The sequence below is a fragment of the Eucyclogobius newberryi genome, unplaced genomic scaffold (genome assembly GCF_026437365.1).
Source record: "Eucyclogobius newberryi isolate DKJ021-1_F unplaced genomic scaffold, fEucNew1.0.hap1 SCAF_15, whole genome shotgun sequence".
Taxonomy (NCBI): Eukaryota; Metazoa; Chordata; class Actinopteri; order Gobiiformes; family Gobiidae; genus Eucyclogobius; species Eucyclogobius newberryi.
Genome location: NW_027315779.1, coordinates 31,809,693 through 31,880,443, shown reverse-complemented (window position 1 = coordinate 31,880,443; position 70,751 = coordinate 31,809,693). Strand labels below are relative to the sequence as shown.

The window sequence follows — 70,751 nt, the reverse complement described above, 5'->3', positions numbered from 1 at the left end:
TCTGTGATGCTGCTGCTCCAGCAGGCCACACCGTACAGGAGGGCTGATGCCATCACAGAGTCGTAGAAGGTCTTCAGGAGTGGCCCTGTCACTCCAAAAGACCTGTCTCCTCAGGAGGTAGAGCCGACTCTGGCTCTTCCTGTACAGTGCGTCTGTGTTATGAGTCCAGTCCAGTTTGTGGTTCAGATGAACACCCAGGTACTTGTATGAGTCCACTCTCTCAATGTCCCGTCCCTGGATGTTCACTGGTGATGGGGCAGTGGGGTGGCGTCTGCGGAAATCCACCACCATCTCCTTGGTCTTCCCCGCGTTGATGAGGAGGTGGTTCCGCTGACACCAGTCCACAAAGTCCTGCGCCAGTCCTCTGTACTCCGCGTCATCTTCGTCCGTGATGAGTCCGATGATGGCAGAGTCATCAGAGAACTTCTGCAGGACACAGTTGTCCGTGTCATGTCTGAATTCTGCAGTGTAAAGGGTGAAGAGAAAGGGCGCGAGGACAGTGCCCTGGGGCGCCCCCACACTCTAGGTCCGAGTGTCAGACACAGTTCCGGGCTCTCACAAACTGGAAATATAAAATAAAATAAAAGTAACTGGTTTTATTTCTCTGCAAAACATAAACTGAACACAGTAGTACAGTTCAGTGCTGCAGAGTTAGAGATGTGATAGCAAACTAAACACCTGGAGGTTTCTGACCCACTCCAAGTTTATTTATGCAGAAGGTGTGACGTGGGTAAATCTCTTAAGGTGAAGCAGAAATCACTATTTGTGATCAATTTGTGATTTTATTAATATTGCAAATCAGTCCCAGCAGCTGGATGTGAGTCCTTCTCATGATCTGACCTTTTAACAAATGCAAACTGAAACACCCAACTCATAAACTTTATACATTTAAAGTTTGAACTAATAAACTTCAGACATTTAAAGTTTGAACTCGTCCAAGTTTTGATCCTTTGAAACGCTCCTCTTCTTCTGGGCACAGCAGGATTTGAACTCTGGTCTCTTGAGATGAATTTGTGAACTAACACGAATCTCTGCATTCTGATTGGTTGGCCTTCATCACAGTGGCACATGGCAAAGAGGCTCATTCTGATTGGCTGGCGCTCTATGCCCACTATCCACGGCCTCCGCGTGACAAGCGGAGATACTGTCCACTATACTAACGAGGACACAGGAGGCTGCACCGGGCCCCTTTTTTTTTTTTTTTCCTTTTTTTCCCCCGCCGTCTGTTCTTTTTCCCATCTCTTTGATGAAAAGTTTGAAGGACTACGCCAACAATTTTGCCGCTCCTCCCTCTTTTCTATGAACAGACCATCAAGTTTAGAAATGAACCGTGTCAAAGATTGAAGCAAACACAAATGGAGGCTTTGTTTCTGCCCGGTTTCGAGCCGAGGACCTTTCGCGTGTTAAGCGAACGTGATAACCACTACACTACAGAAACCACGTGCGAGACTGCCATGTCCCTTTTGCCGCACGACCGCCGATGCAAATTAGCACGTGAACAGAAGTACACTGCCCGTGATGAAGCCCTGTGTGCCCTCAAGTACTGGACGCCGTGTGGCGCTGCAACGTGGCACTCTTGTGTCTCTTCAGAGCGTATAAATCTTTCGCCTTTTACTAAAGATTTCCGTGGAGAGGGACAACAAGAGATCATTCCAATTTTTTGATGCCCTGCTTCAATGCGGGGCTTTTCTACCTATGTCTAAAGCAAGCAAGCGGTCATCCTCGATGAGCAAATGTTGTGTGTCATCAGCCTTTAAACCTGCCCTTGCGTACCCTCCGTTTGGCATCCCATGTTCAAGAACTTTGAAAGGAAAAAGAGTGCTTGGAACACATAGACTTGCGTGTGTATCGCTGCCGTTTAACCTGGGGCTCCCTGCGCCCTCACTGGTCGAGAAAACGTCACTCACCGAGGAGCTCGCGAGCAGAGTGTGTTTGACGCTCGGAGGGGACAGTACTTTCTGACAAGGATGCATCAAACTCACGCGGATGACGCCGAATGCTACTCCGGGTACGTTTGTGACAAGTCAACAATGTTAGACCGTGGTCAAAAGCTGAAGAAACAAAACAACAAAAAAATTGTGGGGTGGAAGTGGTCCCTGGTCCCTCCATGCAAATGGCTGGAGGGACCATGCTGCCACATTGCCTCTCCCAGGGCCTGGGCCTTGGCTCGGAGCGGAGCAACTCATACTTACCTGGCAGGGGCGACACCATGATCAGGAAGGTGGTTCACCCAGGGCGAGGCTCGTCCATTGCTCAACCAAGATGTGCTGACCCCTGTGAATTCCCATAATGTGGGAATCTCAACTACATAATTTCTGGTAGTGGGGGACTGCGTTCGCGCTCTCCCCTCTTGTTTTTGTCAGAGAAAAAACAAAGGATTGTTTTCATGTACGCCGCTCGTGCTCCAGCCTCTCCGCCGGGCGCTTTGTGCGGGCGCCGCTTTGGACCGTTGATGGGAGGGTCAGCGTGGGGAGAGCTCACTGCTCCCCGAACCCATTGTGGGTATCGCTTCTCGGCCTTTTGGCTAAGATCAAGTGTAGTATCTGTTCTTATCAGTTTAATATCTGATACGTCCCCTACCCGGGGACCATATATTAAATTGTTTTTTGGACCAGGGAGATGGAATTTGGGGCTTGCTCCGTCCACTCCACTCCGCGCATCGGCTCGGTATTGCAGTATCTCCGGGAACGGTGCACCTCCACTCTCAGGTGAAAAAGTCATTCAGTTTGTTTTCCCGACAACCCTTTTGCCCTCACGTTACATAAAAATGTGCCATCATACCCTCACGTTAAACCCCCTCCGCCGCTTGTCTGCACTGGAGTCCGACTGCGCAAAGGCCGGAAGTGGGAACAAAGACAGTGGACAAAATTTGTGGGAGACGTTTGGAGTGGAAGGGCTGGACATTTCAAATCTCCCGCCAAAAGCCCTGACGGGAGAAGAGGGGGAGGGGAGGGAAGGTAACTGTTCCTAAACCCAACCCTCTTGGGAGGTAGCCCATTTGGAATTTGAGCGGCCCCTTTGTGAAGTACAGTATTTGAGACTAGGCAGTAGTGTAGCCCATTTACGTTGGTGGGACAAGTCCTAAGCGCCCTCGCAAAGCTTTCGTGCTGGGTAAAATAAAGGATCTCTCCCCGTCTGGGAATCGAACCCAGGTCTTCCGCGTGACAAGCGGAGATACTGTCCACTATACTAACGAGGACTCAGGAGGCTGCATCAGGCCCTTTTTTTTTTTTTTTTTCCTTTTTTCCCCCCGCCGTCTGTTCTTTTTCCCATCTCTTTGATGAAAAGTTTGAAGGACTACGCCAACAATTTTGCCGCTCCTCCCTCTTTTCTATGAACAGACCATCAAGTTTGGAAATGAACCGTGTCAAAGATTGAAGCAAACACAAACGGAGACTTTGTTTTTGCCCGGTTTCGAGCCTAGGACCTTTCGCGTGTTAAGCGAACGTGATAACCACTACACTACAGAAACCACGTGCGAGACTGCCATGTCCCTTTTGCCGCACGACCGCCGATGCAAATTAGCACGTGAACAGAAGTACACTGCCCGTGATGAAGCCCTGTGTGCCCTCAAGTACTGGACGCCGTGTGGCGCTGCAACGTGGCACTCTTGTTTCTCTTCAGAGCTTATAAATCTTTCGCCTTTTACTAAAGATTTCCGTGGAGAGGGACAACAAGAGATCATTCCAATTTTTTGATGCCCTGCTTCAATGCGGGGCTTTTCTACCTATGTCTAAAGCAAGCAAGCGGTCATCCTCGATGAGCAAATGTTGTGTGTCATCAGCCTTTAAACCTGCCCTTGCGTACCCTCCGTTTGGCATCCCATGTTCAAGAACTTTGAAAGGAAAAAGAGTGCTTGGAACACATAGACTTGCATGTGTATCGCTGCCGTTTAACCCTTTAGGCGCCAGAGATTATGGATGAAATAAATGTATAAATAAAAAACTTCCTGAGATACAGAGAACTGAAGCCGGGGCACAGCTCTGGGTCGGCAGTGCCCCTGGAGGCCCGTAGAAGCTCCACACTCCAGTTGATTCTTGGATAAAAGTGCACCCAGCCGGTCTCGAACTCGCGTGAGGCGGAGCAGGGATCATCCACCCCACACACGGCCAGACTTTGCCCGGCCAGGGAGCACCTTCTGCGGGTCGGAGGCTCCGGGTCGGAGCCCCTGGAGCCTGGAGCCCTCACCGGGCCCCGAACTCGGCTGCCGGAGGCAGTGCAGTGCCTCATGGATAAAAGTGCAGGCTCTCCCTTCGAACCCGGGGACCCACACTTAAGCACCCCCACACGGGCTACACACCCTTGGTTCAGCCCCCTGGAGGTCCGTGCCCTTGGTACTATACCATGGAAGTCCGTGCCCTTGGTACTCTGACTGGAGTACCAAGGGAACGGCCCAGCACTCACCACAGAGGCTCGCGCCGGCCCCGGCCCACCTTTCGTCCCCGGGTACCCACACTTAAGCACCCCCACATGAGCTACACACCCTTGGTGCAGCCCCCTGGAAGTCCGTGCCCTTGGTACTCTGAGCCACTTTAAAAGATAAAAAGCACCAGGACCCCAAGGCCCTGGCTCCCCTGTCCCCTACACCACACTTGGAGGCAGGGCCCTTGCCCTCCACTGGCTGCCCCCGCGCCCAATGTACTCCATAACCGAAGAAGAGAGGGGGACCCGGAGGCCGGCCTACTAGGGTAACAGGTTTAATTTAGAGCCGGGGCTCTGGACCACAAATGCCTACAACCCCGCAGTGCGCAGGAGCCTTCGAAGCTGGATGAAACCAGAACGGGGCCCTACGATGGCGGTGACCAGCCAGTTGATAGCAAAGTGAGCCCTGGACAGGCGCTGCATTTGACAAACTCAGAGACGAGGAAGGGACCGGAGTCCGACCAAATATATCATCTGGCGCTGTGTCCAGCGTGAGGGTGAGCCAGCGCAAATCAGGACCACAAATGCCTACAACCCCGCAGTGCGCAGGAGCCTTCGAAGCTGGATGAAACCAGAACGGGGCCCTACGATGGCGGTGACCAGCCAGTTGATAGCAAAGTGAGCCCTGGACAGGCGCTGCATTTGACAAACTCACAGACGAGGAAGGGACCGGAGTCGGACCAAATATATCATCTGGCGCTGTGTCCAGCGTGAGGGTGAGCCAGCGCAAATCAGGACCACAAATGCCTACAACCCCGCAGTGCGCAGGAGCCTTCGAAGCTGGATGAAACCAGAACGGGGCCCTACGATGGCGGTGATCAGCCAGTTGATAGCAAAGTGAGCCCTGGACAGGCGCTGCATTTGACAAACTCAGAGACGAGGAAGGGACCGGAGTCGGACCAAAAATATGCGCCGGCCCTGCCCCCCGCCCCGCGCAGAGCCATCGGACACGTTGAGGCTGAAGGGGACTGGCGCAGAGCCCTTGGGCCCAGGGGATAAGCGCAGCCATCATCCTTCAAGCCGCGCCTCCTGCTGCGCGGGGGTGAGTGACAGTGGGCCCGGACTGTGGTTCCGTCGGACGCGTTGAGGCTGAAGGAGACTGGCGCAGAGCCCCTGTAACAGGGGCTAAGCGCAGCCATCATCCTCCAAGCCGCGCGTCCTTCAGTGCGGGGGTGAGTGACAGTGGGCCTGGACTGTTGTTCCACCGGACGCGTTGAGGCTGAAGGGGACTGGTGCAGAGCCCCTGTGCCAGGGGCTAAGCGCAGACATCATCCTCCAAGCCGCGCGTCCTTCTGCGCAGGGGTGAGTGACAGTGGACCCGGACTGTGTTCCCACCGGACGCGTTGAGGCTGAAGGGGACTGGCTCAGAGCCCCTGGCACAGGGGCTAAGCACAGCCATCATCCTTCAAGCCGCGCGTCCTTCAGTGCGGGGGTGAGTGACGGTCCCATCTCCGGAGACAAGGGGCCAGGCGCGGGGGAAGCCAGTCAGACTGACGCCCCGCGCCTGGTGGGACCTCTGTCTCGGCCTCGCTTCCAACGTGTCCGGCGTGAGGTTAGCCGGAGCAAACCACAGCCGCAAAATGTAAACAAACCCGCAGTGTGCAGGAGCCTTCGAAGCTGGATAAAACCAGAACGGGGCCCTACGATGGCGGGTCTTGAGTGCCAATAGACCAAGCTCCTTGTCTGGTATACATAGAACCATGATTTGTACCATTTTCATGGTTGATTCATGGATGATCCCTGCTCCGCCTCACGCGAGTTCGAGACCGGCTGGGTGCACTTTTATCCATGAGGCACTGCACTTTCTCCGGCAGCCGAGTTCGGGGCCCGGTGAGGGCTCCAGGCTCCAGGGGCTCCGACCCGGAGCCTCCGACCCGCAGAAGGTGCTCCCTGGCCGGGCAAAGTCTGGCCGTGTGCGGGGTGGATGGCCCTGGGTCTGGGCGGCGCTAAGATCACGGAGCGGGTCACCTCCGCGTACAGCCCGTGGTCAGCGTGACACTGTGCTGTGCCCCGAGCAATCAGAGCAACCAGGAAGCTTCTGGAAGTGCCCGGGAGTCTGGTAAAATCAAGCCGAAAATAGACCTTCTCATGCCGGGTCTGAGCGGCGCTTAGAGCGCGGAGGAGTGCGGGAGCACGGGGCTCCATCAGAGGCTCCGTGATTCGCTTTACAACCAGCGGTCACCTCCGCGTACAGCCCGTGGTCAGCGTGACACTGTGCTCTGCCCCGAGCAATCAGAGCAACCAGGAAGCTTCTGGAAGTGCCCGGGAGTCTGGTAAAATCAAGCCGAAAATAGACCCTCTCATGCCGGGTCTGAGCGGCGCTTAGAGCGCGGAGGAGCGCGGGAGCACGGGGCTCCATCAGAGGCTCCGTGATTCGCCTTACAACCAGCGGTCACCTCCGCGTACAGCCCGTGGTCAGCGTGACACTGTGCTCTGCCCCGAGCAATCAGAGCAACCAGGAAGCTTCTGGAAGTGCCCGGGAGTCTGGTAAAATCAAGCCGAAGCCGAAAATAGACCCTCTCATGCCGGGTCTGAGCGGCGCTTAGAGCGCGGAGGAGTGCGGGAGCGCGGGGCTCCATCAGAGGCTCCGTGATCCGACGCTCACCTCCGCACCTCCGAACCATGACTTGACATTACGGCTGTGAAGTAGCCTTGGAAGCTGGATAAAACCAGAACGGGGCCCATCGATCGCGGTTCTCGTGTGTCCGTCAAACGAGCTCCTTGCCCGGTAGCCGCACAACCAGGAAATGTACCTGTTTCGATTGCGAAAAACGTCATTCTCAAAAACCGCCCGCCCGTCCCTCCCAGCATTACCATTTTGCACATTCCGCGTGAGAGCAGCGTAAGAATTTCTCGGGAGCAGCGTGATTTAGCCCGGGATTCTTGAGCTGAACGCTTATTCCCACGAGCCCAAAAAACGACAGAGTCCAACGGGGTATAGTGTACTATTGCCGAAAAACGACAGAGTCCCTTTGGGCATAGTGTACTATTTCGTTTTTTTTTCTAAGTCCAGCAGGGGCATATGGTACTATACTCTGGTGGTCAGATCACCTCCAGGGCCCAGGGGAGTGCTTTTCTGGGGGCAAACAGTGCACTGATGATGGGGGATTATTTCATTTTGCTCATTTTGGTGTTTTTTCACATTTTAACCCATTTTCACCCCTTTTGCTCACAACTTCATACTACGGCCCGGAAAAACGACAGAGTCCCTCGGGTATAGTGTACTATTGCCGAAAAACGACAGAGTCCCTCGGGTATAGTGCATACCTGGCTAATAAGAGGAAGTTGCACCGAACCGACCAATGACTGAAGTGATTCATTTTCTACTATTATTTCATAAATTTCTTTGTACGGTAAAGTCGCATTTCTGCGACTTTGGCGCTTAAAGGGTTAGAATACAGAGTTTTTGGTTTCAATACCTTATCATCTGCTGCCATCTTCTGTATTTTTTGTAAATAAAGGTGGACAAAAATAAATAAATATTTGACAAACGCCAAGCCTAGCCCCAAGCCCCAAGGACTGATAACCCTTTAGGCGCCAGAGATTATGGATGAAATAAATGTATAAATAAAAAACTTCCTGAAGCCGGGGCACAGCTCTGGGTCGGCAGTGCCCCTGGAGGCCCGTAGAAGCTCCACACTCCAGTTGATTCTTGGATAAAAGTGCACCCAGCCGGTCTCGAACTCGCGTGAGGCGGAGCAGGGATCATCCACCCCGCACACGGCCAGACTTTGCCCGGCCAGGGAGCACCTTCTGCGGGTCGGAGGCTCCGGGTCGGAGCCCCTGGAGCCTGGAGCCCTCACCGGGCCCCGAACTCGGCTGCCGGAGGCAGTGCAGTGCCTCATGGATAAAAGTGCACCCAGCCGGTCCCGAACTCGCGTGAGGCGGAGCAGGGATCATCCACCCCGCACACGGCCAGACTTTGCCCGGCCAGGGAGCACCTTCTGCGGGTCGGAGGCTCCGCGTCGGAGCCCCTGGAGCCTGGAGCCCTCACCGGGCCCCGAACTCGGCTGCCGGAGGCAGTGCAGTGCCTCATGGATAAAAGTGCACCCAGCCGGTCTCGAACTCGCGTGAGGCGGAGCAGGGATCATCCACCCCGCACACGGCCAGACTTTGCCCGGCCAGGGAGCACCTTCTGCGGGTCGGAGGCTCCGGGTCGGAGCCCCTGGAGCTTGGAGCCCTCACCGGGCCCCGAACTCGGCTGCCGGAGGCAGTGCAGTGCCTCATGGATAAAAGTGCACCCAGCCGTCTCGAACTCGCGTGAGAAGGAGCAGGGGTCATCCACCCCGCACACGGCCAGACTTTGCCCGGGGAAGGGCCACTCTGGCTGGGCATGGCCTCCACTGAGCACCCCCTGGAGCCCCCGGAGCACCTCCAGAGCCACCCCCCACTCTCCCCAGACTCTGCCCGGGGAAGGGCCACTCTGGCTGGGCATGGCCTCCGCCGAGCACCCCCTAGAACCCCTGGAGCCCCTCCAGAGCCACCCCCCACTCCTCCAGACTCACCCCGGGGAAGGGCCACTCTGGCTGGGCATGGCCCCCACTGAGCACCCCCTGGAACCCCTGGAGCCCCCGGAGCACCTCCAGAGCCACCCCCCACTCTCCCCAGATTCTGCCCGGGGAAGGGCCACTCTGGCTGGGCATGGCCTCCGCCGAGCACCCCCTGGAACCCCTGGAGCCCCTCCAGAGCCACCCCCCACTCCTCCAGACTCACCCCGGGGAAGGGCCACTCTGGCTGGGCATGGCCCCCACTGAGCACCCCCTGGAACCCCTGGAGCCCCCGGAGCACCTCCAGAGCCACCCCCCACTCTCCCCAGACTCTGCCCGGGGAAGGGCCACTCTGGCTGGGCATGGCCTCTCCGCCGAGCACCCCCTGGAACCCCTGGAGCCCCTCCAGAGCCACCCCCCACTCCTCCAGACTCACCCCGGGGAAGGGCCACTCTGGCTGGGCATGGCCCCCACTGAGCACCCCCTGGAAACCCTGGAGCCACCGGAGCACCTCCAGAGCCACCCCCCACTCTCCCCAGTCTCTGCCCGGGGAAGGGCCACTCTGGCTGGGCATGGCCTCCACTGAACACCCCCTGGAACCCCTGGAGCCCCTCCAGAGCCACCCCCCACTCCTCCAGACTCACCCCGGGGAAGGGCCACTCTGGCTGGGCATGGCCCCCACTGAGCACCCCCTGGAACCCCTGGAGCCACCGGAGCACCTCCAGAGCCACCCCCCACTCTCCCCAGTCTCTGCCCGGGGAAGGGCCACTCTGGCTGGGCATGGCCTCCACTGAACACCCCCTGGAACCCCTGGAGCCCCTCCAGAGCCACCCCCCACTCCTCCAGACTCACCCCGGGGAAGGGCCACTCTGGCTGGGCATGGCCCCCACTGAGCACCCCCTGGAACCCCTGGAGCCACCGGAGCACCTCCAGAGCCACCACGCATTCCCCCAAACTCAGTCTGGGGACGGGCCACTCTGGCTGGGCATGGCCTCCACTGAACACCCCCTGGAACCCACGGAGCACCTCCAGAGCCACCCCGCATTCCCGCAAACTCAGTCTGGGGACGGGCCACTCTGGCTGGGCATGGCCTCCACTGAACACCCCCTGGAACCCACGGAGCACCTCCAGAGCCACCCCCCACTCTCCCCAGTCTCTGCCCGGGGAAGGGCCACTCTGGCTGGGCATGGCCTCCACTGAACACCCCCTGGAACCCCTGGAGCCCCTCCAGAGCCACCCCCCACTCCTCCAGACTCACCCCGGGGAAGGGCCACTCTGGCTGGGCATGGCCCCCACTGAGCACCCCCTGGAACCCCTGGAGCCACCGGAGCACCTCCAGAGCCACCCCCCACTCTCCCCAGTCTCTGCCCGGGGAAGGGCCACTCTGGCTGGGCATGGCCTCCACTGAACACCCCCTGGAACCCCTGGAGCCCCTCCAGAGCCACCCCCCACTCCTCCAGACTCACCCCGGGGAAGGGCCACTCTGGCTGGGCATGGCCCCCACTGAGCACCCCCTGGAACCCCTGGAGCCACCGGAGCACCTCCAGAGCCACCACGCATTCCCCCAAACTCAGTCTGGGGACGGGCCACTCTGGCTGGGCATGGCCTCCACTGAACACCCCCTGGAACCCACGGAGCACCTCCAGAGCCACCCCGCATTCCCGCAAACTCAGTCTGAGGACGGGCCACTCTGGCTGGGCATGGCCTCCACTGAACACCCCCTGGAACCCACGGAGCACCTCCAGAGCCACCCCGCATTCCCCCAAACTCAGTCTGGGGACGGGCCACTCTTCCCCGGGTTGCAGGCTCTGGGACTCCGGGGATGACCACCGGGGACCAGGCTCTCCCTTCGAACCCGGGGACCCACACTTAAGCACCCCCACACGGGCTACACACCCTTGGTTCAGCCCCCTGGAGGTCCGTGCCCTTGGTACTATACCATGGAAGTCCGTGCCCTTGGTACTCTGACTGGAGTACCAAGGGAACGGCCCAGCACTCACCACAGAGGCTCGCGCCGGCCCCGGCCCACCTTTCGTCCCCGGGTACCCACACTTAAGCACCCCCACATGAGCTACACACCCTTGGTGCAGCCCCCTGGAAGTCCGTGCCCTTGGTACTCTGAGCCACTTTAAAAGATAAAAAGCACCAGGACCCCAAGGCCCTGGCTCCCCTGTCCCCTACACCACACTTGGGGGCAGGGCCCTTGCCCTCCACTGGCTGCCCCCGCGCCCAATGTACTCCATAACCGAAGAAGAGAGGGGGACCCGGAGGCCGGCCTACTAGGGTAACAGGTTTAATTTAGAGCCGGGGCTCTGGAGCCTTCGAAGCTGGATGAAACCAGAACGGGGCCCTACGATGGCGGTGACCAGCCAGTTGATAGCAAAGTGAGCCCTGGACAGGCGCTGCATTTGACAAACTCAGAGACGAGGAAGGGACCGGACTCGGACCAAAAATATGCGCCGGCCCTGCCCCCCGCCCCGCGCAGAGCCATCGGACACGTTGAGGCTGAAGGGGACTGGCGCAGAGCCCTTGGGCCCAGGGGCTAAGCGCAGCCATCATCCTTCAAGCCGCGCCTCCTGCTGCGCGGGGGTGAGTGACAGTGGGCCCGGACTGTGGTTCCGTCAGACGCGTTGAGTCTGAAGGAGACTGGCGCAGAGCCCCTGTAACAGGGGCTAAGCGCAGCCATCATCCTTCAAGCCGCGCGTCCTTCAGTGCGGGGGTGAGTGACGGTCCCATCTCCGGAGACAAGGGGCCAGGCGCGGGGGAAGCCAGTCAGACTGACGCCCCGCGCCTGGTGGGACCTCTGTCTCGGCCTCGCTTCCAACGTGTCCGGCGTGAGGTTAGCCGGAGCAAACCACAGCCGCAAAATGTAAACAAACCCGCAGTGTGCAGGAGCCTTCGAAGCTGGATAAAACCAGAACGGGGCCCTACGATGGCGGGTCTTGAGTGCCAATAGACCAAGCTCCTTGTCTGGTATACATAGAACCATGATTTGTACCATTTTCATGGTTGATTCATGGATGATCCCTGCTCCGCCTCACGCGAGTTCGAGACCGGCTGGGTGCACTTTTATCCATGAGGAACTGCACTGCCTCCGGCAGCCGAGTTCGGGGCCCGGTGAGGGCTCCAGGCTCCAGGGGCTCCGACCCGGAGCCTCCGACCCGCAGAAGGTGCTCCCTGGCCGGGCAAAGTCTGGCCGTGTGCGGGGTGGATGGCCCTGGGTCTGGGCGGCGCTAAGATCACGGAGCGGGTCACCTCCGCGTACAGCCCGTGGTCAGCGTGACACTGTGCTGTGCCCCGAGCAATCAGAGCAACCAGGAAGCTTCTGGAAGTGCCCGGGAGTCTGGTAAAATCAAGCCGAAAATAGACCCTCTCATGCCGGGTCTGAGCGGCGCTTAGAGCGCGGTGGAGCGCGGGAGCACGGGGCTCCATCAGAGCCTCCGTGATTCGCCTTACAACCAGCGGTCACCTCCGCGTACAGCCCGTGGTCAGCGTGACACTGTGCTCTGCCCCGAGCAATCAGAGCAACCAGGAAGCTTCTGGAAGTGCCCGGGAGTCTGGTAAAATCAAGCCGAAAATAGACCCTCTCATGCCGGGTCTGAGCGGCGCTTAGAGCGCGGAGGAGCGCGGGAGCACGGGGCTCCATCAGAGGCTCCGTGATTCGCCTTACAACCAGCGGTCACCTCCGCGTACAGCCCGTGGTCAGCGTGACACTGTGCTCTGCCCCGAGCAATCAGAGCAACCAGGAAGCTTCTGGAAGTGCCCGGGAGTCTGGTAAAATCAAGCCAGAAATAGACCCTCTCATGCCGGGTCTGAGCGGCGCTTAGAGCGCGGAGGAGCGCGGGAGCACGGGGCTCCATCAGAGGCTCCGTGATCCGACGCTCACCTCCGCACCTCCGAACCATGACTTGACATTACGGCTGTGAAGGAGCCTTGGAAGCTGGATAAAACCAGAACGGGGCCCATCGATCGCGGTTCTCGTGTGTCCGTCAAACGAGCTCCTTGCCCGGTAGCCGCACAACCAGGAAATGTACCTGTTTCGATATCGAAAAACGTCATTCTCAAAAACCGCCCGCCCGTCCCTCCCAGCATTACCATTTTGCACATTCCGCGTGAGAGCAGCGTAAGAATTTCTCGGGAGCAGCGTGATTTAGCCCGGGATTCTTGAGCTGAACGCTTATTCCCACGAGCCCAAAAAACGACAGTCCAACGGGGTATAGTGTACTATTGCTGAAAAACGACAGAGTCCCTTTGGGCATAGTGTACTATTTCGTTTTTTTTTCTAAGTCCAGCAGGGGCATATGGTACTATACTCTGGTGGTCAGATCACCTCCAGGCCCCAGGGGAGTGCTTTTCTGGGGGCAAACAGTGCACTGATGATGGGGGATTATTTCATTTTGCTCATTTTGGTGTTTTTTCACATTTTAACCCATTTTCACCCCTTTTGCTCACAACTTCATACTACGGCCCGGAAAAACGACAGAGTCCCTCGGGTATAGTGTACTATTTCGTTTTTTTTTCTAAGTACAGCAGGGGTATATGGTAATATACTCTGGTGGTCAGATTACCTCCAGGCCCCAGGGGAGTGCTTTTCTGGGGGCAAACAGTGCACTGATGATGGGGGATTATTTCATTTTGCTCATTTTGGTGTTTTTTCACATTTTAACCCATTTTCACCCCTTTTGCTCACAACTTCATACTACGGCCCGGAAAAACGACAGAGTCCCTCGGGTATAGTGTACTATTTCGTTTTTTTTTCTAAGTACAGCAGGGGTATATGGTAATATACTCTGGTGGTCAGATTACCTCCAGGCCCCAGGGGAGTGCTTTTCTGGGGGCAAACAGTGCACTGATGATGGGGGATTATTTCATTTTGCTCATTTTGGTGTTTTTTCACATTTTAACCCATTTTCACCCCTTTTGCTCACAACTTCATACTACGGCCCGGAAAAACGACAGAGTCCCTCGGGTGTAGTGTACTATTGCCGAAAAACGACAGAGTCCCTCGGGTATAGTGTACTATTGCCGAAAAACGACAGAGTCCCTCGGGTATAGTGTACTATTGGCTGGAAGCTCGTTTTTTTTTCTAAGTCCAGCAGGGGTATATGGTACTATATTCTGGTGGTCAGATCACCTCCAGGCCCCAGGGGAGTGCTTTTCTGGGAGCAAACAGTGCACTGATGATGGGGGATTATTTCATTTTGCTCATTTTGGTGTTTTTTCACATTTTAACCCATTTTCACCCCTTTTGCTCACATCTTCAAACTCGGGCCCTGATTACAAGTTCTGACCAAATGATGACAAACACGGTATTTATTATGTATTTTTTTCATTTTTTTTATTTTTCCAACTTATACATCCATCATTGGTGCCAGGCAGGTTGTGGAGAAAGCAGTGAAGAAAGGAGATAGGAGAAAGATGTCCATCCAGGGTCAAGGTACCCTGCACTTTTACATATCCAAATGACAGCATTTAAAGTTTTTTAGCGTATGGTATCTCTCGTTGCATGGAACCGCACAGAGGCCAACGCCACACTGACGGCACCTGTACTTTGTTTGCCGCCTGCCTTTGGTACGAGAGCGGTCAGAGCACACGGCGCAGTCTGGACGTCCCTCTGCTTGACAAAGCCAATGACGCTCTGTGAGTCTCTGTGGCATTTCACCCTCCGGTCTTGAGCGCCTTTCTTGTTTTTTGGAGTGATCAGCCAGTAATGCATCAATAATCTTCTGAATGTAAACCTTTAAAGGTTTGTGTGGGCCTGGAGTGGATTTGGTGTATATGATGTGTGAGTTGACAATACTTATGCTTATAATGGCATTGAATATGCGATGATACCATTTCCGGGACCTGTGTGGAAAGAGGTATGTCTTCATCCTCTGGTCAGCAGTGTCCACTCCACCCATGTAGGCGTTGTACTGGTCGACACATACAGGTCTTTTGATGTCACGGAAGCCAGTGTCATCTGTCTTGGACCGGATCCTCCTCTGAACACAATCATTTCCATGGACTGTGGACAACATGGTGAGACGTTTAGTATCGTGCCAAGCACAAGCCAGGAGTTTTCCCTTTCTGCAAAAAACTGGGTCATCTCCTTTTTTCAGCTGTAAGACACTTTTACCAAGGCATTTTGGCATCCCCAACCTGGTAATCCTTACCGTCCCACACAGTCCAGTTTCCAAATCTGCTAATTCATTTGCAATTACAGGCGAGGTATAGTAACTGTCCATGTAAATCGTGTCCTTTGCCCGTAAAGGGAGAAACCAACTCACGGACAACTGCGTGTGTTGCACTGATGTTGCTTGCATTATTTTTGTACTGTCCAGTGTGCATTGACCAGCGCAAAACATACCCTGAACAGCTTTCACTCAGGGCATACACTCTATAGCCATATTTGTCAGGTTTATTCGGAGAGTAACATTTTAGTGAAGATCTCCCCTTGAAAGCTATTGTCATTTCATCTAAAGAAAGCTCCTTGATTGGACTGTAAACTGCTGCAAATTTGGGAATAATCAAATCTATTATTGGGCGGACTTTGAACAGTTTATCGTGCCCGGGCTCGCCTGTTCTCACATAATCATTATTGTTGACAAAATGAAAGAACGAAAGAATGATTTCAAATCTGTTTCTTGACATTACATTTCCAAATCCAGGCGTTTGTGTAAGCCAAAATGTTCCCCAGTAATCCTCGATTTCAGGTTTCTCAACAAGGCCCATGGAGAGATGCAAAGCGAAGAAAGCTTTCATTTCGGTGACTGATACATCATACCACTCAAGAAATCTTGAATGTGGCTTCAGAATCATAGGTGCCATACACTGATGTGCATATCTATTTGTCTCATCAGTAATGAAAGTCCAAAACTGATCGGTCAGAAAGAGTGACAGAATATCAAATGGATTAGCATCCGTCAGATCCATCTCTCCTGTGTAGCCAACTGGGTCTTCAAAAGGTTTGATCCATGCCTCAAATACCTCGACCTCTCTCAGCATGTCCCAGCTCTCATCCACCGGGCAAGTTTTACTGCAGCCACTGGTTCCACTGGTTCCTCGCCTCCGTCTGTCCTTTGCACCTGTCCGTTGTTTCGAAGTCCCTTCATCTCCACTTGGAAATCCATCGTCACTCTCGGGGAGATAATTTCCTTCAGAGTCAGAATCTGCTGTAAATTGCATGCCACGTGTACTTCCTCCAGCCATTTTTTTCCTTACCGGATCTGCCCTAGATCATACCTGGCTAATAAGAGGAAGTTGCACCGAACCGACCAATGACTGAAGTGATTCATTTTCTACTATTATTTCATAAATTTCCTTGTACGGTAAAGTCGCATTTCTGCGACTTTGGCGCTTAAAGGGTTAGAATACAGAGTTTTTGGTTTCAATACCTTATCATCTGCTGCCATCTTCTGTATTTTTTGTAAATAAAGGTGGACAAAAATAAATAAATATTTGACAAACGCCAAGCCTAGCCCCAAGCCCCAAGGACTGATAACCCTTTAGGCGCCAGAGATTATGGATGAAATAAATGTATAAATAAAAAACTTCCTGAGATACAGAGAACTGAAGCCGGGGCACAGCTCTGGGTCGGCAGTGCCCCTGGAGGCCCGTAGAAGCTCCACACTCCAGTTGATTCTTGGATAAAAGTGCACCCAGCCGGTCTCGAACTCGCGTGAGGCGGAGCAGGGATCATCCACCCCGCACACGGCCAGACTTTGCCCGGCCAGGGAGCACCTTCTGCGGGTCGGAGGCTCCGGGTCGGAGCCCCTGGAGCCTGGAGCCCTCACCGGGCCCCGAACTCGGCTGCCGGAGGCAGTGCAGTGCCTCATGGATAAAAGTGCACCCAGCCGGTCTCGAACTCGCGTGAGGCGGAGCAGGGATCATCCGCCCCGCACACGGCCAGACTTTGCCCGGCCAGGGAGCACCTTCTGCGGGTCGGAGGCTCCGGGTCGGAGCCCCTGGAGCCTGGAGCCCTCACCAGGCCCCGAACTCGGCTGCCGGAGGCAGTGCAGTGCCTCATGGATAAAAGTGCACCCAGCCGGTGAGGCGGAGCAGGGATCATCCGCCCCGCACACGGCCAGACTTTGCCCGGCCAGGGAGCACCTTCTGCGGGTCGGAGGCTCCGGGTCGGAGCCCCTGGAGCCTGGAGCCCTCACCGGGCCCCGAACTCGGCTGCCGGAGGCAGTGCAGTGCCTCATGGATAAAAGTGCACCCAGCCGGTCTCGAACTCGCGTGAGGCGGAGCAGGGATCATCCACCCCGCACACGGCCAGACTTTGCCCGGGGAAGGGCAACTCTGGCTGGGCATGGCCTCCACTGAGCACCCCCTGGAGCCCCCGGAGCACCTCCAGAGCCACCCCCCACTCTCCCCAGACTCTGCCCGGGGAAGGGCCACTCTGGCTGGGCATGGCCTCCACTGAACACCCCCTGGAACCCCTGGAGCACCTCCAGAGCCACCCCCCACTCCTCCAGACTCACCCCGGGGAAGGGCCACTCTGGCTGGGCATGGCCCCCACTGAGCACCCCCTGGAACCCCTGGAGCCACCGGAGCACCTCCAGAGCCACCCCCCACTCTCCCCAGTCTCTGCCCGGGGAAGGGCCACTCTGGCTGGGCATGGCCTCCACTGACTACCCCCTGGAACCCCTGGAGCCCCTCCAGAGCCACCCCCCACTCCTCCAGACTCACCCCGGGGAAGGGCCACTCTGGCTGGGCATGGCCCCCACTGAGCACCCCCTGGAACCCCTGGAGCCACCGGAGCACCTCCAGAGCCACCCCCCACTCTCCCCAGTCTCTGCCCGGGAAAGGGCCACTCTGGCTGGGCATGGCCTCCACTGAACACCCCCTGGAACCCCTGGAGCCCCTCCAGAGCCACCCCCCACTCCTCCAGACTCACCCCGGGGAAGGGCCACTCTGGCTGGGCATGGCCCCCACTGAGCACCCCCTGGAACCCCTGGAGCCACCGGAGCACCTCCAGAGCCACCCCCCACTCTCCCCAGTCTCTGCCCGGGGAAGGGCCACTCTGGCTGGGCATGGCCTCCACTGAACACCCCCTGGAACCCCTGGAGCCCCTCCAGAGCCACCCCCCACTCCTCCAGACTCACCCCGGGGAAGGGCCACTCTGGCTGGGCATGGCCCCCACTGAGCACCCCCTGGAACCCCTGGAGCCACCGGAGCACCTCCAGAGCCAACCCCCACTCTCCCCAGTCTCTGCCCGGGGAAGGGCCACTCTGGCTGGGCATGGCCTCCACTGAACACCCCCTGGAACCCCTGGAGCCCCTCCAGATCCACCCCCCCACTCCTCCAGACTCACCCCGGGGAAGGGCCACTCTGGCTGGGCATGGCCTCCACTGAGCACCCCCTGGAACCCCTGGAGCCACCGGAGCACCTCCAGAGCCACCCCCCACTCTCCCCAGTCTCTGCCCGGGGAAGGGCCACTCTGGCTGGGCATGGCCCCCACTGAACACCCCCTGGAACCCCTGGAGCCCCTCCAGAGCCACCCCCCACTCCTCCAGACTCACCCCGGGGAAGGGCCACTCTGGCTGGGCATGGCCCCCACTGAGCACCCCCTGGAACCCCTGGAGCCACCGGAGCACCTCCAGAGCCACCCCCCACTCTCCCCAGTCTCTGCCCGGGGAAGGGCCACTCTGGCTGGGCATGGCCTCCACTGAACACCCCCTGGAACCCCTGGAGCCCCTCCAGAGCCACCCCCCACTCCTCCAGACTCACCCCGGGGAAGGGCCACTCTGGCTGGGCATGGCCCCCACTGAGCACCCCCTGGAACCCCTGGAGCCACCGGAGCACCTCCAGAGCCACCACGCATTCCCCCAAACTCAGTCTGGGGACGGGCCACTCTGGCTGGGCATGGCCTCCACTGAACACCCCCTGGAACCCACGGAGCACCTCCAGAGCCACCCCGCATTCCCCCAAACTCAGTCTGGGGACGGGCCACTCTGGCTGGGCATGGCCTCCACTGAACACCCCCTGGAACCCACGGAGCACCTCCAGAGCCACCCCGCATTCCCCCAAACTCAGTCTGGGGACGGGCCACTCTGGCTGGGCATGGCCTCCACTGAACACCCCCTGGAACCCACGGAGCACCTCCAGAGCCACCCCGCATTCCCCCAAACTCAGTCTGGGGACGGGCCACTCTGGCTGGGCATGGCCTCCACTGAACACCCCCTGGAACCCACGGAGCACCTCCAGAGCCACCCCGCATTCCCCCAAACTCAGTCTGGGGACGGGACACTCTGGCTGGGCATGGCCTCCACTGAACACCCCCTGGAACCCACGGAGCACCTCCAGAGCCACCCCGCATTCCCCCAAACTCAGTCTGGGGACGGGCCACTCTTCCCCGGGTTGCAGGCTCTGGGACTCCGGGGATGATCACTGGGGACCAGGCTCTCCCTTCGAACCGGGGACCCACACTTAAGCACCCCCACACGGGCTACACACCCTTGGTTCAGCCCCCTGGAGGTCCGTGCCCTTGGTACTATACCATGGAAGTCCGTGCCCTTGGTACTCTGACTGGAGTACCAAGGGAACGGCCCAGCACTCACCACAGAGGCTCGCGCCGGCCCCGGCCCACCTTTCGTCCCCGGGTACCCACACTTAAACACCCCCACACGAGCTACACACCCTTGGTGCAGCCCCCTGGAAGTCCGTGCCCTTGGTACTTTGAGCCACTTTAAAAGATAAAAAGCACCAGGACCCCAAGGCCCTGGCTCCCCTGTCCCCTACACCACACTTGGAGGCAGGGCCCTTGCCCTCCACTGGCTGCCCCCGCGCCCAATGTACTCCATAACCGAAGAAGAGAGGGGGACCGGGAGGCCGGCCTACTACGGGTTTAATTTAGAGCCGGGGCTCTGGACCACAAATGCCTACAACCCCGCAGTGCGCAGGAGCCTTCGAAGCTGGATGAAACCAGAACGGGGCCCTACGATGGCGGTGACCAGCCAGTTGATAGCAAAGTGAGCCCTGGACAGGCGCTGCATTTGACAAACTCAGAGACGAGGAAGGGACCGGAGTCGGACCAAATATATCATCTGGCGCTGTGTCCAGCGTGAGGGTGAGCCAGCGCAAATCAGGACCACAAATGCCTACAACCCCGCAGTGCGCAGGAGCCTTCGAAGCTGGATGAAACCAGAACGGGGCCCTACGATGGCGGTGACCAGCCAGTTGATAGCAAAGTGAGCCCTGGACAGGCGCTGCATTTGACAAACTCAGAGACGAGGAAGGGACCGGAGTCGGACCAAAAATATGCGCCGGCCCTGCCCCCCGCCCCGCGCAGAGCCATCGGACACGTTGAGGCTGAAGGGGACTGGCGCAGAGCCCTTGGGCCCAGGGGCTAAGCGCAGCCATCATCCTTCAAGCCGCGCCTCCTGCTGCGCGGGGGTGAGTGACAGTGGGCCCGGACTGTGGTTCCGTCGGACGCGTTGAGGCTGAAGGAGACTGGCGCAGAGCCCCTGTAACAGGGGCTAAGCGCAGCTATCATCCTCCAAGCCGCGCGTCCTTCAGTGCGGGGGTGAGTGACAGTGGGCCTGGACTGTTGTTCCACCGGACGCGTTGAGGCTGAAGGGGACTGGTGCAGAGCCCCTGTGCCAGGGGCTAAGCGCAGCCATCATCCTCCAAGCCGCGCGTCCTTCTGCGCAGGGGTGAGTGACAGTGGACCCGGACTGTGTTCCCACCGGACGCGTTGAGGCTGAAGGGGACTGGCTCAGAGCCCCTGGCACAGGGGCTAAGCACAGCCATCATCCTTCAAACCGCGCGTCCTTCAGTGCGGGGGTGAGTGACAGAGGGCCTGGACTGTTGTTCCACCGGACGCGTTGAGGCTGAAGGGGACTGGTGCAGAGCCCCTGTGCCAGGGGCTAAGCGCAGCCATCATCCTCCAAGCCGCGCGTCCTTCTGCGCAGGGGTGAGTGACAGTGGGCCCGGACTGTGGTTCCGTCGGACGCGTTGAGGCTGAAGGAGACTGGCGCAGAGCCCCTGTAACAGGGGCTAAGCGCAGCCATTCTCCTCCAAGCCGCGCGTCCTTCAGTGCGGGGGTGAGTGACAGTGGGCCTGGACTGTTGTTCCACCGGACACGTTGAGGCTGAAGGGGACTGGTGCAGAGCCCCTGTGCCAGGGGCTAAGCGCAGCCATCATCCTCCAAGCCGCACGTCCTTTTGCGCAGGGGTGAGTGACAATGGACCCGGACTGTGTTTCCACCGGACGCGTTGAGGCTGAAGGGGACTGGCTCAGAGCCCCTGGCACAGGGGCTAAGCGCAGCCATCATCCTTCAAGCCGCGCGTCCTTCAGTGCGGGGGTGAGTGACGGTCCCATCTCCGGAGACAAGGGGCCAGGCGCGGGGGAAGCCAGTCAGACTGACGCCCCGCGCCTGGTGGGACCTCTGTCTCGGCCTCGCTTCCAACGTGTCCGGCGTGAGGTTAGCCGGAGCAACTCATACTTACCTGGCAGGGGCGACACCATGATCAGGAAGGTGGTTCACCCAGGGCGAGGCTCGTCCATTGCACAGGATGTGCTGACCCCTGTGAATTCCCCAAATGTGGGAATCTCAACTGCATAATTTCTGGTAGTGGGGGACTGCGTTCGCGCTCTCCCCTCTTGTTTTTGTCAGAGAAAAAACAAAGGATTGTTTTCATGTACGCCGCTCGTGCTCAAGCCTCTCCGCCGGGCGCTTTGTGCGGGCGCCGCTTTGGACCGTTGATGGGAGGGTCAGCGTGGGGAGAGCTCACTGCTCCCCGAACCCATTGCGGGTATCGCTTCTCGGCCTTTTGGCTAAGATCAAGTGTAGTATCTGTTCTTATCAGTTTAATATCTGATACGTCCCCTACCCGGGGACCATATATTAAATTGATTTTTGGACCAGGGAGATGGAATTTGGGGCTTGCTCCGTCCACTCCGCGCATCGGCTCGGTATTGCAGTATCTCCGGGAACAGTGCACCTCCACTCTCAGGTGAAAAAGTCATTCAGTTTGTTTTCCCGACGACCCTTTTGCCCTCACGTTACATAAAAATGTGCCATCATACCCTCACGTTAAACCCTCTCCGCCGCTTGTCTGCACTGGAGTCCGACTGCGCGAAGGCCGGAAGTGGGAGCAAAGACAGTGGACAAAAATTTTGGGAGACGTTTGGAGTGGAAGGGCTGGACATTTCAAATCTCCCGCCAAAAGCCCTGACGGGAGAAGAGGGGGAGGGGAGGGAAGGTAAATGTTCCTAAACCCAAGCCCCTTGGGAGGTAGTCCATTTGGAATTTGAGTGGCCCCTTTGTGAAGTACAGTATTTGAGACTAGGCAGTAGTGTAGCCCATTTACGTTGGTGGGACAAGTCCTAAGCGCCCTCGCAAAGCTTTCGTGCTGGGTAAAATAAAGTATCTCTCCCCGTCTGGGAATCGAACCCAGGTCTCCCGCGTGGAAGCCGTGGATTCTTTAGCTAAACAGCCCTAAACAGAATCCCATTCATTTCCTATGGTAGTGCTAAACCACTACGGATGTAATATACTTTTGGCCAGCGGCGGCGCTGTGGCGAGAGCGCGCCATGTTTGAACGCAGAGTAACTCGACACGGTGAGTATCTGCACTCCTCGATTTGCAAAGTTTTCACATTCTTTTGGACATTTTACTGCCCCAGAACACTCACACTTTGTGGCATTTATAATGGTCATTTGAGGACGTTTTCTGGTAAAGTTCAAAACACACGTAAAGTCACTGCTACTTCGATGTCTCTGTTGAACAACTAACGCGACTATTCTGTCAGTTTTGTGTGATATTCAGCCCTGTTAAGTTAAACTTTATTACATTTAAAGGTTTGCAGTTGTGCGGTTTTATATTAAATGCAATTAAGGTGCAATAATACGTGATCTGCGTGTTGTCTCTTATACCGGCATAAAAGGTCACCATGTAGTAGAATGAACAATTCATCAGACCTAGTAGATGTGATGAGATAAGAGATCCTTTGTCTGTCCCACAATGGGGGAAGGGTCTTAACTTAGTTTCAAGCTTCCATGCTACGTTTTTATATTGTGTTTACTGTACCTTTTGTATACTATACGCTATGAGTTTTGCATTTCTTTTGCCGGAACTGCAGTTTGTTAGTCCTTTACTCCTGGAAGTGTTATACACAGTGCATACACATTTGCAATCAAAATGTAATTAATTTTCATGAGCACAAATATGACATAGGTAGAGTAGAGGACACCTAGCAACCAGACTGTAAACAAGAGCCAAAATCCATATGAATGACACAACAATAATGCCGTAAAACACCTTTGTTTAAACTGTCAGAAAAGTGTTTGAGTTAAGTAAAAACTCTCACAGATATATATATATATATATATATATATATATATATATTTCTCACAGAACCTGTGTGAGGTTTCTGTTTTACTCATAAATCATTGCTAAGTCCTAAAAGATAATCAACTACTCACTCAAACCTTCTGTTATCATGTAAAATGTGTTATTTGTTTAAATTTGGATAAAGTATGAAAGTACTGTGATGCTATGCGTGTAATTTTTGTGTTTCTAAACATAGGTTTCTTTCGTTGCAGAGAAAATGCAGAAGACTGTTTTTTTTCCTGGCCGAGTCAATGTGGTCTTCCGCAAGGGCCCAGTGGGATTCCTGTGGCAGGACCCTTCTGAGGAGGCCAGGAGGATTAAGGACGACCCGTCCATGAGGGACCGCAGTGCCCCAGTGAAGGAGGAGGATGTGAGGCAGAACGCTCTCACTGTGGTGCGGCTGAGAGGAGGAGATGCCTCAGACCCTGCTGAGGTTCTGGGGGAATACCTGCTCCAGTTTGGCAAATATAAGGGGAAGCGCTTCCGGTGGCTCCTGGAGAATGATGTGGGGGGAAAGAGGAGGCTGCAGGAGTATTGCAGGCAGAGCGGCATAGCAAGGACAGTCTTCAGTCCTTCCTGCGCTATGCCCTCAGCTTTCAGGAGATCAGCTCTCTCCTCCAATACGAGGCACAGGTAAAACCCTTCACCCATCTGTACATTAGCCTCTACTTTGTAATAATGCAGTTTTAACTGTTTAAATCTGTTCTGTAAGCCTACAAATAAAATGTATTGTTATTATTACAGAAACGACCACCTGTGCCTCCTCCTGCAGCAGAGGAGGAGCAGCTGGTCGGTTTTGGTGCCCGTGCCAAGAGCACCTGGAGGGAGGTCTGGGAGAGCAGGCATGATGGCTACGCAGCCTTCATTCTCAAAAAGAAGTGTGCAGCGGGGACCAGGATGCACTAGCTGCAGCAGTATCTGCAGAGGAGGCAGCAGCAGCTCCCAACTCCTTTCCCCTCTCCTGTTTCAGCCTCCTCTGTCCCACCCATTCGTGTCCTCACCACCACTCCTGCTGAGCCCTTGGGTAAGTATTGCTAAATAATGTGTTCCTTAGTTTTCTATGGATGTGTTGCTTCAACAAAATCTTTTTCTTTTAGCAATGGATGAGGATGAAGAGCTCGAGAGGGCAAAGCTCAGCATCTCCCCATCAAAACTACGTGTGGATATGTGTAAGTTGTGTCTGTAACGCTTTAGCTCCATTTTTGATGTACCTTGTGTTGAAGATTTTGTCTTTTATTACAGCCGTGTCATCGCCAGTTGCTGCAGAGTTCCATCATCCCTCAGGTTTAGAGAAAAGTTCACAGATGTCCTGCCATGAAGGACCTCTTTGGGACACGTTCTGTGCATGTGTTCAGTTGTTCTTGACCCTGTTCCGGTCCTGTTCTGCTTTTGTTCTTTCATGTGTGTTCTCCCAAAAGTCCTTGTGACTATGAATTGATACATCTGCGATGAGGGTAAGTGATATTTTTACTATGCATGGTGTTCAATATGAATGACTGAGTGATTAATTGTATATTTGACGTGAGTGCCTCCTCTGCTCGTTTAAACTAATATTGCTAAATAAAACAACTATATGAAATTATGGGCAGTAGAAACACAAGTCAAATGTAAGTGTGCGTTATTACTAACATGCAATTACAAAATGTAGCTAAATATGACTCATTATGATTCTTCTTCTCTCACATGCAGCTGCACAGTCCAAACAGACTGTTCTGGAGGAATCAGAAGAAGGTAAGAGCTTTTTCGTGTTGCTTATTCACTGTAAGATCAAAATTGGTCAAATGTATCACACATTTCTTTCCTCTCTTCAGCTGCTGCAGATGTGCTGCCCATCAAGCCTCCAGTGCCACTTCCACAGGAGCTGATGTTTCTTCTGCCCGAGTCTGGACGTACTTCCGCTGCAGGTCTGATATTGTGACACATTTGATAGAGATTTTAATGGAATAATCTAAACTCATATTTTTGTGTTTAGAAGTTTCAGATGCAGCTCCACCCACACATTCTCCACCTGATGCTCTTGATGAACAGAGATCTCAAAGTGAGTAAGATCCAAGTGTGTTCTGTGTCTGTGTTTGTCACAGGAAAACACCAGAATGTACAGATTCTTGCATCATGTTTAGGAGCTACTTATTGTAATTTGAATTGAATCAGCCAGTGCAGTGGGTTTAAAGTTGTGTCATTGATTGCATTTTATGTGCACACAAAAACGTTGTGTTAATGCCTATAACTAAAACATCCTGTTTTGTTCACTAGGCCCTCCACCTGTTCAGCCCGCAGCTGCCATCAACAGGCCTCCTCCCCCGTTGCTGCCCTTCCTTGAGCAGGAGCTCAGCCGATGGGGCTGCTCCCACCAGCAGAAGATGTGGATGAAGCTGGAGCTGGAGTCCATGGGTCTGTGGCCAGGTTCCCGTCCTGTTAGCAACCCAATGAAGACATTTTCTCTGTAGCGCCTACCACCTCAGCCCGAGCTCATTGACAGTGTCCACAGTCTGCCCTCCCCCAAGTATTTTCAGCTGCATCCTTTTTTCATCTGGAAGCCTGAGAGTGACTATTTGATGGGGCGGGTAAAGAACAACTATTCCCTGCCATGCTCTGGAGACTGTGCTCAGCCATATGTGGTCTCCGCTGGTGCGGGCAGACTGCAGGTGATTGTGGGCCTCACCGGGCAGTACTACTTACTGTCGTCCAGGCTGTGCTGCAAGAGGTGCCGTAGGCGGTGGTACGCTGACAACCCTCTCTGGCTGGACAAACTCCCCAAGAGATTTACCATGTTGCCAGCACTACTGACCTACAAAAAGGCCGTCTGCAAATCAGTTCTGGATGAGCTGAGGTGGACTGTAAAATCCCCCACAGATATGGCCAATCAGATTACAGAGTTGCTGCATCTTAAATATGAGCGGGCCAACCTGGCCTATCTCCTCTGCTGCCAGAATGTGATGGATGGTGAGGCAGGAGCCTATGGCCAGAAGACCATCACGCAGTTCTTGTGCAAGCCTGAGACCAAACCAGAGCCTTTTGGGGGTTACAGTGACCCTGATGGCTGGAATGGTGTCTCTGTATCCTCCCACTACCTCACGGACTGTCTGCTGCATGAGTACCAGCACCAGAAAGACACCATACAGAGGTTGATGCAGGGCACATTTGGACAGGCTCTGCTCTCAGACCACACCCACAAAGTGGCCAGGAAAGTCACATTCTCATCTGGGGCCATGTCATCGTACGCCGTGATGAACGAGAACTGGATGATCCTGTCGTGGGTCATGGTGCAGTCTGAGGCGGATAAAAGTCTGCGGCCGATGTCTTCGGGCCTCTCAACCCGCTACAGCAGTGCTTGCATTGAGAAGGCCTGCTTTCATTGGGTTGACAGGTAACTAAGTGAACATCATCATTTATGCATTAATTATTGCATTGTTATTGTAGAAACACAATAATGCATAATGACCTAACTCCCATAAAAATATTTTGTATTATCTATTAATTCCATACTTGTTGCCATTTTATAATAGTCATTTATCACTTTGCCCTTAGGGATTGCTGTGCAGCTTTCAGAGTGGCCGGGTCTGTGGCAGGAGAACATCTGAGCTGGGAGGCGTGGAGAACAACAGATGCCACTGTTGCTGAGGTCACCACTGGGAACCAGTTAAATACATGTGCATCAAGATCACAGTACAACGACAGCATCATCATGAAGCTGGACTTGTTTCACTGTATGAGACGGTTCCTCCGTGAGTGAGCTTCAGAACACCACCCGCTCTATAGCTCCTTTGCACAGTTTCTCTCTGCTGCATTCTCTGTGGTGGACCAGGAAGACCTGCAGAGGCTGAAGGACGTGTACGTCTTCTGTGGCATACAGCCTGCTACTCCCACCAAGCAGCACATTCGCCAGCACTGCAGGATTAAGATTCCTCAACCCAGCGAGCTCGTCCAGAGAGTGGAGGGGGTTTTCTAGCACTTCCACCTGACCACAGATCCCAATGGGGTCCCTCTGTTCAAGCCCTCCATGCTGCAGTGTTGGAGGATCCAGCGAGTCCACATCCTGCGTGGCTGCCTCAGTGATCCTGAGGTAAAGGGGGGCATACTGTACAGCCATGGAGGAACTCTGCAGCTCAACCATGTTCCGGGTGAAGGTGCCAAAGTCCCTGTCTGGATCCCCATCAGAGGCACGTCTCAGCAGGAGGGCTACCACTTTCACCAGGCCCAGTGGGTGACAGGTACACAAGTGTCCCCAGAGCTGTTCCAGGCCCAGGGCCTTACAAGAGTGTGTCGCTGGAACTTCAAGCGCCTGGTGGACCTGAAACAGCCCGGTGTGTGTCTTCCGTCTGTTTTTGACCCTGCACTGATACAGGCCCTGAACACTGTGTCCAAGCGTGTTCTGGGAGAAGAAAAGTATCCTGCTTTGCGTCTTTCAGCAGAAGACACGGGGGAGAGCTTTGGTCTTGAATATGCAGAACCAGAGTGTCGTCCTGTCCCTTTAGACTGGGATAAACGCAAGAGCAGGAAGGACCCTGAGGACACCAGCACTAGTACTCCATCTGCTGCAGCACCAGAGTCAGCCCCGCCATTTTCTGCTGCTCCAACCAGGCTCTTCACTTTCCCTCCTCACCATGCTATTGTGACACCCACTGTCACCCCCACTGTCACTCCTGCCACAGCTACCACGGCTACAACTGTTACTGCCATCATCTCTGCTGCTGCTGGCGATTCTGACACTGCTACAGACATTTTTTCAAGGATAGAGCCCCAGATAAAGATTCAAACCTTTCCCCATGTGATTTTTCTGTTTGTTTACAAACACTGATCTATTGTTCTTTATTTGATTATGCCCAGAACCCACACATTTGCCCATCAAGTCGTCTCCATCTAGTGCCCGGACTGGACCTGTGAAGACAGGAGGGAGGGTCTTTGTGTTGGACCACAGGCGCTGGCCCGCTCCCACGAAGACTGCAATTGATGATCTGCTTAATAAACACAGAGGACAGAAGGACATGCTCAAGCTTGTGGATCAGGAGTATGCCACTCTTGTCCACAGCTCCTGCACAGATCCTAACAGCATGCTACACCCGACCACAAAACTACATATCTCACAATACATAAAACATCTCTGCAAATTATTAAACGCATCATCATTGCTCAACATCAGCCTGGAAAAGCTGGAGCAAACCCAGACACTTTGGCAGTCTCTCACAGCAGGCAGTACCACCACAAATGTGCCTGTCGTCACCATGACACCTGCAGCAGTTATTCCTCCTCCTGCAGCCACCTCGTCTATTTCTCAGGACGCCCTTGAGAAAATTGTGCAGAGTGTTGTGGAGAAGCAGCAGCAGCAGTATGAGGGAGATGGCAGCTCTATTCATGACTTTTACCAGCAAGGGCCAGTTAGATATTTTTACTGCTCAACCAAGGTTTTCACCAGCTATAAAGCTGAGGGTCTGACTGAGCCCAGGATGCTCTTTAAGGACTTTGTGGACAGAGTTCTTCCAGAGGGAGCTGGAGGCCACAAGACAGAGAGTGGAGGAAAGGAACCAGCTGAAGAGGAAGAGAGAGGAGTCACCTGTCCCAGGCAGAAAGTGCAGGTTCTGCAAACTCGAGCTGAAGCAGGGCCCACACAGTCCTCACATCCACACAAGCTTCCCCGGACTGTTAGGGACTGTCTCCTTCTTCAGAGATCAGGGGATGGAGAAGGAGATGAGCTGGAAGGAGTTCCAGGAATCTCCCTTTTATGATAAGGAGAAGGAGAGATGGGGAAGGAAATGAATAAAGCCCTGTATATTGAATGTAAATAGAATGTATATTTGAATGTAAATAGAATGTATATTTGAATGTATACTGAATGTATATTGGAAAGTAAATAGAATTTATATTTGAATGTATATTGAATGTAAATAGAATGTACTGTAACTATATCTGGCATTTTTCTTGTAAAGTTATTCTTAAAAGTATACATGTTTTGTACTTTCTTTCAATTATAATAATACAAGATTCTATAAATGATTGAGATATCATATCATAAATATAAGTAACTGGTTTTATTTCTCTGCAGAACATAAACTGAACACAGTAGTACAGTTCAGTGCTGCAGAGTTAGAGATGTGATAGCAAACTAAACACCTGGAGGTTTCTGACCCACTCCAAGTTTATTTATGCAGAAGGTGTGACGTGGGTAAATCTCTTAAGATGATGCAGAAATCACTATTTGTGATCAATTTGTGATTTTATTAATATTGCAAATCAGTCCCAGCAGCTGGATGTGAGTCCTTCTCATGATCTGACCTTTTAACAAGTGCAAACTGACACACCCACCTCATAAACTTTATACATTTAAAGTTTGAACTCATAAACTTCATATATTTAAAGTTTTGATCCTTTGAAACGTTCCTCTTCTTCTGGGCACAGCAGGATTTGAACTCGGGTCTCTTGAGATGAATTTGTGAACGAACACCAATCTCTGCATTCTGATTGGTTGGCCTTCATCACAGTGGCACATGGCACACAGGCTCATTCTGATTGGCTGGCGCTCTATGCCCACTATCCACGGCCTTCGCGTGACAAGCGGAGATACTGTCCACTATACTACATAGGGGGCTGCAGAGGGCCCCCTTCTTTACTTTTTTTTTTCCCCCGATCTCTTTGATGAAAAGTTTGAAGGACTACGCCAACAATTTTGCCGCTCCTCCCTCTTTTCTATGAACAGACCATCAAGTTTGGAACTGAACCGTGTCAAAGATTGAAGCAAACACAAATGGAGGCTTTGTTTCTGCCCGGTTTCGAGCCGAGGACCTTTCGCGTGTCAAGCGAACGTGATAACCACTACACTACAGAAACCACGTGCGAGACTGCCATGTCCCTTTTGCCGCACGACCGCCGATGCAAATTAGCACGTGAACAGAAGTACACTGCCCGTGATGAAGCCCTGTGTGCCCTCAAGTACTGGACGCCGTGTGGCGCTGCAACGTGGCACTCTTGTGTCTCTTCAGAGCGTATAAATCTTTCGCCTTTTACTAAAAAGATCACAAGTATTGGGGCTGTGCGGTGTATGGAGCACAACACTTTAAGCGACGTGCTCCAACATCGGCAGATGAGGAAATGGCAGCAGCTTCGCACGGCCCCCGGCGGAATGCACTACGCTTCGAACTACTGGGAGAACTGGAAATGGATCGATTGACCTTCAGCAGACGCCTTTTGCAAAAAGAACTGGCAGTACCAACAAATCAACTGGACTTTATATTTGCCTTTCCTGGCAAAAATAATTTTGAAGTCGTTTTCACCACGACGAAGCATCTGGAGACATGTTTGAAGTTGTAGAAAACAACCACCACTGTCTTCCAGCAGGTGAACGTTACTCCTCTCACTGATGTGAATAAAAAAACTGTCCATATTGTCAAGTTTATACGGGTTTTTTGACAGTCCAGTTTATGTGGTTTTTGACTGTCAAGTTTATACTGGATGAATGCTGATCCAACTTGAAAGACCCAGGAAAAAGACGCAAGTCTTAACTCGGCTTCAAACTTTTATTCCGTTACAGCAGAAGCAGCAGCAGTAACAGCAGAAGCGGAAGCAGAAGCAGGTCAAAAACCTTAAACAAATGCAAAAGTAAGGCACTTAATTTCTGTTATCTTTCAAACATTTTATACAGAGAAATAATATAGCCGTTTAATGTTTTTAATTTCCAAACATAAAATAGGAATTGATCCACTAATCAATGCTGACTTTTAATGTGTTTTAAACCATAAACTAATTCAGTTTTAATGAATAAATAAATACATTGTTTTAAGTAGTTTTATAACCCAGTCTAAATGATCCAAATGACTTTTAGGTTAAATACTATTCCCCAACCTTAAACATTAAATAAAATATTACATTACATAAAACGCCCCATCTTAAATGTAAATGAAAATGTTCAATGCAAACAATTATTCAGTTTAAAAGTTGCTAAACCTAAGATGAGGCCAAAATTATCTCGACTTTACTTCTACAGTTAGAAAATGTAACTGCTCCAACCAAATTAAATACCTTTGAGCAGGTTTAAGTTTAAATAAATCTATTTTTCCCAAGCAAATCAACTCACCAGTGCATCTTTGTTCTCTCCTGTTCGCTCATGTGTTTTGTCTGTGCCCTGCACACCTGTATACCTGAGCCCAATTACCTGCCTAGGGCCCCATTTGCTGGCTAGATTGGAGATAGCCTCCTTGGACCAGAAATGAACTAAAGATAATAACAGAGTGGGAAAGAATAGTGAAAGGAGAGACATGAGAAGTAGGGCTGGGCGAGTTGACTTGACACATATCGTTATCTATTCAGAAAAAGTGAGACTGGATGATGTCAAGACATGGGCCTCTTTCTTCTGCGATGTCCTAAAAGCAACAGAGGTTGTAGACATCGATGGCATTTAAACGGGAACCAAGCGGCTGGATGTGAAGTTAAGAAGAACTAACAGGGAACTTCAACATCTCCCTAACTCCATCCAACTGGGGGCTTTCCGAGGCTCTGTCTTTTATCTTTTTATCCGGGGCAGCCACGGAAATGCAGAAGATGCGGCAGCCTTGATCACCTGGCAGTAAATCCCTGGATCATCCCACATCACTATGCACAGTTTCAGTTAAATGCAACCTGTGTTCGTCAGACACCCATCTCTTTAAAGACTGCCCACAAGCCTATGCTAATAGAGTGAAAGGGAATACAGTGACAACATCAGTATCATGCCAAAATGACCCAGATCCCTAGTCCCAACTCTTTGATGAGAACCCTGTGTTACAAGACAGAATGGACAAGGCAGATGGACCGGACAACTCTCCAAAAGAACCACCCACAGTGAGACTTCCCCGAGAACCCTGTCCCCGAAACTCTACAGGATGCAGAAGGGGTCTTCGACGCCCTGTTGGCCAGCCTCCCCCCCTTCCAGGAGGAGGGCACACTGGGGGAACCTGCACCGCAAGAGTATAGTCAAGATCAGTGGTCCCCAAACTTTTTGACTTGAGGGCCACATTGGGTTCTAAAATTTGACCGAGGGGCCGGGCCAGGAAAATATGGTGTGTTTGTGTGAACTAAGGAATTACTATAAATTACACGCAAGATTTGACCTGTAACTTGTAACAAAGCAGCAAATGCAAGGCTCAATGTACAAATTGTTTTTCAAATGTATTAAAAAATGATTATTTTAACTACATTTCAGTTGAATAAACACAGCAGGAAAATTGACCTTCAATTTCAGTGGGAACAGTGTTGTTGATCTCCCTGTTTTGCATCAAAGTCTGGTGTAAGTTTTGTTGTGGCAATTCTCAGGATCGATCCTTTGGTGTTGATCAGTGAAGCTGGATCTGTGACGGGCTTTGTTCATGTTCATGATACTGAATGTCTCACATATTGCAGTAAATGTACTGGGCTCAAATATAACTGCTGTATAATGTTCTTTAAGATCTGCCCCTGCTGCTCCTGCTCCTGTTGCCCCTGCTCCTGTTGCTCCTGCCCCTGCTCCTGCTCCTGCTCCTTCAGGGGATGCTGGCCCTTCTGCTGCACCCACAGGTGTGTAAAAGCATTTGGTTGGATTACAATTTGTTTTTTAGCCTGTGTCATCTAAATTGCAATGTTTTGTTTTTTTGTAGAACCACGAGGAAGAGGACCTGGAGCCAGAGTCCTCCAGTTTTGAGAGGGAGGTGCTGGCAGCGCTCTGGGACTGACCCTCCTCATGTTCCACCTACTTCCTCTCCTGCAGAGGGTTCCAGCTCATTCAAAAGAATGTGTAAAATTACAAATGTATAAATTACTATATGAAAATAGTTCATTTGATTTCAATCTGGAACCATTGGAGCTGCATCTTCTGCAGGAGAAATGGACTCCTTTTTCCGATGTGTCCCCCACTCTTCTCCAGGCCATATTAGTTAGTATATAGTTCTGTATTTATATATTATTTTTATATATAGTTATTTATTTTTCTATTTTTCCACAAAATAAATTACATTTTATATTATAAAACGTGTGTCCTGTATACATGCACCTTTTTCATATATATATATATATAATATAATAGAAAATCGGTATCGGAAAAATCGGTTTTGGCAGGTCAGACCTCCTTAAAAAACGGAAATTGGTATCGGCCAAGAATTTCGGAATCGGTGCATCTCTACAATGAACCCTATTCTGATTCTGAGATTCTATTCAGGGCCTTTTGTAATCCAAGTATTTCCATTTTAATATAGTAACTTCTAATTCTGATTCAAGTCCAGTTCACATCAATAACAACACTCCTCTTGAGTCTTCAGTGACAGCTGTAGGGGGAGGTGGTGTCCGTGTGACAGGGGGGAGGGCTTATCTCAATGAGATGCAAATGAGCCCCCCTGTGACTCTGGGCTCACTCCGGTGAGAAACTTTGAGCCCCGTTTTCTCAGTGAATGGGTTTGAGAGTTGTATACATTCAAATGACCACAACTTACTCAAATATTATCAGATCTACATGAGTGAGACATCATCGGAAAGCTTTGAATTCACACTTTCAGAATCTGTGAATAACTCAAAATGTCTCTGGGTAGACATGTAACTGGTTTTGCCACGGTCAGTCACATATACTACACCCAGTGATTAGCAATCAGATACAGCTGTGAACCCACTCACAGGTGTGAGGAGCCTGAGAGACAAAGGGGGCGGTAACCAGGGAGGAGAACAAGAAGGGAGGGGGGAAACGAAGAGCAGCAGAGACAGAAACACCGTGAGTAAAACTAGACAAACTATACATCACCAGACAGACGGTGACCATGACAGTTATCTGTCCTTTTCCTTTGTATCTACCTGCGTTGCAACAATGCAATTTCCCCATGTGTGGACAATAAAGGATTATCTTATCTTATTCATGAAGGTTGTTTTATCATGATTCTCATCCATATGGAGATAGTGACTCCAGAAAATGTCTTTGGCATGTTACTTGTGTTTCAGTGCACTTGGTTTGAAGTGTATATAAATGAGGCTAAATGTTTGTTGTGGACATAATAGATCTGCTCAGAGCCACAGCCTCTTGGTCCTGGTTGAAATTCAAAGTAGATTTAGAGATATTATTAGATAAACTACAATAGAAGCTGGAGTATAGAACAGTGACACAATTTTTAGCTGCTTATTAAATGCCAAGACTAGAACACTATATACTATTTAAAAATTATACATGAATAATATGTTATACATACAATTATTCATACTTTTCTTTTGTATTTATTTTGTATATACATTAATTTGTATTTATTTATTTATTTTAACCAGCAGCTCTGAAATGTAATGCAATTCAATTGCCCAGATGCCACAAAAATAGTACAACAAAAGGATGTTTCATAAAGACCCTTCTGAAAGGCCAAACTATCAAATGATAATGGTGGTCTAAATACCTGAGTCAGTGTACTGATGAACTGATGAACTGATGAACTGATGAACTGACACAGAAAGACAGTTCAGACATGTGACTTGTATGTGAATGTAACATAACCTTCTGCTTTTCCAGCATAAATAACAATAACAAATACATCAACTGTACCAAGAATTAAAAACTCTTGAACTCACACTGTGGCTTAGTTCATGTCCTGTTCAAACGCAAGTTTGTAACGCGTTAGATAAAAACAAACACGCTCGAACTCACCCTTGTATTGGCCAATCACAGCCAAGATTACACATTTGATGACAACTTCCGCCCTAATGGTTAAAGTTTGAACACAAGGCACTTGTTAATATATTTATTCTCAATTTTAGCAGTGTTTGGTAATTTGTATAAATTTTTTAGACATTGTGGTGTGAAATTGTGAGACAGCAACACATTGTCATGCCTGGACGCCGAAGAGCTCACCCTGCACTCAATGGGGTCCTCTCTCGAGTGACATCAACTATCATATGACTGGGTATCCTGGACTCAGACTCACGTTTGTAACGCGTTGTGGAGCTCGTGATGAAGGTCCAGATGGATACAAACATCTCACAACAGAGCACAGACCAGCACACTGTCAACAAGAAGAGCCCACTGTGTGTTGAAACACACGCTGATTTAGAGACATTACACAGTCATTTCTGTCGTGTTTGCAGTCTTTGTAGACAAATTCATTATCATTAACATCACAATCACGTGATAGAAATACCACGATATGACCCCACAGGCCTGTTATTCAATACATCCACGAGGAACTGCATTTCATACAAAAGATTGACGTTTACTTTTTATTTACTAGAAAAAAACGGAGGTTAGCATTAGCCACTAGCTCAAAGCCCATATACAACATTTACTTAGAATTACTGGAATTGCATTGCGCAGAAACGCTGCCGTGAAGACCATCGCTTTAAACTTTAAAGCTCTTGGTTTGGACTACAACGGGAATTGTCGTAAATCTGGCCCTGCCGTATTCCGAGCAACCGGAAGTAACAAAAATTCACAGGTGCAGACGCAAAAGCTCCAGACTGTTGAATGGTGTAGACGCGAATGGTCTGGACACATGAATGGTGCAGACGCGAATGGTCTGGACACATGAATGGTGCAGACGCGAATGGTCTGGACTGTTGAATGGTGCAGACACGAATTGTCTGAACTGTTGAATGGTGTAGACGCGAATATTAAATGATAAAAACGATTACATTTGATTGCAATTACATGATTAGTACATCAAAATCAAGTCAAACGATTCACAACATGATTAACACATTTACTTTCAATTATACTTTCACCTGTAGCTTCTTTCACCATGCGGCTTGTCCCCACATTTCCGCATGTCATAATCATAATCATCATAATATAGTTCCCTCAGTGTACGGGACAAAATGAAGACGGACAATTCATCTTAATTTTTTTGGTTATCAATAAATATGTTGCCCTATTAGCAGTGAAGGAATAAATGTGATTAATTTCTGTAAGTAAGTACTGTATTAGTAACTTTAGGATCTGTACTTTAATTGAGTCATAAACTTTCTTTGATGCCATTACACTGGCTGGACTGATCAAATACAATAAGCATTTACAATGAACCATGTGAATTTGGATTAAAATGAAATATTCCACGTTATAGTTCACAATATTTATTTAAAATAATATGTATGTGTGACCGGTGTATTTCGCCTTCTCATTTCGTATCAATGACCCACGGAGGCAGCTGGTTTGGTCTGACAGTAGTTTATTATTACCTGCACAAGATAAACACGAGAGTCGTGAATTGGACTTTCAGTGGACACTTAACATGTGCGCTGTATCTCGTCTCGAGTCCTCCATTACAATGAGGCGTGCTCAACAAACAATCAACATATTACATATTGACAGTACTCATTGTCAAGTTTTATCTTTCGTGATCGTATAGTGAATAATTTGGTACTTAAATCAATTGAAAATATTTATGTGCAATTTTCCTGTCTGTCATTTTTTCTTTTTCTTTCGTGTGTGTGAAACACACTTAAATCAACATCAACATAACATTTCAAAATACATTTCAATATACAACATTAGCACCACACACTTACATACCTGCACAAGATAAACACGAGAGTCGTGAATTGGACTTTCAGTGGACACTTAACATGTGCGCCGTATCTGCGGAGATAGCATTTTGTTAGCAGCTAACTAGCTCATTAGAAAAACACGGTTAACTTATATTTACTGCGAGTTTACGTCAGCAGAAGACGGTAAAAGTAAACACAAGATAAATATAATACTCATACAATGACTAGATTAGCTGGATTAGGATGGTATGGTGTGGTGTGCGATTTCTGAACACCAGCCATATCCAAAAGCTCTTTCATGAGTTGACTTCTCAAAATTTGCTCCTTGATCTGAATGTAGTCTCTTTGGGAAACCATACACACAGAAAAAGTCATTCCAAAGACGACAAGCAACTTGTTTTGCGGACTGGTTTTTGCATGGGAAAGCGTGTGCTAGTTTGGAACAATGGTCCGTAACACCCAAAACGTCAACACTCTTTTTGTCTGTTTGTTCCGCTGTCCAAAAGTCGATGCATACTAATTCCATTGGTTCCGAAGTGTGTATGCTTTCAAGGGGGGCACGATCATTGGGTTCAGGAGTTTTTCCAACCAAACATCTGAAACAGTTCTTAACATGGTTGACAATATCCCGTTCCATCCCAATCCAGAAAAATCTTTGTCTGGCCAAAGATAATGTCCGAGCCTGATCTTGATGACCGGCAGAGTCGTGAAGGCCATTCAGCACTTGGGTTTTTAAAGTGTCAGGCACATGAACATGACTGTTGGATAGTCATGTTCATCTTTATGTCCTTCTTTCTCCTGTATAGCATGCCATCTCTAAGAGAAAGTTTGGGCCAGTACCTGAGCAACTTTCTCACTCCACAGGGCTCACTTGCACGCTCAGCTTTTGTGGGTCTTTTGTGTCTGTGTACATAATAGAAAACTCTGCACAGAATTTCATCTTGCTCCTGCATGTTGGCAAGGTGGCTTTTTGGCAAGGAGGCATGATGGTCCACACCAGTGAGCTGAGGGATGTCTGAACCAGTGCATCTGATTTGGCAGACGCCATCGTTGTGAGCGCTTAACACAGCATGAACATCTTCAAAAGAAAAAGTCGAGTTGACCGCATCCTGAGACTGACCAGTCACTACTTGGCAGTTGTTGGTACACCTAAATGCATTCTGAACTTTCCTATCTGCAACTTCACTGACCTGTGCAAGCAGAGATGAATATGGCTCAGTAACAAGGCGGTGAGCAATGCAAGACTTAACAAATGGCTCTCTACTGAGTGCGTCGGCTACCACGTTCTTAGTGCCGGGAACATAGTTAAGGTCAAAATTATAAGACGCCAGTTTAGAAACCCATCTCTGCTCACACGCATCAAGTTTAGGTTTAGTCAGAATGTAAGTCAGCGGGTTATTGTCAGTCCACACAGAAAAAGTCCGTCCCTTCAGCCAATGGCTAAATTTGTCACAAACAGCCCATTTCAGAGCTAAAAACTCCAGCTGATGAGCTGGGTAGTTCAACTGGGAGAGAGTCTTACTGGCAAAAGCCACCGGTCTGGCCATCTTAACACCAGGCGGCAATTGCGAGAGGACGCCACCTATTCCGTCAAAAGAAGCGTCAACAGCAAAAAAAAAAGGGTGCTAATGTGACACAATGCACCAAGTCATGTTTCAAGGTCTCAAAAGCATTTCTGCAGTCGTCAGTCCAGTCGGAAGGAGTCAGCCTCACTAGACCCTTCTTAAACTTTGGCTTAGGGGTCCTACCTCGCTTTCTCTTTGAAGTAGTGGGCTCAGACACAAGACCAAACAACGGCCTATCTTAGCAGAACACCCTTCAATAAAATGGTGGTAATACAAGACCATACCCAAGAAAGATCTTATTTTCTTAGCACTGGGAGTTTTGCCATCCGACTCCATAAGGCCACTCTCTAGAACGTCATTGATGGCCTGAACTTTGCTCGGGTCGTTTTGACTCCATCTTCACAAACTATGTGGCCCAGAAACTTGACGGAGCACTGGAGGAAATGGTACTTTTTGGGAGAAAGCTTAAGGTTGTTGGCAGCCAACCGAGAGAAAAACATTTCCAAACGCTCTAGCGCTATCTGCTCAGAAGGTGCATACACAAGGAGGTCATCTAAGTAACACAATAGACTTGTGAAGTTTTTGTCTCCAAATATTCATCATCATCATACGCATAAACGTGGCAGGACTGTTAGTCAACCCTTGGGGCATCCTGTTGTACTCATGGAGCCCAAATGGAGAGGAGAAAGCAGTGTACTTCGTGTCATCCTCGTGCAACCTGACATTGTAAAAACCAGAAGTGAGGTCCATTGTAGAAAAGAACACATTGCCACCAAGCGCAGCAAGCGCATCCGTCTGATGGGGCAAGGGGTGTGCGTCCTTAATAGTTCTTGCATTTAGCCATCTAAAGTCATTGCATATGCAAGGACGAGGGGTGAGGAGTATTCACTCTGAGACTTCCTGATTATGCCTATCTCCTCCATGTCGTTTATTGCTGTTCTAAGCTTGTCATAATGGCATGGCGGGACACGTCTGTAAGGGAACCTGAATGGTTTATCGTCCAATAAACGAATCCTGTGAGCAAAGTCTTTCGCCTCACCACAGTCCATTTTATACTTTGAAAATGTTGACTCATACTGCTCAATAATGTGCAGCCGCTTATTTTTCCACTCCAAAGATACATGTCACTGAGAGCTTTTCTAATCTCCTCCTCAGACTTTTGAGTGGGCGGTGGTGAGCTCGAAGAGGACTGAGTATTCACAAGGACATGTTTTGGTTCTGTCAAGTCCTGTACAGATGAGCAAGGAGACACATCTGCTACTTTTGTATTCTTTCTCAATGTGAGCAGTTTTGTAGTGGGACTGACAACTTTAACAGGTACCCAACCATCACCATAGAGCGTAGTGACAACCCTGCCAACCAGGATCTGAGCGGGTCTCGTTCTGGATTCTGTGGGTTCAACAAGGACTGAACTACCCACAGCGGAAACGTTAGTGGCCCACAACAAATGTTCAGTTTCTGGTTGGAGTGTGACACTTCTCCTCAACTTAGCAGTGCCCAACTTATCTGGCAATGTCTCTTTGCTACACTGATCAGAGTGGGACAGTAGTGACAACAAAGGCGGCAACCTGTCACTATGTCCAGAGTCTTTGATTTGAGTCATGAGCCATTTCAAAACGTTACTCCCCAAAATCTTGTCATCAGACTGGCCTGGCACAACTAGGACAGGGACAATTACTTTAAAGCTTTGCACTGATTTAGTGAGGTCATACAGAGCTGTAGGCGTAACCAAGTGACCTCCGCAGCCTACTATAACAAAATCTTTGGCTGTACTTTTCACAATGTCCGGAAAATCCTTTGTGAGTGTAGCATCAGTATTCTCGTTAACTGTGCATGCCATAGAACCACTGTCCACTAGCGCTTTAATCACATGTCCATTTTCGGTGATCACTTCCGTGTGGAACAGGCTGTCGGTCTTTAAAAGTCTCTGTAGACCCTGCACAATCACTGTCTTATCAGGAGTCACAACGCTGCTGTAAGTGCCATAGACACTCAAAATCAATGTCCATATTCAGGGTGGGAGGCTCACTAAACTGATCTGCGTTGTCCCCCCCTGCACGCAGATCACTCAGTTTCCCTTCTGTTCTGGGAGAGCGGGGCAATTGTTCTGAGGGCAGTCTCGTTTGGGGTGACAAGGTAAATAACACAGGAAACACAGATTTTGTTCACGGCAATGTGTAAGAGCCGAGTGAGCGCTCTCATTGCAAACCAAACATGGAGTGTTGGTGAAGCCCTTAACTCTTGTGGACTTTTGATACTTGCGAGCTCTATTGTTGTTCTGAACAGAGGACTGGTTTTGCGAAAGGACTTTTTCCAACATTGTTATCAGCTTCTCCGGGGCTGAATTATCCGACACGTTTGGGGCATGAGAAGCTTCAGGGCTAAGCTCAACCTTGTTCACCATGACTGGTTTTCCTGCCAGAACATCTCAGTCCGTTCTCAAGGAGGTACTCCTCCAACACTTCCTGCACTTCACGAGCGGACCACTTATCAATAGTTTTGGACCTAAAGGTAAGAGCTAAATCTTTGCTGGGGTAGTGCCTTATAAACATACGAGTGACTTCAACACTGGGATTGTCAAACGTTTTACCCTGCTCTCGAAGACAGTTCACAGCATTATCAGCAGCTCTATTCAACCTTAACCAAAACTCATAAGGATCCTCGTTCTCTGTAGGTAATGTGGAGTAAAAGTTAACGAGTGGCACAGAGGAACAAAGGCTGGCACTAAAGTGTTTACGAAGAAGACTGTAAATGGCATTTGGATTCTTTGTGAGCTTGATTTCACCATTCCTAATGCCAAACCTAACAATGTCTTTCGCTCTGCCTCTCAGGTGAATGAGAATCTCATCGGCCTGGTTCTCAAGTGGGTGTTTTTTCGAACGAAATTTCTCATTAACTCTTCCCACTCATCAACAGACATAGAGTCAGAGCCATCCCCCTTAAATGCAGGTGGCTCTTTAGCACACTGCTGAACAAGTGTACCCTGGGAGAGGTCTAATGCACGGCTATGAACTTGAACACTCTTGTCTGGTGTATTATCACGACTAGGCACTTCTGTGGCAGGAGACTTATGTAGTCTTTCAATAATACTGTCTGCTAATTGTTGTCCAATCTGTTGTACCATGTCATTCATTTTGTTCACAAAGTTTATGTCTTCAGTACAGTCTTGCACAGTACTGCACTTAGGTTGATTCAGCGCGGCAGTGGGCCTATTACGTGATGTCACGTGAGTGACATCATTGTCACACTTCAAAGTTTCACCATCAACAACCAGGGGTTCACCCAGAGTAAACGGAACAGGAGAAACTAATAACCCACGACCTCTACCGAACCCGAAAGGTGTGTTGGTTCCGTTGAAGCTCATAGTGATGACCGTAAGAGTCTGTGGCGAGATGAATAGCTGGGGTCCAGATGTCCAGCGCAGTGCAGAGATGACACAAGCTCCTGGGTGGCACGGCGAAGAGAAGACGAGCCCAGTTCGACGTGGTCGACGAGTCACGGCACCAATGTGACCGGTGTATTTCGCCTTCTCATTCGTATCAATGACCCACGGAGGCAGCTGGTTTGGTCTGACAGCAGTTTATTATTTACCTGGACAAGATAAACACGAGAGTCGTGAATTGGACTTTCAGTGGACACTTAAGATGTGCGCCGTATCTGCGGGGATAGCATTTTGTTAGCAGCTAACTAGCTCATTAGAAAAACATGGTTAACTTATATTTACTGCGAGTTTACGTCAGCAGAAGACGGTAAAAGTAAACACAAGATAAATATAATACTCATACAATGACTAGATTAGCTGTAACATTGGCTACACACTTTATCCACTCCAATTCACAAACACGTTACCTCGTCTCGAGTCCTCTATTACAATAAGGCGTGCTCGAGAGATCACGCGACATCAGGGAAGGTGCAAGTGTGCGTACGAACAGGTACCAGCAGATGGCAGTATGCCCTAATTTACTGGGATTTAACATGCTCATTTCAACCATGTTACATATGTGATCGACCACGGGAAAAAACGCCACAAGTCGGCCCGGACCAAACAGAGATAAAGCGAAAATAAGATTTTTTTTTTCAAATGTGTGATTTTCGTTTTTTTGCAGAATGTGCTAGTTAAAATTATGAATGAACCCCTGTGTGCTTTAGATAATACTATTGGTTGTCTTAAACATATACATTAAGCTGTTAAAAATTTGTAGTTTTCGGGTCTTTTTCTCCACCTTTTTCTAGCCAGCGCATTGTTTGATATTTTTCCACCAATCAGCTGCGAACCACATGGCTACAGCTACGTGTTCTCCTCAGAGACATTATTCAGACTTTCTCCAGAGCTTATGATTCCCTGGACTACATTGCAACGTAACTGAGGTACTTTTACTCTAAAGTATTGCTTTAACGCTGTGTTTTAAGGTGGTTTCGTGATTGTTGGAACTAGGTCATATAGGGAATTGGAAAGGAAATGACAAAATCCAAGATGGCGGCGCTCTCGCGGCCCAAATCACTTGCGGTTCACCATTTTGCTACACGGTTTTGGTCCACCTGGTGGTGAGAGAAATAAATTTACTGTCTCGCAAACTTAAGTTAGCAGATTTGCTGGCCCGAATGGTTAGAGACATGGTTTAACACAAAGCGTTCGAGGGTTTGATTCCTGCAGGAGCTTTATTATCTCAAGTTTAAAGCGGGTTAGGTTTGCAGTGTAGTTTGTTTTGGGGTGAGTTAGCTACACTTTTTCTAATACAAAGTCATGGTATAAACTAGTTTTAACCAAACGAAGTAAACCTAAAACTTAGGGTTAGGTTTAGGGGTTAAGGGTTAAGGTTAGGGTTAAGGTTAGGGTCAGGGTTTAGGGTAAAGGTTAGGGTTAAGGTTAGGGGTTAAGGTTAGGGTTAAGGTTAGGGTTAAGGTTAGGGTCAGGGGTTAGGGTTTAGGGTTAAATCCAGACCCATGTGATTTACATTTTCACAATTCTTTGTTTTACATTCAATTCACGCCCATTTAAATTGTTTCTCAGCAAGACAACACCAGCAACTCATTGTTTGGTCCTTGTTCACATCAAATGCATCGTAAACTTCAGGTTTGGACCCAAGAGTGAAAATTATTGATGGATCAGCAGAATTAGCGGGACCGTTTGCCATGTTTACTACGGTCAACCACCTGTTTACTTCTGCCCGGCTCCCGCCATGTCGTCCTCGCCATGTCGCCATGTCGCCACTTCCTCCTTTCCAATTCCCTATATGACCTAGTGCGAACCGTTTCGTGATGTCACTTTAGCCTCGTCACTTTCGCCTCGGGCACCGGAGCAGAGACAGAGCAATGCTAAGCTAACATGCTGCTTCAGTGCACTCTGCATTATAAATACGGGCTTGAATTTAATGCTGAATAATTAACATCACGTAGTCTCTTGAAACTAGCTGTTTTGGGATGGTATAAAGTCTGTGTCTTCGTGTTTTTTACTGTTTTACTGTTAGCCGCTAAAAGCAGTGGAACAACTTGACCACAACAACTTTTTTAAACATATGCAATTCTTTATAGCCTAATGGGGACATAAAAATATACTGATTTGTTTGGAAATAAATAATTAAAGAAAAATAATTGTTTTGGAATAATTGGGATTACTATTATTATTATTACATTTTCTATAATTCAGCCTTGATCTTCTACCACAACTTTGTATTGTGTATATTCTCAGTAATATGCGATATGGGAGTTTTTGTTTATAGGAGATCTTCTACTGAAAGTGTTTTTCAAACTTCCTATAAGTGATCTGTTCTTTTCTTCTGTATCTGCCTCTGTATCTTCCTGCGTTGCATCAATGAAATTTCCCCATGTGGGACAATAAAGGAATATCTTATTTTTTTCCTTTTCAAGTCTTTTAAAGGGCCATGACACAGTGTTTAGTATGTTTAGTATAGTTTATGAGAGCCGACCTCTGGTGTGCAGACCTGAACACCGCTTTTTCAATAACAAAATAGAAATTGTAAATTCTTTCTATTTAACTATTTACATAAGCAAAGGGTATTTTGTATTCTGGGCTACATTGTATGGCAGTTATTGGATATGTATTCAATATATTATAAAGAGAAACAGTGTAAGCATTACAAAGACAAAAATATTTTTATTTAACAGTCAGGCTTTCATCTCCACCTGCTCCTGCCTCTCCACCTGCTCCTGCCTCTCCACCTGCTCCTGCCTCTCCACCTGCTCCTGCCTCTCCACCAGCTCCTGCCTCTCCACCTGCTCCTGCCTCTCCACCTGCTCCTGCCTCTCCACCAGCTCCTGCCTCTCCACCAGCTCCTGCCTCTCCACCTGCTCCTGCCTCTATTCCTTAGGCAGAAAAAATCATTAATAAAATACCCTTTCTATGGCAAAATATAAAATGCTTACCAGTTCCTTCTAGGATGAGTCTTTTAACACACAAGTCAAAGTCTTGAGGAGTAATCTCCCTACAAAACAGAAACAGTGACAGTTTAACTGATATAGATTTTTTTGTAATGTACTTAGCATTTCCAGGTATAAAATGCTGCATATGTGCCAAACACAAAAAACATTTGACAAGTTGTCAGTGATCAATGAAGGAACAGAAACAGAACACTGTTTCTAATAAAGAGCAGATCACGTGCAGTTGGGGCATCACCATTTTGCGACACCTTGTCGCCGTATACGGAAGCTTTTTTTCATTGCATTACAGTTTGTTCAAATTCATTCAATAGTCTGGGCTCCAGAATGGTGACGACACCATTGCCCTAACCGCAACTGAGCGGATCAAATTGACAAATTAAATAAAAATATGTCACTTTAATTTTTCATAACGGTCTATGTAATGCATGCAACTGTTGGTGTTGGTGTTTTCTTTTACCTCGATCCAAGTGCAGTCGGAGTTCTTCAAACCTGCAAACTTTATCCATTATCTGAAAATACAATAAACGTGCCGGGATTCGTTTAATGTCTTTCCAAGTAGGAAATGTATGTAATGTACCAAGTATCTAAACTATGCAGAATCGCACCATTATCACACATCCGATATGATGTATTATACATCCATCTGTACAGCAATTTGTGCTAGTTTATAAGTGAACTTACTAATACTGGCTACTTACTAATAATGAAACGTAAAACTGTGATCAAGAAAGATAGAATATAGTGTATAGTGACTTTGTTTTGTGGACTAATCATAAACAATCAAAACTCATTCCGAACATGTTTAAAGTGGAATGTAATACGGACGGCGCTAACATGCTAATGCTAACATACAGCGCAAACATGGCTAAACACACAAATTGCATTTCCTTAACAACTCGAAACGTGACAACATAAATGGTGCGTTCTAAGTGCACAGACATAGATTGTATAATTCATACCAACATGTAGGCTGTGCTGGCTTTGGACACAGCGTGGTAGTAAGTACTTGACCAGTCGAAATGTGGACTTCACCGACAGACTTCACAGAGCTCATTCACCGACGTCACAACGCCACATGCGCGAGTGAGTGACAACCGATAAAACTTCAGACCAACAAAGTGTCTACTAAACTGATGTTAATTCTACAGCGTGCGCAGAACCGATAGGCTTATATATCCGGAGCTCCAGCGCAGACAGCGGTGCGGGACAGTCTGCATGCCCGGGTCTCGGGGGTTCTCTTTAAACTGTGTTTCGTCGTAAAACGAAGTAGAAAAACTCCGGTATAGAATGGGGCTTGTATGGGGAGACACGCACTGATGACGGCCAAGAGCCTGGAGGAGCCTGGGGGAGCCTGGAGGAGCCTGGGGGAGCCTGGAGGAGCCTGGAGGAGCCTGGAAGAGCGTGGGGGGAGCGTGGGGGGTAGCCGTGTGACGTCACGTGAATGCTCTCTAGCGCTAGTGCTGGCCGAACGTGTTCCCTGGAAAAGAGCCCATGACCTTTTTCTACTACGCACGTTCTTCCTCCACAGACGGCTTACAGTTTTTTCACGTGGAACGTAAGTACAAGTCTATGATAACTGATGAATGATTAGTGATGATTAGTTAATGATTAGCTTAGTTCAAAAACTATATATGTGTACCAAGCTATTACCGCGTATTACGTTTTTACAGACCGTTAATTGCTAGCGTTTTGCTAACCACGTGCGGGTACCGAAGCTAGCTATTAGCAACTTTTTGCACGGTTAGTCAAATGGTGACTTACTTTGCATGGTTCTCTTGAGTGCCTGCAACGAAGACAGTATTGTTTGGCCACGTTAGAAACCAAGATCAGTCTGATCAAATTGCCTATTTTCTTATAACAAGACAGAGGTTTATAAGCGAAGCTCGTTGCCTGACATATTTTGTCAGCAGGACTTCCACTCGGTCTGTAACGGGTGGGGACAACTCACCTGTACTTCTATAGGGGTCGCCTCATTACGGCCGAAAACACACAATTGATGCAGTTGTAAATGAAATTGCATCCTAAAATCTATGCATGTCTCATGTGTAATTTTTTTTCCAACAAATTTTTGAGTGTAATTTTTGACATGTACTTATGGGTTTTAAATTTCATTTCGATGACATCAAAGTTCATTGTAGCATATAGTTAATGTGTTAAGGCATAATCCTGTGCTCTAGCAAATATATGCTAGAGCTCATGTGGTCTTTGCAGACGTTGCCTATAAATATGAAAAACACTTTATAAAAACACCATATACAACAGGCTGTGGATAAACGTACATAAACAGACTCAAATTAAGCTCTTTGTTGTTTAGTGCGTGGCTCTTAAAAGAGCCGTTGTGGGTCAGTCCTGTGGAGGACATGACTACTCTCTGGGCTGCCATGGCACTGCTCCTTCTTCTGAGAAATGTGCCTTAAACGCCTCCCTCACCCTCAAGGCCTCTCTGGATGCGTTGTTTGCCCCGATCCGCCCCACACCTGGAAGTGGCTCCTCCTGTGCTCCAGCTCCCCACGCTCCAGGCACATGCTCCGGCGCTGTGGCCCACATGAAATTGTGGAGGAGACATGTCGCCTTCACGCACTTCTCCACAATTTCAGGGTGGACTTCCAGGCGCCGCAGGAACATCCTCCACTGTGAGGTCCATATCCCGAAGGCGTCTTCAACCACCAGCCGTGCCCGAGAGAGGCGGTAATTGAAGACCCGGTTTTCTATGGGGAGGCGCCCACTTCCAGGGAAGGGTCGCATCAGGTGTCTTTGCAGCGGGAAGGCTTCATCCGCCACAAAGACATGCGGCTGTGGGCCTCTGTCTTCAGCCCCGGGCAGGTTCTGGTCAGGGGGCAGCTGGAGAGTGCCTTCACGCAGGGCCTGACCAAAGGCTGAGTTGGACAAGATCCCCCCATCACTCGTCCTCCCGTATCCCCCCACATCGATTACCCGGAAACGATACCGGGCATCGACCACGGCCAGGAGGACAAGGGAATGATCCCCCTTATAATTGAAAAAGCGGGATCCTGAGTTGGGAGGGGCCTTCAGCCGGACATGTTTCCCGTCAATAGCTCCACAGCAGAGAGGGTAGTTCCACCGCTCCTGGAACTCTGCTGCAATGGACCTCCAGTCCTCTGCTGTGGGCACAGCCATAAAGTCTGCCACGAGACAGTCCCAGATGACAGCTGCAACTTCAGGGACGATGGAGGAGACTGTGGACACACCAACCCTGAAGCTGCTGGCAATTGTCCTGTAGGAGTCTCCAGTGGCAAGAAAACTGAATAAAAAACAAAAAAAACAAATAAATAAAACAAATTATACATAGCCTGAATATAGTTTACTTGTACTTTTATCAAATATACCCCAATCAATTCTAAAATGGTGCACTAGAACAGGCAATATAAAGACATTTAAATAAAAATACACTTGCTGTTGTATGAGCGTCGAGCTCCGTTTAAATATAGTTCAAACATCATCCACTATTTACCCTGGTTACTTTTATTAGCTATGTATGAATACACTGTTATTACATGAATAATTACTGACCGAAGACAGATGGACAGGCGCTCAGCAGCTGGAATTGAGCGCCTGTAGTTGGTGTCCTGGTGGGTTATCCTCGCACCAATGCGGGACAACAGGTCGTCGAACTGGGGACGGGACAGACGAAAGTAGCACTGAAAGCGCTGGTCGTCGAGCCGCAGCTCCTGCAGCAAATGGTGGAATTCACCAAACTCCGTTCGCCTCTGTAGTATTTGGTGAACCCACGCACGTCGCCGCCGAGCCTGGCGCCTCCGAATGAGGGTTTTCAGAATCAAAAACGTGAACACTTCTGTCTCTATATCCGCCATTTTCACCAACAGAGAGAAGCCGCCAAACACAACACCTCCACTGCGCATACGCACGCGGCAAACGCGCGTCTGCTTATTATATTTCGTCTCTGCTCCGCTGCGTTGAGAACGCGGCGTATTTGCGTTTTTCTTCATGCGTACTTGCGTCCAACTTCGCCAATACGCGCGAATAGGCGTTTGCGGTCTGAACGGGCCATCAGTCGCTTCAAACCGTATCTGCGACCCACCACCTCCCCAGCTCCTCCTCTGCATCTATTATTCTCTCTACCTTCTCTCCACATCTACCACCACCAGTCTCCAGGCTCCGGGGGGAAGGTATCTAATTCAATCAGATCATGGAGTGCCCATGATCGCTACGCCTTCCACCGGGGTCTGAGCGCCAAATAAACTTTGCAATAAAGTTCGCTAAAACATCTTTTCTGCTTTTGTGTCTGAGTCTCTCCAGGGTGAACTTAATGTATGCCTAATGTTAGACAAATGGAGGTGTTCAAAACTAAACAGTACATTGTCCTTAACTACGTCAATAGCAGTACTTCTGTGTCATTTGGTCATGTATATTTTGTTTCAGATCATGGAGAAAATCGCAAAATATGACAAACTCAGAAAAGAGCTGGATGCAGGTGAATAAAGAGTTAATGGGACAATGTGCTTCTTTCATATACACCCTTTTATACTGTTTATTATTGTTAATTTATGATTTCACTTTTTTTTTTTCAGTCAGTGTGTCGGTGTAATCCCTCATTCGTCCAGGCGTGTTCCATAGTAGAAAAAGCTTCAGTTGTAGTCATCTGGACTTAGTTTGAAGCAGGACAAAAGGGAAACTGAACAGAGAAGGAAGGGTGTTTCTATCCCTTATGTGTCTGGCCTGTCGGAAAAACTGCAGAGAATTTTTAGACAACACGAAGTCCCTGTTTATTTTAAACCAGGAATCACTTTAAGACAAAAACTGGTTCACCCTAAGGACAAGTTGCCGACTCAAAAACAGAGCAATGTAGTTTATTCGATCCAATGCAGTGAAGAAAGCTGTAAAGAACGGTACATAGGTGAGACAAAACAGCCTCTACACAAGAGGCTTTATCAGCACAGAAGAAATACAAGTTCAGGACCACAGAGTGCCGTGCATCTCCATCTTGAAGCCTCTAATCACTCGTTTGAAGACGGTGAGGTGAAGGTTTTAAGCAGGAGAAAAGATGGTTTGAAAGAGGAGTCAAGGAAGCTATTTTTGTTAAAAAAGAAAGACCTTCTTTAAACAGAAATGGAGGGCTAAGATTCAATCTTCCTGGTATCTATAATGGGATACTGAACCCCTGGAAAGGTAGAGGACCAGGACCAGGACATTTAGATGCTAATCAGGTACTCAGGGTGGTTGAGCCAGGGTCTCACAAAGACAAAGAGGATTCTAATAGCCCATTAAAAATTCTGAATAGGCTCGGTAGATACAAGGGGGGAGTTTCTGTTGAAACAAACAACTCTTTCTACTTCAGGAAGGCTCCGCCCAATGGGCGGGTCTTACCACAGAACAGTATTAATATCGGAGTTCTCGATCTAAATTCTTTTATTGACAATGACTCTTGGATGAGAGTCGAAACGTCTATTTTCAAACTGAGTCCAGATGACTACAACTGAAGCTTCAGTCAGTGTGTTTACATGCATCTTAACCATCCACTTTAAACTCTCAGCAACTAGTTTAATTTTACTAATACTAATGCTAACAGCTTTGCCCGTACAATTTTAAGCTAACATGTCACACAAATTCCTTGTATTATAGGGTAGTCAAAAATGTCAAAATCATTTTGATGGATGTGTACTGAAGATGTGTGTTTATGTACACCGTAATCGTTATTTTCTCTGTCTCTAGGAGAAATCACCAATAAAGGTTTTGACATACAAGTTAAAAAAACTTTTGATGGAGAAGTCTGTTGGTAAGGCGAACATAATTGATTATTTACTTGTTAGTATTGTGTCTTGACGTCCCTGTCGTTTCCCCTCTGCATCTCGGTCTACTATTTTGTTTTCATGATTGCAGATGGTGTGGGTGCTAGCTCCTCCAGCAATGTACAAAATGGTATGTATTTGTAATTAAAATATTAAATGTTTTGTGCTCTCCTCCTTGAACCGACACCTTAACGTGGTGGAGGGGTTTGAGTGCCCGAATGATCCCGGGAGCTATGTTGTCGGGGGCTTCATGCCCCTGGTAGGGTCTCCCAAGGCAAACAGGTCCTAGGTGACGGGTCAGACAAAGATCGGTTCAGAAGCCTCTTATGACGACGACACAATCAAGGCAGTTCACGTCGCCCGGATCGGCGTCACCGGGGCCCCATCCTGGAGCCAGGCCTGGGATGGGTGCTCCATGGCGAGCGCCTGGTGGCCGGGTCTTACCCCACGGGGCCCGGCCGGGCACAGCCCGAAAGAGCGACGTGGGGCCGCCCTCCCGTGGGCCCACCACCCGCAGGAGGATCCATAAGGGGCCGGTGCAGAGAGATCTGGGCGGCAGTCGACGGCAGGGGCCTCGGCGACCAGATCTCCAGACAAAGAGACTAACTCTGGGGACATGGAATGTCACCTCGCTGGGGGGGAAAGAGCCTGAGCTTGTGCGGGAGGTTGAGCGATACCGACTAGATATAGTCGGCCTCACCTCCACGCACAGTTTGGGCTCTGGAACCCATCTCCTCGAGAGGGGCTGGACGCTCCACTTCTCTGGTGTTGCCCGCGGGGAGAGGCGGCGGGCTGGTGTGGGCTTGCTGATAGCCCCTCAGCTCAGCCGCCACGTGTTGGAGTTTACCCCGGTGAACGAGAGGGTCGCGTCCCTCCGCCTTCGGGTGGGGGACAGGTCTCTCACTGTTGTGGCGGCCTACGGGCCGAACAGCAGTGCAGAGTACCCGGCCTTCTTGGAGTCCTTGGGAGGGGTACTGGACAGTGCACCGACCGGGGACTCCGTTGTTCTACTGGGGGACTTCAACGCCCACGTGGGCAATGACAGTGACACCTGGAGAGGGGTGATCGGGAAGAACGGCTTCCCCGATCTGAACCCGAGCGGTGTTCAGTTATTGGACTTCTGTGCTAGCCACGGATTGTCCATAACGAACACCATGTTCAAGCACAAGGGTGTCCATCAGTGCACGTGGCACCAGGACACCCTAGGCCGGAGGTCAATGATCGACTTAGTTGTCGTGTCATCAGACCTCCGGCCGCGTGTCTTGGACACTCGGGTGAAGAGAGGGGCAGAGTTGTCAACCGATCACCACCTGGTGGTGAGTTGGATCCGCTGGCGGAGGAGGAAGCCGGACAGACTTGGCAGACCCAAGCGCATTGTGAGGGTCTGTTGGGAACGTCTAGTGGAGCCCTCTGTCAGTAGGGTATTCAACTCGCACCTCCGGGAGAGCTTCTCCCATGTCCCGGGGGAGGCTGGGGACATTGAGTCCGAGTGGACCATGTTCTCCGCCTCCATTGTTGATGCGGCTGCTCGGAGCTGTGGTCGCAAGGTCTCCGGTGCCTGTCGTGGCGGCAACCCCCGAACCCGGTGGTGGACACCGGAAGTAAGGGATGCCGTCAGACTAAAGAAGGAGGCCTATCAGGCCACTCTGGCTTGTAGGTCTCCGGAGGTCATCGACGGGTATCGGCAGGCCAAGCGAGCCGCGGCTCGTGCTGTCGCAGAGGCAAAAACCCGGGCCTGGGAGGAGTTCGGGGAGGCCATGGAGGAGGACTATCGGTCGGCACCAAAGAAATTCTGGCAAACCGTCCGGCGCCTCAGGAAGGGGAAGCAGTGTCTCACAAACACCGTTTACGGTGCGGGTGGAGGCCTGCTGACCTCGACTGGGGATGTCGTCGGACGGTGGAAGGAATACTTTGAGGATCTCCTTAATCCCTCAGTCACGTCTTCTGAAGAGGAAGTAGAGACCGGGGACTCGGAGGCTGGCTCATCCATCACCCAAGCTGAAGTCACTGAGGTTGTCCGCAAACTCCTCGGTGGCAGGGCTCCGGGGGTGGATGAGATCCGCCCTGAGTACCTAAAGTATCTGGATGTTGTAGGACTGTCTTGGTTGACACGTCTCTGCAACATCGCGTGGCGTTCGGGGACCGTGCCTCTGGACTGGCAGACCGGGGTGGTGGTCCCTCTGTTCAAGAAGGGGGACCGGAGGGTGTGTTCCAACTACAGAGGGATCACACTCCTCAGCCTCCCGGGTAAGGTCTATTCCAAGGTACTGGAGAGGAGAATCCGACCGATAGTCGAACCTCGGATTCAGGAGGAGCAGAGTGGTTTTCGTCCCGGTCGTGGAACACTGGACCAGCTCTATACCCTCCATCGGGTGCTCGAGGGTTCATGGGAGTTTGCCCAACCAGTCCACATGTGCTTTGTGGATCTGGAGAAGGCTTTTGACCGTGTCCCTCGGGGTGTCCTTTGGGGGGTGCTCCGGGAGTACGGGGTCCGGGGCCCTTTGCTCAGGGCTGTCCGGTCCCTGTATGACCGGAGCAGGAGCTGTGTTCGCATTGCCGGCAGTAAGTCAGACCTGTTCCCAGTGCATGTTGGACTCCGCCAGGGCTTCCCTGTGTCACCGGTTCTGTTCATAATTTTTATGGACAGAATTTCTAGGCGCAGTCAGGGGTCGGAGGGGGTCCGGTTTGGGGACCACAGGATCTCATCTCTGCTGTTTGCAGACGATGTTGTCCTGATGGCTCCATCAAACCCGGACCTGCAACATGCACTGGGACGGTTTGCAGCCGAGTGTGAAGCGGCTGGGATGAGAATCAGCACCTCCAAATCCGAGGCCATGGTTCTCGACCGGAAAAAGGTGGCTTGCCCTCTCCAGGTGGGTGGGGTGTCCTTGCCCCAAGTGGAGGAGTTCAAGTATCTCGGGGTCTTGTTCACGAGTGAGGGAAGGATGGAGCGTGAGATCGACAGGCGGATCGGTGCAGCGGCTGCAGTGATGCAGTCGCTGCATCGGACCGTTGTGGTAAAGAGGGAGCTGAGCCGAAAGGCAAAGCTCTCTATTTACCGGTCGGTCTACGTTCCTACCCTCACCTATGGTCATGAGCTTTGGGTAGTGACCGAAAGAACAAGATCGCGGATACAAGCGGTCGAAATGAGTTTCCTCCGCCGGGTGGCTGGGCGCTCCCTTAGAGATAAGGTGAGGAGCTCGGCCACACGGGGGGAGCTCGGAGTAGAGCCGCTGCTCCTCCACGTCGAGAGGAGCCAGCTGAGGTGGCTCGGGCATCTGTTCCGGATGCCTCCTGGGCGCCTCCCTCGGGAGGTGTTTCAGGCATGTCCCACCGGGAAGAGGCCCCGGGGAAGACCCAGGACACGCTGGAGAGACTATGTCTCTCGGCTGGCCTGGGAACGCCTCGGGATCCCCCCGGAGGAGTTAGAGGAAGTGTCTGGGGAGAAGGAAGTCTGGGAGTCCCTGCTCAGACTGCTGCCCCCGCGACCCGGCCCCGGATAAAGCGGCAGAAGATGGATGGATGGATGGATGTTTTGTGCTATTAATTCCTTCCTGATTTTAGACAGAAGCTTGCCACATGTTATTTCCTTATGCATGAACACATTTTTCATTCCAAGTTCATACTCAATCACGTAACCAAGCGACAACTCCACTCCCTGTGGCCCTCAGAGGCGACTGTTGTTGTGATTTTGGGCCTTACAAAAATAAATTGATTTGATTTGACAAGTACATTATTATTTGAATGAACGGCATGTTGCTGGCCCACAACAAAAACACAATAAACACAATAAAATTCAGTTTTGGTGCTTTATTTTATCCCTTGGTTTCCCAGAAGAAAGAAAAAATTACTGGAAGGTTTCACAAACTCCAGCATTTTTTTTCTCCTGCTTAACAGGCGTTGCCCACTCTGCAACCAATCATCAACTGATCGGCAGTTAGAATGGCCCCGCTTTTTAATTTCATGCCCCTCTCATGTGTATTACATAATCCAACCAAAAAACATTTGCAAAAAAGAGCTGCGTATGCGGAATTGGACATCGGCAAGACAAGAAGTGCACACCTGGTGTCTCAAATAATTGGAGACATTTTTAAATACAGATCGAACTGGCAAGTGGGAAGGTAATTGTGCATGTTTAATGACATGCGTGCATTTCCAGGCTGGTTCAACATTTATGCTGTTATAGTAACCCTCCATGGGCTCTAAGCAACATGTTTACGTTAGCGCGCGACCGTCGGTGCCGGGGTTGACTGGGCAGCTCTGTCACATGGCAATAGCATGGTTTCGTCTTTGGGTTTTGTTATCACTTGTCCCAGTCATAGGATCCACAGTTATGGGACAGTAGCTACCATTTAAAGTCTCGTCAATATTATTATCTGTAAAAATAATTTCCTTTTTATGCTTTGCAGACGCAGCTCAACCAGGTACTTCCAAGGAGAAGAGTACAACCCTCTGTATGTATTTTCTAACCAACCATTTGTTCAAATATACAAAGGTCCATGTAAATTAATTTGTACCACCAACATTCAGACAATGTGCTCACCTATAACTAATTGTGTAATGACGCTTTGCAATACTTTATATAACAAATTGCATGAGGCGAAATTGAAATGAGATGAAAAAAAAAACATTAAAACTGCACCACAGACACCTCCTGCTCCATGTCTGTCGATGCAGTGTTGACAAAAAATGCGGTCAAAAGTAAATCTCAAAATTTGGTGACTTCATATTTCATTTTCAAGTTTTGACTTTGCACAAACAACTCAATTTCAGCTCCACAAATGGCCTTCCAAAAGGCTTTGGGGTTTTTAAAAAAACAAACAAAGAGAAAGTAATACCCATTGGGAAAGCCACCAGCAAAGCCCTTCAAGGTAGTAAATGGTGCATTTGCATAGAGCAAAACACAGTGAATTGTTAATGATATGACCTATGAACATGTTTTAGATCAAGCTGATCCCAATGGAGTGGAGGGCCCGGACAAAAACTGTGTCAGGGAAGTTTGTCCGCAGGGTGATGGACGAAGTGCCACCACCCGTCATCTTCAAGGGAGAGGATGGTTACAACGACATCCTGTGCATTGCACAGAAAATGTTTTGGCCATCCGTGGAAGGTGGCACCTTCACCTTATGCCACCCGGATGGTTGAAGGTGGCCAAAGGTGGACTTTGACAAGGAATTTCCTACATTTGCTGACATGCCGCAACCATGGAAAAAAAGTCTTAATGGTTGCATGTGAAAAACCAACGGGTAAGAATATTCATCCATCCATCCATCTTCTGCCGCTTTATCCGGGGCCGGGTCGCGGGGGCAGCAGTCTGAGCAGGGACTCCCAGACTTCCTCTCCCCAGACACTTCCTCTAACTCCTCCGGGGGGATCCCGAGGCGTTCCCAGGCCAGCCGAGAGACATAGTCTCTCCAGCGTGTCCTGGGTCTTCCCCGGGGCCTCTTCCCGGTGGGACATGCCTGAAACACCTCCCGAGGGAGGCGCCCAGGAGGCATCCGGAACAGATGCCCGAGCCACCTCAGCTGGCTCCTCTCGACGTGGAGGAGCAGCGGCTCTACTCCGAGCTCCCCCCGTGTGGCCGAGCTCCTCACCTTATCTCTAAGGGAGCGCCCAGCCACACGGCGGAGGAAACTCATTTCGACCGCTTGTATCCGCGATCTTGTTCTTTCGGTCACTACCCAAAGCTCATGACCATAGGTGAGGGTAGGAACGTAGACCGACCGGTAAATAGAGAGCTTTGCCTTTCGGCTCAGCTCCCTCTTTACCACAACGGTCCGATGCAGCGACTGCATCACTGCAGCCGCTGCACCGATCCGCCTGTCGATCTCACGCTCCATCCTTCCCTCACTCGTGAACAAGACCTCGAGATACTTGAACTCCTCCACTTGGGGCAAGGACACCCCACCCACCTGGAGAGGGCAAGCCACCTTTTTCTGGTCGAGAACCATGGCCTCGGATTTGGAGGTGCTGATTCTCATCCCAGCCGCTTCACACTCGGCTGCAAACCGTCCCAGTGCATGTTGCAGGTCCGGGTTTGATGGAGCCATCAGGACAACATCGTCTGCAAACAGCAGAGATGAGATCCTGTGGTCCCCAAACCGGACACCCTCCGACCCCTGACTGCGCCTAGAAATTCTGTCCATAAAAATTATGAACAGAACCGGTGACACAGGGCAGCCCTGGCGGAGTCCAACATGAACTGGGAACAGGTCTGACTTACTGCTGGCAATGCGAACACAGCTCCTGCTCCGGTCATACAGGGACCGGACAGCCCTGAACAAAGGGCCCCGGACCCCGTACTCCCGGAGCACCCCCCAAAGGACACCCCGAGGGACACGGTCGAAAGCCTTCTCCAGATCCACAAAGCACATGTGGACTGGTTGGGCAAACTCCCATGAACCCTCGAGCACCCGATGGAGGGTATAGAGCTGGTCCAGTGTTCCACGACCGGGACGAAAACCACTCTGCTCCTCCTGAATCCGAGGTTCGACTATCGGTCGGATTCTCCTCTCCAGTACCTTGGAATAGACCTTACCCGGGAGGCTGAGGAGTGTGATCCCTCTGTAGTTGGAACACACCCTCCGGTCCCCCTTCTTGAACAGAGGGACCACCACCCCGGTCTGCCAGTCCAGAGGCACGGTCCCCGAACGCCACGCAATGTTGCAGAGACGTGTCAACCAAGACAGTCCTACAACATCCAGATACTTTAGGTACTCAGGGCGGATCTCATCCACCCCCGGAGCCCTGCCACCGAGGAGTTTGCGAACAACCTCAGTGACTTCAGCTTGGGTGATGGATGAGCCAGCCTCCGAGTCCCCGGTCTCTACTTCCTCTTCGGAAGACGTGACTGAGGGATTAAGGAGATCCTCAAAGTATTCCTTCCACCGTCCGACGACATCCCCAGTCGAGGTCAGCAGGCCTCCACCCGCACCGTAAACGGTGTTTGTGAGACACTGCTTCCCCCTCCTGAGGCGCCGGACGGTTTGCCAGAATTTCTTTGGTGCCGACCGATAGTCCTCCTCCATGGCCTCCCCGAACTCCTCCCAGGCCCGGGTTTTTGCCTCTGCAACAGCACGAGCCGCGGCTCGCTTGGCCTGCCGATACCCGTCGATGACCTCCGGAGACCTACAAGCCAGAGTGGCCTGATAGGCCTCCTTCTTCAGTCTGACGGCATCCCTTACTTCCGGTGTCCACCACCGGGTTCGGGGGTTGCCGCCACGACAGGCACCGGAGACCTTGCGACTACAGCTCCGAGCAGCCGCATCAACAATGGAGGCGGAGAACATGGTCCACTCGGACTCAATGTCTCCAGCCTCCCCCGGGACATGGGAGAAGCTCTCCCGGAGGTGCGAGTTGAATACCCTACTGACAGAGGGCTCCACTAGACGTTCCCAACAGACCCTCACAATGCGCTTGGGTCTGCCAAGTCTATCCGGCTTCCTCCTCCGCCAGCGGATCCAACTCACCACCAGGTGGTGATCGGTTGACAACTCTGCCCCTCTCTTCACCCGAGTGTCCAAGACACGCGGCCGGAAGTCTGATGACACGACAACAAAGTCGATCATTGACCTCCGGCCTAGGGTGTCCTGGTGCCACGTGCACTGATGGACACCCTTGTGCTTGAACATGGTGTTCGTTATGGACAATCCGTGGCTAGCACAGAAGTCCAATAACTGAACACCGCTCGGGTTCAGATCGGGGAAGCCGTTCTTCCCGATCACCCCTCTTCAGGTGTCACTGTCATTGCCCACGTGGGCGTTGAAGTCCCCCAGTAGAACAACGGAGTCCCCGGTCGGTGCACTGTCCAGTACCCCTCCCAAGGACTCCAAGAAGGCCGGGTACTCTGCACTGCTGTTCGGCCCGTAGGCCGCCACAACAGTGAGAGACCTGTCCCCCACCCGAAGGCGGAGGGACGCGACCCTCACGTTCACCGGGGTGAACTCCAACACGTGGCGGCTGAGCTGAGGGGCTATCAGCAAGCCCACACCAGCCCGCCGCCTCTCCCCGCGGGCAACACCAGAGAAGTGGAGCGTCCAGCCCCTCTCGAGGAGATGGGTTCCAGAGCCCAAACTGTGCGTGGAGGTGAGGCCGACTATATCTAGTCGGTATCGCTCAACCTCCCGCACAAGCTCAGGCTCTTTCCCCCCCAGTGAGGTGACATTCCATGTCCCCAGAGTTAGTCTCTGTGTCTGGAGATCTGGTCGCCGAGGCCCCTGCCGTCGACTGCCGCCCAGATCTCTCTGCACCGGCCCCTTATGGATCCTCCTGCGGGTGGTGGGCCCACGGGAGGGCGGCCCCACGTCGCTCTTTCGGGCTTTGCCCGGCCGGGCCCCGTGGGGTAAGACCCGGCCACCAGGCGCTCGCCATGGAGCACCCATCCCAGGCCTGGCTCCAGGATGGGGCCCCGGTGACGCCGATCCGGGCGACGTGAACTGCCTTGATTGGGTTGTCATCATAGGGGGCTTCTGAACCGATCTTTGTCTGACCCGTCACCTAGGACCTGTTTGCCTTGGGAGACCCTACCAGGGGCATGAAGCCCCCGACAACATAGCTCCCGGGATCATTCGGGCACTCAAACCCCTCCACCACGTTAAGGTGTCGGTTCAAGGAGAGGATAAGAATAAGAATATTATATATATAATATATATATATGTGAAATGTCTGAATGTCATATATTAGGCTGAACTATGGTTGGTTTTACAGTGGATGTATATTACATCAGTCACCTATAAATAGTAACAGAAATAATTTGGCATTTCACAGTAACGCCACTTTCATCAGCTTAGGCCGCGGTTATTATATTACTAGGTTTACAGATCCGCCCCACTTTGATTAGTTATTCTACAACATAAATAACATAAATTATTTTAAAATAAAGTTCCGCCCACAACGCAAAATAGCATTAAATTATATATAAAAAGCTGTATTATGTCATAAGATAAGAGCGCGTTAAACAATTTCTCGCCAAATCCCGCGGGAGTCATTTATTTTGGACTGCACTGTTGTGACGGAGCTGGTCCGTCCAGTGCGCGGTCCTAGGGAGACCATGTGAAGACGCGCGCGCCCGTTTCCCTGTCTGCTGCACGCCGCGCCAAATCCCTTATATCGCAAAACCACATTTTCTCCAGCGCGTTTTGACGTGACTAAGACTGCACACTTAGAAGCGTGTGTTCTATCAATGAAAAACATGCTAAATCTACAGTTACACTCACCTGCGCGCTGCGTCTCCTGGCTCTCCTCCCGTGGTGCGTTTTGGAGAAACCCGGAAGAAAACATCTTTTGAAATCAAATTTATATTTATATTCTGTCTGCCTTTTCAATATATTTAATTTAAAAATCCGTAAACCTAGTGAGAGTGTTTAATTTTGACACGTTTTAGCATTTGAGAAAGCCCAATGATGACATTGATTTTTAGAAGAAGTGTGATTTAATTGTAAAATATAACACTGGCAATTTTTAAGCATATAGCTTGCACAATGAGCTGACATAATTGGGACACAGAATCTAAAGTTTGGAAATTTGGTGTCACAGTTTTGTCACAAATAGGCTTTTATGAGGCTGCAAATGCAAAAAGCATTAAATAATTTGAAAACAAAATGCTGGTGCCTTTTTTCTCTGTTAAAGATTTAAGTGTTTAGATGTATTCGACAATATAAATTTAAATCTAAAATTGAGGCTAGAAATGCTGCCCTCCAACTGAATACAATAATGAACAGTGTTGTTATATTTCAGAGGGTACTGTGGATTGTCCACACAAAAAGCGAACGCGAAAGGTATTGATTTTAAGTCATTTTTTGTTTATAGTTATTTTTTTTACAGTGTGATTGACATTTAGGACTTTTTCAGACGGTCAGAGAACTGAGAAGTTCCAAGGTATCTGGATTTGTACACACCTGTGTTGTGTGATGATTCTAAATTCCATAGAAACAGGATGACTTGATCACATCAAATGACGGTCCGAAGAGACCATACCAACCCTTAAATGTCAAATGCCGATAACATACACATTCCTCAGTTCAACACTTCTTAACCTACAGACTGAGATGAAAATGTGACTTAATCATAGTTGTATTGTGATAAAGAAAATTGTGAACATGAAATTGTAATTCATTTATGAGACTTCCGGTTATTTTCTATTGTTTCATCAGGACCAAGTACCTTATACAGCGGGCCCATAACCCTGACGGTATTTATTTTTTGTACTTTTATACAAATTATAGAATGTTTTTTTACATCATTCGTGCTATATTGTACATGTACAGGACAGTACAGAGGAACCTGGGGGCCCGTGCGACATGGCCGTGCGCGAAGGGGAAGGTACAGGATTTTGACACAACACAAGAAAAAATTTAACCAGGGATAAAAAAAAAAAAATGTTTAACCCCGGTTATTATTTCATTAGACAAAAAGAACAATGGCCCAAAAAGTATTACAATGATAGATCTACCAAGCCAATCTCTGTTGTAAGAGCAAACAACAAATGACTCACTTTTATTAACAATTTTAATGCATATTTTATACCACGTTAATCAAAAAATCAAGAAGCTTTTGGTTTAGAAAATTAATTTGTTTCACCCAACTCTCCATTGCCGCTCACTGCTCTGAACTTACAGTGTAAATAATTAGACAAATTGAGTTTGTCTTGACATTTTTCTTCATCTGCTACATCTTCCCCCTTGGTCACATCCTCCGCCAACTCAACCTGGACTTTCACTGCTACGCTGACGACACCCAGATATACCTCACCACCAAATCCACCCAAAACCCTCCCCTCAGCCACATCGAAACCTGCATCTCTACAATAAAATCATGGCTCACTCTCAACTTCCTCAAACTGAACAGTGACAAAACAGAGCTCCTCCTCATTGGCACCAAATCCACTCTCAATAAAACTGGTCCCTTTTCACTCAGCATCGACACCTCGACCATAACCCCCTCCACCCTGGTACGCAATCTCGGTGTCATCATGGACCCCACCCTCTCCTTCACTCCCCATGTCAGCCACATCGTCAAGACCTCATATTTCCACCTCCGCCGCATCGCCAAAATCCGACACTGCCTCACCCTCCCCGCTGCCTTCATCTCCTCCCGCCTCGACTACTGCAACTCCCTCCTCACTGGCACCTCCTCCCATTCCCTCCATAGACTCCAAATGGTCCAAAACTCCGCTGCCCGCCTCCTCACCCACACCCGGTCCCGTGATCACATCACTCCCGTTCTCCGCTCTCTCCACTGGCTCCCCATCAAGCAGCGCATAAACTTTAAAATACTCCTCCTCACCTTCAAAGCTCTTCACCACCTTGCCCCCCCCCTACCTGTCTGACCTCCTCATCCCCCACCGCCCCTCCCGAGCTCTCCGATCCTCCTCCTCTCTCACCCTGACTGCACCAACATCCCGACTCAAAACTTTTGGCGACAGAGCATTCTCCCGAACAGCACCCCGACTCTGGAACTCCCTCCCCCAACCTGTCCGCCACTCTCCCTCACTCACAACATTCAAATCCCGCCTAAAAACATACCTCTTCACCCAAGCCTATGACCTCCCCTACCCCGAGCCTCCTCTACCCTATTGCCTACTCTTCTACCCCCTGTTACATCCCCATCTTTTTCTCTCTACTTCTTCTGTCTTGTTCATTTTATCTGTGATAAAATGTGAATATATGATTATATTTCTGTGATGTATTTTATCTGCATAATAGTGATATTTTATCTGCATCATTAGTCTAAGAGAAGAACGGGTGTGTGACAGCATTTGTTTGTGAAGGGGTCGTAAAGATGGGCCAAAGAATGTTGCCCCAGGGGGGGAGTTGCACCCCCCCTTGCAGGCTTGATCTCTACGGAAAAATACCAAGTGCCTTGATGTGAGGCTGACCAATGAGAAATGTGACCCGCCTATTCCAGAATATCTAATAAAACCAACCAGCATGGGAAAAAACGGGGTGAGACGCGGGGGTGAGACGCAGGAGGGTCAGCCAGGCTCCTTACAACGGCCTGGCTGACACAGTCCCCGCGTTTTCTCCCATGCATGCCACACAAATGTCTGATGTTTCTGTGTCGTTTCATATTCTAGGTTGAATTGTGTTCTCGATGTGTTACGGAATAGCATCGGGTGTATGTCTAATTCCATGACATCTTCTGGTCCTATCGAGCCGGACGACAAGCAGCCCCTTCGCGGAGATTGACGGGTGAATCGGTGAAGTCTGTGCACAGCTGAAAGAAGTCCACTTTTCCCGTGGCCGCCCATCGCACCTCAGTCTCCGCGAGGAGAGCGCGTCGTTTCGAAGCAGCAGGAGAACACAGGCGACAAAGAAGGTCAGACAAAAACTTTGTGTGTGAAAAAGAGTTAGCCATAAAACGTTTTATGCATTAGTTTGATATTTACTGGAAAAATATTGTAGACTTATGGACGAGATAAGTTTCTCACATAAGCAAGGCAGTTAGGTATTACTGAGGAAATACCCAGTTTCATATTACTGAGGAAATACGCAGTTTAGGTATTACTGAGGAAATACCCAGTTTCATATTACTGAGGAAATATGTGTGAATGTAAGCGCTGTGCACGAGCGAAGTAAGTAAGAGAGAAGTGTGAATGTGTGAATGAGGATTAATAGTGATTAACTAACAAGTGTGAATCACAATTAATCATACAAGGGTCACAAGGCGTTATTCTGAGAGATCTAAAATTTGCAGTCACGGGTGAATCTTAAACACCACGTTTATGTCCGGAGGAATCTAATATGGAATTTTCTCTAGAAGCTTGACATTGACCGTGACTGTAAAGCAAGTAGCATTTCTCTCAGACGACCGAGACCTAATAATGCCAAAATTATCACCCCAAACTGTAAAAAGACAAAGGAAAAGTCATAAGAGGATTTTGGAGGGAGACTTCCAGTGTGCTCAGATGACGTGGCAGAGAGGGGGAGATAAGGGGGGTCAACAAGACAGGAGAATGGAAAGCAGTTCAGAGGACGCTCTGAACTGATGAAATAAGTAAAACTAAACCCAGCTGGTTTTAAATTTTAGTTAATGAGAGCTCTGTAGAACAAATTTAAGGGTTTTGTTTGATTGACAACAATCAATTATAAAGATTTCATTAAATTTGATAAGAGATGAAGATGAATTCAGATTTTTATAGATGGCCAATATTTTGGGGGAATGTGATGATCACAGACAGGACACTTCCTGTCCCCGACATAGAAGACAAAAGTTGTGTTTTTATGGTATCGTGTTTTTTGAGTGCACAGAACAAACCCACGTTTTGTTTTGTTTTATTTTTGGACTTGACAAAATTATCTTTTGGACTTATTATGTAACCATAATACATGACTAGATGAAAGTACAGGACGAAAAGACAGAAGTGTTTTTAAATTTAGGATCAAATACAGGCACAGGCCTGGGAAGTGATAATATGGGTAAATGGGTGACTACTGATGTTTTTGGACATAGGAGTAGAATGGGTAGTAAGTAAAGTGATAGTAAAAGTTATATCAGTAACTTATTTATTTGTATTATCATGAGGAAACCTCGTATTGCATGTAGACGTAAGTGAGGGAATAAGTTAAATAGTGACGTCCGATGTCCTCCTTGGAAAGACATGAATGGGTCATTAACTAAAGGCAAACGACACCAAGTCATAAAAGATAGTCAGAGATAAGGGGCTATTGACTGGCAAAGAATCTGGAGGACTCAGGATGGAGCAGATGTTGTTATCTTTGAGTATCAACGGCAACACCTCAGGGGGGGTTGATTGATGAGTAATAGGGAAAAGTTAAAATTAACAGCGAAATAATTTGACATTCTAAAGTAAATACCTGAAGGATTGTGGAGATTCATCAAGAATTTAATAGATTTAAATAAGACAATATCATCTAAATTTAGACGCTATAGAAGTTATGAAAACCAATGATAACAGGACTTAAACATTATAGGACTCAGGACGGAGACAAGAGATGGTTAGACTGATAAAATGATGTGCCTTATAACCAAGGGGAAGGTTTAGGATCGTTTTGATTGTTATACACATATAGACTTGCTAGAACAAACTAATACACAATGTTTGTAAAGCACCACATGAGCAGGTGTGAGAGATTGAGTTTGAAACTCACCTGAAGCACATATAGAAGATTAGCACATATTACATTAGATGTGTGACTTTATGCAGGCCACACAAACAGAGGAGATGTGAAATTATTAATTATGTGAAGAATTCTAAGTTGTGAACTGACCCTTATGGCCAGCTCAACGGGGGAATTATTGAGATAATTAGTATTGTTTGATGTATTTGTATTGCACACACACACACACATACGCGCGCACACGTGGAGACCAAACATTTAGAGTTTGAAACTTTTAGAGTTTGAAACATTTAGAGTTTGAAACATTGGGAGTTTGAAACAAATGGTGGTAAAACAGATAGGTTAGGGCAGTGTCGGATAACAGACACATAGACGGATTACAGACACACAGGGTGGGAGCCCAGCGCCGTGTAAGGGGGGGCTCAGCCAGGGATGTGACCGCTGAACTGTGAAAGGTCAAGAGGTGACATTGCGGAGTGGAGTGACAGACGCAATTCCATCTCTTCCTTGATTACATCTTGGATTAGTGAAAGTTGTAAACTATCTGGATTATTGAATTTTGGTTAAATGTAGAATTGTGTAGAAGTTTGAGAAATGGGAATTCCATATCTCAAAAAGGAGGGATATGTACGTGTAAACAAATATTCCGAATCAATAATTACTAAAAAAAAATTGTAAACAAGAAAACTGTTTGAAATACACTGAACTGTCGAAAAGACTTTGTTTATCACCACAGCAGAACGTGTTGGAGATGTGGTGTTTACAGAGACAATCCAAGTGGGACAGCCAGTGGACGGAGCCACACCGTGTCGTCCTCACACCGACCAGGGGAGGGACGAGAACATGGGTGCTCTCATGGGAAATGTTGAGAAATGTCTGGACAACACAGCGGCAGATCCATAACATCGCAGACGCAGGACTTCGTTTGTATGAGTTTTGTCCAGAGTCTACGGTAGAGTACGATACTCTGCTACAATGGACGGGAGACAGATTCTACAGTACGCAAAGTACTATACTCTGCTACGATGAACGAGAGACAGAGGCTACGGTGCGCAGAGTACCATACTCTGTGGAAAAAGAATCAACAGTTATCATCATCACAGTGATGACGGTAATATGGGTGCTGAACACCTGTATTATGCACCGGACAATCGGGACAATCGGGACAATCGGGACAATCGATCAACATACACAACTGTGTTTACCGGGAAATGAAACATACACAGACCTGGAATAGAGGGAAGAAAATAAGTGATCAACTTGAAAGGTTATGAAATGCATGATGTGTAATAATGTACAATGTATAATTGACATGACAGAGGCTGAAGAAACACAATGGCATATTATACAGCCACAGTTGTTTGCACTAACTAAGAGAGTTCTTTTTATCTGCTACAACATAACTACATGTAATGTTAATGAGATTATGAATTGAGATGGGAAATGTACCAGTTCATATGTGTCAAAGGTGTGAGCGAAGCGAGCAGCGGGAGAAGGTCTCTTAAGAAACCAAGAGAGGACGTATGGTGATGTGGGGACACTTGTGGGACGTTGTGCCTATGTATCCCTTTTGTGGCCAGCCATGGTCATAACAAAGACCAGCATCACCCAGAACCATACCGCAGGGTCAAGGTCGAGAGGTTAGAGGACAGTCTGGTCCCAGTAGCACCTGATACTACGTATTTGATTCTATTGGGGTGTCCAGAGTGGTCCCTGACGAGTCAAACTGACTGACCAGAGCGCAGCGGGTTTAAGGGCTTTCCGCTTGTACTTCTATATTTCCCATCACACCGCACAAATTATAGACAAGATAAATTGTCTGTTTGTCAAATTACAGAGATTAACCAATCTGACTCAAAATTTAGGACAGTAATGCAGTAGAAATGTTGTGGGCCGAGAGAAAAGAAGTGTGTTCAATGTTTGAGAAATGTGCATTATTTTTTAAGTGTAAAAGTGTCATTTTAACAACAATATGAAAGACATGTTGAAAACTGAAATGAGTAATGTGTTTGGCATATGATACAGTGACTAATGCTTTGATAAACAGGAGGGAAATGTGATAAAATGTGAATATATGATTATATTTCTGTGATGTATTTTATCTGCATAATAGTGATATTTTATCTGCATCATTAGTCTAAGAGAAGAACGGGTGTGTGACAGCATTTGTTTGTGAAGGGGTCGTAAAGATGGGCCAAAGAATGTTGCCCCAGGGGGGGAGTTGCACCCCCCCTTGCAGGCTTGATCTCTACGGAAAAATACCAAGTGCCTTGATGTGAGGCTGACCAATGAGAAATGTGACCCGCCTATTCCAGAATATCTAATAAAACCAACCAGCATGGGAAAAAACGGGGTGAGACGCGGGGGTGAGACGCAGGAGGGTCAGCCAGGCTCCTTACAACGGCCTGGCTGACACAGTCCCCGCGTTTTCTCCCATGCATGCCACACAAATGTCTGATGTTTCTGTGTCGTTTAATATTCTAAGTTGAATTGTGTTCTCAATGTGTTAAGGAATAGCATCGGGTGTATGTCTAATTCCATGACATTATCTGTATATTAATGTGTATTGTACGTGTTGTCCCCCCTGTCTGTAAATACCCCCCCCCTTTTTTTTATTATGTTCAGCGTCTTTGGGTCACTGAAAAGCGCTATATAAATAAAAGTTATTATTATTATTATTTTTCATTGATGTTTTTTCTCCCACAGAACCGACATCTTTGAGTTTACCGACATCTTTGAGTTTACCGACATCTTTGAGTTTACCGACATCTTTGAGTTTACCGACATCTTTGAGTTTACCGACATCTTTGAGTTTACCGACATCTTTGAGTTTACCGACATCTTTGAGTTTACCGACATCTTTGAGTTTACCGACATCTTTGAGTTTACCGACATCTTTGAGTTTACCGACATCTTTGAGCTTGCTGACCTCGGTAGTCTCACTCTTCTTCTCCTACATTTTATAAACTTGAGGTCAGACTGTGGATTAGGCTGCAAGTAACTCTATGGCAGTTTGGACCATCTTCAACAAAAGTTGGACCATTTTCAACAAAAGATGGTCCAAACAAAATTATAATCCATAAATGGGGAAATAAATCATTCTTACTGTAAATATATTTATAATGGCATAAAGTCCTAATAATACAACATGTCTTGGTATATTGTATAAAATATGACACATGTATCTATTTCCATACTTTTAGTACTAGACATAGGGATTGTAAATATTTGGGCAATTTGAAAAAGCAAAGTAATGGCTTGTCCAAGTATTTTCAAGAATATTTACCTTATTTTGACTGTATAAATGTTAATTACACGGTACTGGTACAGGTCACAATTGTATATTAAAAACAACCTTTTAAGAGTCATGGTTTACTTCTCTGTAATTACTTTGTCTTACCACATTAAAATTATGAAAAAAGTGACAATTTCTTAACATTACCATCAGAAACTGGTCTCGTCATCCAATTCCAATCATATGATGGATTTTATGTGAAATAAACCTTTTCTGAATGTGTGTAACCAGTCACTAACAGAGACATTTTCTTCTAAGTTTGTGACTGGTTACACATGACCATGTTCAAAAGAGTTGTATAAACTGTTGCCCATAGTAACAAACTATAAGTGTTTGTCCTGGGAAATTAAATTAATTGATGATATGTCAAAAATTGATAACTTAACATATGTAATCTTTACAGGATATTTCCGTTTCCATAATGTCCAACCCGTCCACACCAGCAGGTACGTTAGAAACCACAGAAACCACATTACCCACAGTGAAATTTAAGAAATAGAAAAATAGATAATGTGTGTGTGTGTGAGAGTATTTATGTATCCCATTTTATTTTGATAGGCCTTGCATCCATTCGGGAAGAAAATCAGGTGAGATCATTTATCAGTAATTAAGAGTAAATAAGCAATTTTTTATAGACCAAAGCAAGTTCGTATGTTTGTGAATTAAGTTCATTTGCTATGGCAATAAACCTTTTTCAGATTCTGATTCTGATCAAAATCAGAAAGCTGTGTCGTCCGTATAATAAAAATAAATAGTTAAATAAATACGGATGTATCAGTGTTCTCGCTGAGGGGTTTGAGCATGGTGGGGTTTGCTGTGCCATGCACAAACCCCTCAGCCCAGCGAGAACACTGTGTGTGGAAAGGTACTGAGACAAAAATGCTTCTTAGGCCATAGGCTGTAGCCTGTATCGTTCAAGTTCGCTACACCTGTCACAAGACTAAAAAATGACTTCAAATATAAAATTATCATTGTACCATTAGCTCATGACCAAAAGTTCTCCACTCGCATCACGCCAGTTTTTTTACGGCGATAACTTAAATGCGGAACTATATTCTCAGCCTGATAGCGCAATATCCCTACGCCTGAATCATTCCGCCTCTGAATCAGCCAATCAGGGGAGAGATTACTACAACAACATCAAACATGGCTGCTCCCGTGGACCGGCATGTTATCTCTCGAGCCGATAGAAAACGCTATGAAAATATGGATTACACGTGCATCACACACATTTCAGCGGTAGAAAAAGAACAAACACAGCCACAGACTGTTGTCCGCTGGAGGAAGCTGGTGACTTGTGCTCAGAAGTGGATAGAAATTGACGGAATAGACCGCGCGTTAGCGGCAGCTGTTTGTGTACACAATGATGACTTCGCCAAACAAAACTATCCTACGTCTTCTGACCGCGGTGAAGTTAGTTTCACGTTGGACGTTGGATATTCGCCTCCGCAACTAGAGCGGGAGCTTCCTCTGAGTGTGCCCCGCCTGCAGTAGCTCGACACAGGGAGCTGCGCGCTGAAGTTCCGTTTGGTGCGCCAGTTAGGGACAATCTCTAAAGTACCGTTTGTTATCTTAAAAAATATAAACATATTTATAAAAAAAAAAAAAAAACATTGAGCATGAATCCAAGTTGCTAATCCTGGATGTCATAGTCCTTTTGGGCTAAAAAATGAACCCTTTGTAGATTTTTAAAGAATATTTTTAGTCAAAAAACAAGGATTCTTTTCAATACCTCCTAAATGAGCGAACCTAGATAGTAAACGTTAAATGATTATAGTAGTTTGAGTCTCCGGGTATCACGCACAACTTTTACTTTTTCAAATTAACCCTTTGTAGATTTTTAAGGAATATTTTTCGTCAAAAATCAAGGATTCTTTTCAATACCTCCTAAATGAGCGAACCTAGATAGTAAACGTTAAATGATTATAGTAGTTTGAGTCTCCGGGTATCACGCACAACTTTTACTTTTTCAAATTAACCCTTTGTAGATTTTTAAGGAATATTTTTCGTCAAAAATCAAGGATTCGCTTCAATAGCTCCTAAGTTAGCAAACCTAGATAGTAAAAGCTAAGTGATTATAGTAGATGTGGTCTCCAGGTATCACGCACACCTTTTACTTTTTCAATTTAACCCTTTGTTGATTTTAAAGGAATATTTTTCGTCAAAAATCAAGGATTCTCTTCAATAGCTCCTAAGTCAGCTGACCTAGAAAGTCAAACCCAAGTGATTATAGTAGTTGTGGTCTCCAGGTATCACGCACACCTTTTACTTTTTCAAATTAACCCTTTATAGATTTTTAAGGAATATTTTTCGTCAAAAATCAAGGATTCGCTTCAATAGCTCCTAAGTCAGCTGACCTAGAAAGTCAAACCCAAGTGATTATAGTAGTTGTGGTCTCCAGGTATCACGCACACCTTTTACTTTTTCAATTTAACCCTTTGTTGATTTTTAAGGAATATTTTTCGTCATAAAACAAGGATTCTTTTCAATAGCTCCTAAGTTAGCAAACCTAGATAGTAAAAGCTAAGTGATTATAGTAGTTGTGGTCTCCAGGTATCACGCACACCTTTTACTTTTTCAAATTAACCCTTTGACAATTTTAAAGGAATATTTTTAGTCAAAAAACAAGGATTCTTTTCAATAGCTCCTAAGTTAGCAAACCTAGAAAGTCAACCCCAAGTTATTATAGTAGTTTGAGTCTCCAGGTATCACGCACACCTTTTACTTTTTCAATTTAACCCTTTGTTGATTTTAAAGGAATATTTTTCGTCAAAATACAAGGATTTTTTCAATAGCTCCTAAGTCAGCAAACCTAGAAAGTCAACCCCAAGTTATTATAGTAGTTTGAGTCTCCAGGTATCACGCACACCTTTTACTTTTTCAAATTAACCCTTTGTAGATTTTTAAGGAATATTTTTCGTCAAAAATCAAGGATTCTCTTCAATAGCTCCTAAGTCAGCTGACCTAGATAGTA

General features: G+C 48.9%; 2 protein-coding genes, 1 long non-coding RNA gene and 8 other non-coding genes across 11 annotated transcripts; 8 read left to right on the top strand and 3 right to left on the bottom strand.

Moving 5' to 3' along the window:
• Positions 1-1,365: 1,365 nt before the first annotated feature.
• On the bottom strand, positions 1,366-1,438 carry trnav-aac (transfer RNA valine (anticodon AAC)). The gene has a single exon. It is a non-coding gene; the product is annotated as a tRNA-Val (tRNA).
• Positions 1,439-1,572: 134 nt separating this feature from the next.
• Positions 1,573-1,686, top strand: LOC140361289 (U5 spliceosomal RNA). The gene has a single exon (XR_011926968.1). It is a non-coding gene; the product is annotated as a U5 spliceosomal RNA (small nuclear RNA).
• A 498-nt stretch (positions 1,687-2,184) lies between these two features.
• Positions 2,185-2,350, top strand: LOC140361318 (U1 spliceosomal RNA). Its single transcript, XR_011926993.1, has one exon. It is a non-coding gene; the product is annotated as a U1 spliceosomal RNA (small nuclear RNA).
• Positions 2,351-2,504: 154 nt separating this feature from the next.
• Positions 2,505-2,701, top strand: LOC140361324 (U2 spliceosomal RNA). Its single transcript, XR_011926999.1, has one exon. It is a non-coding gene; the product is annotated as a U2 spliceosomal RNA (small nuclear RNA).
• A 905-nt stretch (positions 2,702-3,606) lies between these two features.
• On the top strand, positions 3,607-3,720 carry LOC140361291 (U5 spliceosomal RNA). Its single transcript, XR_011926970.1, has one exon. It is a non-coding gene; the product is annotated as a U5 spliceosomal RNA (small nuclear RNA).
• Positions 3,721-21,335: 17,615 nt separating this feature from the next.
• On the top strand, positions 21,336-21,497 carry LOC140361317 (U1 spliceosomal RNA). Its single transcript, XR_011926992.1, has one exon. It is a non-coding gene; the product is annotated as a U1 spliceosomal RNA (small nuclear RNA).
• Positions 21,498-21,651: 154 nt separating this feature from the next.
• On the top strand, positions 21,652-21,843 carry LOC140361322 (U2 spliceosomal RNA). Its single transcript, XR_011926997.1, has one exon. It is a non-coding gene; the product is annotated as a U2 spliceosomal RNA (small nuclear RNA).
• A 2,624-nt stretch (positions 21,844-24,467) lies between these two features.
• LOC140360384 (uncharacterized) lies at positions 24,468-25,268 on the top strand. The gene is made up of 3 exons (XR_011926920.1): positions 24,468-24,960; positions 25,041-25,133; positions 25,202-25,268. It is a non-coding gene; the product is annotated as an uncharacterized lncRNA (long non-coding RNA).
• Positions 25,269-25,500: 232 nt separating this feature from the next.
• On the top strand, positions 25,501-28,988 carry LOC140361226 (uncharacterized). Its single transcript, XM_072446961.1, has 2 exons — positions 25,501-26,596; positions 26,758-28,988. Exons 1-2 carry the CDS (start codon positions 25,785-25,787, stop codon positions 26,960-26,962), a joined length of 1,017 nt encoding a protein of 338 aa, XP_072303062.1. The 5' UTR covers positions 25,501-25,784; the 3' UTR covers positions 26,963-28,988.
• Positions 28,989-29,978: 990 nt separating this feature from the next.
• trnav-gac (transfer RNA valine (anticodon GAC)) lies at positions 29,979-30,051 on the bottom strand. Its single transcript has one exon. It is a non-coding gene; the product is annotated as a tRNA-Val (tRNA).
• A 16,949-nt stretch (positions 30,052-47,000) lies between these two features.
• LOC140360411 (uncharacterized) lies at positions 47,001-48,469 on the bottom strand. Its single transcript, XM_072445619.1, has 2 exons — positions 48,168-48,469; positions 47,001-47,898 (listed from the first exon to the last, which is right to left on the bottom strand). The coding sequence occupies exons 1-2, from the start codon at positions 48,467-48,469 to the stop codon at positions 47,001-47,003; spliced, it is 1,200 nt and encodes a 399-aa protein (XP_072301720.1).
• Positions 48,470-70,751: the final 22,282 nt, after the last annotated feature.

What these genes read in the sequence shown, in the direction of transcription:
- LOC140360411 (XM_072445619.1), bottom strand. Translation starts at nt 48,469, where the DNA reads ATGGCGGATATAGAGACAGAAGTGTTCACGTTTTTGATTCTGAAAACC. An exon ending in CGCCTGTCCATCTGTCTTCG is followed by an intron (nt 47,899 to 48,167) that starts GTCAGTAATTAT and finishes TTTTTTATTCAG; the next exon opens with TTTTCTTGCCACTGGAGACT.
- LOC140361226 (XM_072446961.1), top strand. Translation starts at nt 25,785, where the DNA reads ATGGGGCGGGTAAAGAACAACTATTCCCTGCCATGCTCTGGAGACTGT. An exon ending in TGCTTTCATTGGGTTGACAG is followed by an intron (nt 26,597 to 26,757) that starts GTAACTAAGTGA and finishes CTTTGCCCTTAG; the next exon opens with GGATTGCTGTGCAGCTTTCA.